The 63,638-nt window shown below is 43.0% G+C and overlaps 1 long non-coding RNA gene across 1 annotated transcript; it reads right to left on the bottom strand.

The window, feature by feature from the left end:
* Nucleotides 1–13,372: 13,372 nt before the first annotated feature.
* LOC113938294 lies at nucleotides 13,373–61,611 on the bottom strand. Its single transcript, XR_003524877.1, has 3 exons — nucleotides 61,483–61,611; nucleotides 36,625–36,728; nucleotides 13,373–13,504 (listed from the first exon to the last, which is right to left on the bottom strand). It is a non-coding gene; the product is annotated as an uncharacterized LOC113938294 (long non-coding RNA).
* Between the last annotated feature and the right edge of the window lie 2,027 nt (nucleotides 61,612–63,638).

Genomic DNA, 63,638 nt, shown 5'->3' with positions numbered 1-63,638 from the left:
TCAGAAGTACAGATCCGTGATTCAACAGTCTTGCACAATTCACAGCGCTCACCGTAGCACATACCCTCCCCAATGTCTATCACCCAGCCACCCCACCCCTCCCACCCCCAACCACTCCAGCAACCCTCAGTTTGTTTCCTGAGATTAAGAATTCCTCATATCAGTGAGGTCATGTGATACATGTTTTTCTCTGATTGACTTATTTCACTCAGCATAACACCCTCCAGTTCCATCCACGTCGTTGCAAATGGCAAGATCTCATTCCTTTTGATGGCTGCATAATATTCCATTGTGTATATATACACCACATCTTCTTTATCCATTCATCTGTCGATGGGCATCTTGGCTCTTTCCACAGTTTGGCTATTGTGGACATTGCTGCTATAAACATTGGGGTACACGTACCCCTTCGGGTCCCTACATTTGTATCTTTGGGGTAAATACCCAGTGGGGGCATCTTTCTTCTTAAAGTCAGGACTCCTCTGCTATGTGCAGACCACCAGGTCCGAGAGCTCGCTTTGGCTTTTGAAATCAGTTTTGCCACGGAAGGTGCCCTGCTCCTCCTTCGACTGCCCTTTCTGGGGATGTCTTGGCGTCACTCCACTTTGGTGCTGGGTGCTTTCCCCCAGGAAGCCCCAGGCAGCATGGAAACTGTCATTATCACTTGTCAATCCCTCTGCTTCCCAAACCACTCGTCTTAGATTCAGCTGGGAAACAGGAAGCTAATATTGTCTGTGAAACTGGCTGGTTCCACTTCGGGTAGAGTCTAGGCTCATGTGCCCCATGTTGACCAGGCATGCATTACTTTTAAACATTATTTCTGAGCAAGACCTGAAATTTACAATGAAAAATCTTCCTCTCTCCTATGATTCCTTGCAAAGGCGGGCTGCCTGCGCTTCTGAACCCCAGATGGTCTATTAGACCTCTCCCAGCACATTCTAGGGTCTCATGGTGACTTTCCAAAACTGGGCTGCGGCCACCCACTTGTGCCCCCACTGCCCAACCCAGCAGCTCCTGGTCTGAATGCCAGCAGCCCTGAGCAGACAGAACCCAGTTCTGAATTTCATTCTAGAACATTCTTCATATTCTACTGTAACGTTTGGACGCAGTTTTAAAATACAAATAGTAGTATGTTATTGATTTCTTTCTCTGATAAGAAACTCATCAGGTGTTGCCTGTTAGCCAAACTAGGGAGGGGAGGTGACTCTGAATTGGTTTTGGATAACGAACTGGTAGCCTAGGGGAGGGAAGTAAATGAGCAGGAGAGGGGGAGACTATCCAGGCTGGTGACCTTTGGTGTGGAGATAGGGGGCAGCATGGTACATAGGCCATCTGGTGAGGCTGGAGGGTAGGGCAGGAAGTAGAGAACCCAGAAGAGGTGGCCAAGGGACAGACCACAGGCAGTCTCACTTTTGGTACATTAGGAGTTCAGACTTCATTCCCGAAATCAGTCCTTTTTCATTTTTATCACCTGTGAATCATTTGTTGGATGTCATTCTAAAGGGTCACTGATCACTGATTATAGGTAAATTAAGAAGAACCGATTCAACACAATCTTAAGACAATTGAAGCGTACGGATTTTTTAAAGAAATGAAAATAATTGTTTCATATCAGTGAGATGGTATTTTCTTTGCTCTCATCAAAGCTCAAGAAGAGAAAAGTTGTGCCATCATGTTCCACAGGTTTCTTTTCTTAGTCTTTCTAAAATTAGAGATTCCCAACTCACAATACATCCTGGGAATGGCAGCCAATATCTGGCTGCTCTTTCAAATGGATATGCACACATGGATTGCACAGAGACAGAAATTATGGAGAATTCTCCCAGAAAACCACACTCAGCACTTTGTCGGACACAAAGTCAACAAGAACACCACACTCAGTGGCTGGAGAGTCCAGTGTTTCCACTTAGGAGGGAGACGTGACTGGATTCATATCCACTCTTTGGCTGAATTCAGTTCCAGAGTATTCTTCATATTCTATCATAACACTTGGATGTGGTTTTTAAAATACAAATAATAGTATGCTATTGATTTCTTTCTCTGACAAGACAACGAAATCATCAAGAATTGGCAATCGACCAAATGCTCAAGAATCGAGCCGTTTGTACATTTCGGTTTGTTTCCATTATTTTCCTCCAGCCCTCTTAAAGGTATTTATTACTCACATGACTTCTGCAGTCCAGTTGTCAAAGACAAACCTGAGTCAATCTGATTCTTGGTCCTTTGTAGCCAACCTGCCTTCCACTCTGATTGCTTTTGGGTTTTATCTTTCCCCTTTTTTATTTTTATTTTCAACAAGCCTGGGAGGAGCCTGGGGCTGAGAGTGCCTTCAAAGCATCAGTGATCACCAGGAGTACACATTAATTCTCATAGCTCATTCTTCATCCTTCCCTGACACATGAACCAAGACGTCCACCAACTAAGGTATCCTTTTGTTTCGAAGCGTGTGTGTATGAATTTAAAACAAAACAAGACAACAAAAAACTAGACTGATTTTATTGAGTGCTTGTTGGAATATTTTAATCTGTTGACTCATGTCTTTATTCAGTGAGGAGAAATTCTCAGCCATTTTCTCCTCAGTAGTACCTTTGAGCCATTTTTTCCAGATTTTTATTATCTTCCCTGTACTTTCTTTGGGTTTACATTGTTTCTGCTTTCTGTAATCTGGGCTTTTTCTTACACTGTTCCCTCTGTCTGGAATGCACTTTCCACCAAACCTGCTCCCCCTTAATTCATCTGAAATAACTCCTCTTCCACGAAGCCTCTTTTGGTCCCCAACTGGATAAACCTGGTTCTCCGATCACACGAGATAATAAACCGCCTGACACCAGGTGTCTTCTGTTCCCTTGTATTTCTCAAGATCCTAGTTCAGTGCCGACACAGGCAATTCGTGTCATGTTGGCTGGATGATTTTTTGTTAAAGATTTTATTTATTTATTTGAGAGAGAGAATAAGAGATAGAGAGCACGAGAGGGAAGAGGGTCGGAGGGAGAAGCAGACTCCCTGCTGAGCAGGGAGCCCGATGTGGGACTCGATCCCGGGACTCCAGGATCATGACCTGAGCTGAAGGCAGTCGCTTAACCGACTGAGCCACCCAGGCGCCCTGGCTGGATGATTCTGATACAGGAAAAGTGCTGGAAGGTCACAGAGAAGGAAAGTGGAACTTTGATTTCAGGGGAAAGGCTGGGAATCTGGGGCATTCTTCTTGGATAACACACTGCACATATGCAGACATCAATGACGGGAGCAAGTGATGATTGCTATCTCAGAAATAATGAGCCACTAATAGATAATATTAACTGAGTTTCTGTTGTGTGACAGCCACTGTGCTAAGCTCTTTAATTAGTTGTTTCAGGTCATGTTCAAAACAGCACCATGAGGGAGGCAGTGTGATTCTCCTGCTCCAGGGAGGATGCCGAGGCTGAGAGTGGAGGGTGACGTGCAGATAGCCAGGAACAGCTAAGCTGGGACAGGCGTCCGGGTCTGGCTGGCTGCACCGTGTGGTCGGATATCCACCCAGTTCCAAGGCCCCCTGAAAGGCAACAGCAGCGGACCCAGGACCAGGTTGCTTAGTGACCGTTAAAACATTTTGAGTGGGTTGTTCAGCCCAGGCCACAACTAAAACTTGCTTTTGTCCTGAAAATGTGATTTCTGTGGCCACTGGGTACTCCCGTGGCCCAGCCAAAGTCCAAACCAAAATCACTCTTTGGCTTTTGGGATCAGCTCTGGGCTACAGCTTATGTAACGGATGACTCTTAAGAGTGGGAGGTAGTAATTGTATTTACCTTTGAAGTATTGTTCATGTAGTCCTCGGAAGATTGGAACATTTTAATACTTTTCAGATAATTTGCAAATGTCTCAAATATCGATATGCCAAAAAGCCAGTGACTGATGATGAATCTTTCCACATTTATATCTTTATATGAATGGGGGGAGCCCATAATTCCTACAAAATTATAAAACCCCATCATTTATGGAATGAGCCTGCTGACAAACCTGCCAGATTTTTCTGACCATAAAAAAAAAACAAAAACAACCCAGATTTTTCTGGTCACAAAGATTTTGTTTTGGCTTGATCTACTTTAGTATTTTAAAGAGTTGTGATTTTCTTACAAAGTACATGATGCTAATTACATGATAGTAAAATGCTCTCTCTTTGCAATTTTGTAAACAGGTCTGAGACTAAATTAGGGAGGGTGGGGGGTAACCACCTTCCAAATGTAGACCCCAAGGGTATGGGTTTTGTTTTCTTGAGTGTTGAGTTCGCAGCGGGCAGATGAGTGGCTTTCTCAAAATTGAGGGGGCAAACAGACCGCCAGTTTCCAAGGTGGCTTTATTTTTGGGTGGGTGGGAGGAAATGTGGGAAGGACGGGTCATGCAAGTTGACAGTCACCTATAGTAGCCCCTCAGAACACTCTTATCATGCCTGCCTGAGCTGTAACCTCCTTCTGGAAGGTTCCTATATAAAGGTCAGTGTTACAGGTTGGTTGTGCACCCCCCACCCCAAAATATGTTGAAGTCTTATCCCCTGATTCCTGTGGCTGTAACCTCATTTGGAAATAGATTCCTTACAGATGTAGTCAAGTTAAGATGAGGTCATTAGGGTGGGCCCCCATCCAATATAACTGGCGTTCTTAAAAGAAGGGGGAAATTCAGATACAGACTCTCACACACGGAGTACACAGCCATGGGAAGATGGAGACAGGGACCGGAGCCAAGGAATGCCTGAGGCTGTCAGACGCTGGAAGAGGCAAGGAAGGATCCTCTGCTAGATGTCTCAGCAGGATCATGGCCTTGTCAGCAACTTGATTTCAGACTTCTGGCCTCCAGAACTATGAGCGAATACATGTCTATTGTTTTAAGCCAGTTTATGGTACATTGTTACAGCAGCCTTAGGAACATAATATGGCCAGCGACTCTCAACACTGCTGGTATTCAGAATTACCTGGGGAGCTCATAGACAATACGAATGCCTGGGCCCCCGTCCTAGATTGGTAGAATTTCCGCGGTGTGGGTTTTGGCCTGGGTATTGCTCCCCGCCCCCAGTAGGTAATTCCACCATGCAGCGAGGTTGGAACCACCGAGAAGGTCATCATGCTTTGTACCCCATGCCCATGTTTCTCAGGCTCCTGCTAATGAGGCCATGATCGGCATCTCTGAATGACGGTTAGGTATGATTTGGTTTTTGAAGTGCAAGAACTGTGTCCGACATGAGAATCCTGTACAGGAAAGACTAGGTTCTCACCTGGGAATTTGAATGTGAGATATAGAAACAGGATGAGCAGATGATCGAGAGGCACAGAAGCAGACAGAAGGCAGCGAGCCCAAGCTCAAGCCGGAGAAGCCATGAGAAAGCAGATGACAGGAGTAAGTGGGAGGCAGGGGGCGGGAAGGTCAGTGCTGGGGAGGTGGGGGAGAAGCTGCAGAGGAAAGCAGAAACGAAGTGTTGAATCTGAGTTTGGAAGACTTTTTGAGTTGCTGGAGCGTCCTCAGAGCTGCCTGGGAATAACCAGCCATGTTGCCGCACAGTCTCCTTACTCTGAGGGCCGGCAACACCAGCATCATCTGGGAGCTCGTTAAGAATGCCTTGGGCCCTGCCCTTGACCTCCTGACCAAGATCTGCATTTTTACAAGAGCCCGGGGAAGTTCATTTGCTCAATAACTTTGTCAAGCACAGCTGTAACTATAGCCTGGCTGAGTGGTTTCTCGTATTATATCCCGGACTTCTTTTACTTCCTGGGTCTTATAAGGGAATCACCTGAGGGAATCTGAGTGGGTCTCTGTTTCTTGCAACCAGAAAGATCTATCCCCGGGAAGGTCAATACAACTTTCCGCGTAAGAGCCGTCTAAAGCTGGAGATATTTTGAAAATGAGTCTGGGCTTTACGGATCGCTGCAGACCGCCTGTGCCCTTTATCCGGTGTTTTCCATAATAGCGGGTCCCACAGAGGTAGAGCTTCACAAATAACTCTAGTTCGGTGGTTCTCCAAGTGGGCCCTGGACCAACAGCTTCAGCATCACCCAGCAAGGTGTTAGAAACACAAGTTCTCAGGCCCCGTCACAGACCTACTGAGTCAGACACCCTGGGGTGTGTGTGGGGGAATCCAGCCATCTGTGCTTTAAGAATCCTTCCCAGAGATGCTGGTGCATAGCCGTGCTCGAGGACTACTGTTCTAGTTCCTTGGTTGTCTACCACTCATTCTCTTGCCTTCAGAACCACTGGGTAAATGGTGCGTGGATGTCACATCTAATCCTTTGATAAGAAGATGGTGGGACAGCTCTCTTTGTGAGAATCCCAAACTAGAGAGGACCCAAATGCCCACAAAAGGGGAATGAATAAACAAATGGAGGTATATTCACGCACCGGAGTATAGTAACAAGAGTGAATGATTTGCAGCTACAGACAAAACATTGAACGAAAGAAACCATACACGAAAGAATGCATAGTGTATGATTCCATTGATATAAAAACCCGGGCAAAAGTAATGTATGTTGTGAGCAGTCAGGCTTTGTGCACGATGCTCCCCGACCCTGGGACACTGTCCCCACCCCAGCCCAGCCCCCGCCCCCTGCTCTTTCCTCTCTAGATCCTCCTCAGTTTGCTGTTCTTAGTTTAGATGTACTTTTTCAGGGGCCTTTCTCTGCTACCTCATTCAGAAGTCCCCTTGGAAGAGAAGTGTCTGGAAAGAGGCACAAGGAGGGCTTTTAGGGGAACTAGTTATGTTCTATTTCTTGCTCTGGGTGCTCTTGACACGGATGTGTTCCTTTTGTAAAAAAAAAAAAGTATCAAGCCATACACTTACCATTTGTATTCTTCTTTGTAATTATGTTATTATACTTCTGTGAAATTTTTAAAAAATACTGGTGGGTGTTGTAACATGTTTGAGTCCTGATGTGATTTTTTTCCTACAGCATATTTTTTTGTAGCCTATATTTGGGGTTTGGGTCCAGTTTCTTGTTTTCGATGCATGGGTTGAGGAACATTAGTGGCCCACATGGTGCACTAATTGCCAAAACCTTATTTGGAACAGAGTGTTGACACTAGAAAATGATTAGAAGTTTATAAAGGGTTCTAAAATACATCTTGCTGATGTTTCCGAGTCAGGTTTTGCAATACAATTTATCTTTTTGATCCATGAGCAATTTCCCTGGATTGTTTTTTCTGATATAGTAATTTTACTGTCTTTTTTTCCGGGGGATCCTCTCTAAATCACCTTTGGAATTCCATGGAAGAGAAAATTCTGTGTGATTATTTGTTCCCCATCAGCCCACTTGGTAAACATGTGGGCAGAGCTTTTTGAGGAAGTAATTTTATTGAGTAAGATGAACATCTAGGAGACGTTATAAACTCATAATGAAGACATTTGCAAATCATTACAGCTTCATTCCAAAACGCACAAATACTTATTACATATGCATGGCCTAACCTGCATTTTAGATAACTAATCAGAAAAGAGGGAGAAACAGAGAAACATGCCAACATAATCAGCATTTATTCAGATTCAAAAGGGCAAGGTACAGCCCCTCTCCCATTATAATTTACAAGGTAGTTGAAGAAAGATAATGGTTTCTTTTGAGAGTCGCAGGGCTTGGTTTTATTTCCATTAACCGGGTTCAGGTTTAATGGAAAATCCTGCCACAACTCTATCCAAATTAGATTTCTGGGCTTTTGAGATGGAAGGAACATTCGAGATCCTTTTGTGCAATTCGCTCTTTTGACAGGTAAGTAAAATGAAGCCTGCAGAGGCCAGGTGGCCTCCCCAAGTCCACACACCTGGTTAGTGGAAGAGTGTGGCTGGACTCAGTCTGTGAACTAGTCCATCAGGGCTCTTCCCAGGGACTCGCTGAAAGCCCAGCAGAGAGCTGGTCCTGGTGAGGAAAGGGGGGGAAGGGATGTGGGCCCCAAGAGCCTAAAGCAGAAGCAAGCCCCTCTCAGAACTGGGATGTGCTCAAAATGGAAGTCTGGGGCATTGTGATCCTGCTTCCTTGACTGTTTTTTCCTGGAGTGTATTTGGATTAGATTTCTTTTGTATCCTGCGGATTTTCTTCCTCTTTCTACTTTTGTCTACAAATTCAATTCAGTGCATGAGGTTTTGAGAGCTGTGTGTCAGGCACTTAGCTAGATGTTGGAGATTTATTTGGCAGTGAACAATGCTTTCTCTCCTCTCATGGTGTTGAAGGACAGATATTAGAGAAGTCATCATCGGGGGAAATGTAGGGTGTTGAGAGGTGTAGAATAAGGTTTTGAAGTTAGTCTGGGGTGATAGAGAAAGGATCCTGAGAAGCCAGGAATGGCAGGATGAGTTGGCTTTAGTCAAGAAAGACCAGGGGACAGGCTGGGCTGGGGACAATGTCCCAGGCAGATGGAGCCTCATGAGCAAAGCCTGGATTCAAGAGACACAATGTAATTGCCAAGGAGATCTCTGAGTCTTTATTCTTCCAAGACCTGAACTGTTCAACTCCCAGGACAGTGAGCTGATAAATTTTTTTTATACCGAAACTTCTTCAAACGATATTAAACATATTTTAGGAGACAAGTAAAGCCCAAACACAATTATTTACATAGTAATTCCCTTTCAGGAAAATACAAGGGAAATTTAAAAATTGTTGCAGTCCTCAAAAAGGCTTTGCCCTCACTTCTGTGTGCTTCCATAGGCATATAGAAACAAAACTCTGGGTGTAATTTGATTAAAATATTCAATTTTTTAAAAGTATTAAAATAGACATACTTATTGCTTGCACAATGCAAATGATCTATTTTATAAATTCTTTTGGAACAAATAAGAGGGAAGTCAAAATATACATAGAATTCTGTGTTCAACCCCTCCCTCACCCCCACTGAAGGAGGGAAAATATGGGGACTATTTATGAGTTATGTCCCATTACAATAGTCAGAGGTCGAGATGGAGAATGATCAGGAAATCAACTGATTCAAGGAAAGGCTGAAGATGCTAACATATCACAGTCTGAAGAAGAGGTGATTTGGGTAGGAAATAATTTTCATCATACCAGTCAGGGAACTTGGTTTCAACTAACAGAAACCAAACTGGTATTAATGGAAAGGGGATTTGGAGTTACAGAACAGGGGTTAGGGTTGGGGCCTGGGCAGGAACTAAGGGGGGCGGGTGTGTGCACCTCTGTTCAGGACAAAGGCTGCCAGGACTCCAAATATTTCCCCCCACCCAAGTTGTGGAGCGAGAAAGCATCTGACTGGTTGACCCAAAGTCATATGCTGAACCCCTTCTCCACTGGGGACCCAGGAGGAGGCAGAGGGAGGCTGGCACTGGGACAGCCCTTATACCAAGACCACACAATATTGGGAACATCCAAATGGGGTATTCGGCCCATAGTTGTCATTTCTTGCTTACTTATGTCTTTGCTTGTTTATTTTCTGACTCTTACCCCTGGAATATGACCTCTTTGACAACTGTCCATTGTTGCCCACTGCTGGACCCCTAAGCTTTGAGTAGTAGACAATAAATACTTGTGGAATGTATTAATAAGTGGACATCCAAGGGAAGCAAACCTATCCCACATTGTCCCATGTGTAGACAGGAATGAATGTGTCATTGGTATCGAGATGTGAATTTTGGCTCAAGATCAGGAAGAGTTTTCTTTTTTTATTATTTTATTAAATTTTTAAATTCAAGTATAGTTAACATATAGCGTTATGTTAGTTTCAGGTACACAATACAGTGATTCAACAATTCTATACATTACTCAGGGCTCATCGTGACACGTGTACTCTTTAATCGCCATCTCCTGTTTCACCCATCCCCCACCCACCTCCCCTCTGGTAACCACCTGTTTGTTCTCTATACTTAAGAGTCTGTTTCTTGGTTTGTTTCTCTCTTTTTTCCCCCTTGTTCATTTGTTTTGTTTCTGAAATTCCACATATAAGTGAAATCATATGGTACTTGTTTTCTCCCTTATTTTGCTTCACATTATACTACCTGGCTCCAACCATGTTGTTGCAAATGGCAAGATTTCATTCCTTTTTATGGCTGAGTAATATTCCATTGTGTATATATACCACTAAGATAAGGAAGACTTTTCTTTTTTCTTTTTTTTTTTTAGGATTATTTATTTATTTATTTGAGAGAGAGATAGCAAGAGCAGGAACACAAGCAGGTGGAGTGGGAGAGGGAGAAGCAGGCTTCCTGAGGAGCAGGGAGCCTGATGCAGGGCTTGATGCCAGGACCCTGGGATCATGAACTGAGCCGAAGGCAGATACTTGATGACTGAGCCACCCAGGCACCCCAAGGAAGGCTTTTCTAATAACCAGAGTTACCAGATGGCATTATAGTCCATCTCATGAATAATAGGACTTTGAATTTGGAAGCAGCAGTGGGATTTCAGCATGGACATCCATTACCCTCTTCTGTGATAACAGCTCCTGCCAACTTCTGTTTGGTGTTTCCTTCTTTCACTCTCAGGCCCCGTGTTTTCTGGGAAGTTCACTCTACTTCCAAATCCAGAGGCTAACATAATTGGTAAATTCCATTCCCCTGGCCATAGTGACTAGTTCAAGAAGAGCATGCATGTGACCCAAATCAGGTCAAGCAGGGCCAACTGGGTCCAACCCAGGGCTTTCATTTGAGCCTTAGAAGAAATAGACTCTCCTGAGGGATTTGGTGTCATGATGATGAGGGTCTAGAGTAACCAGTGGCCGCCATCTGAAACGAGAATGAAGCTGATTTGGAAGAAGGTAGAACTGAGATAAAGAGGGAAACCCTGATCTATGTGTGCTTGAAGTCAGATCCACCCTGAATTCCTACAACATGAGCCAACATTTTTCCTTGGGTTGTGTTTTCTGTTAGTTGCAACAATGTGAGTCTCAAATGATTTAAGTGTCAGCTCTGATCAGTCGATAGTGACCACCTACAGCCCTGCACTGAGGAAGATCCTGGGGCCAAATCCTGATACAGTGGAAAGAGTAAGGTTGGTGAGTGTTGTCACAGGAGTGGGAAGGGGAGTTGTGTCAATCATGCCATGCATTTGCCATCCTGGGGCTAGATGCTCATTTCTCAGGATATCACAGTCCAGATTCCTATCACAGAGGTTGGGCCATGTGGTCCACAACGGTGCTATTCAATGGAAATATAAGGTGTGCCATGCATACGGTTTAAAATTTTCTAGTAGCCATGTGAAAAAAATAAAAAAGAAACCATAAAGTTACTTTTAACAATATCCCTTATTTAACACTATATAGCCAAAATATTATCACTTCAGTAGGTGGCACTGGCTGAATTTCAAGTGCTCTGTAGCCACACGCAGCTAGTGGCTACTGAACTGGGCAGCATGGGTCTAGAATCATAGAGTGTTGGAACTAGAAGCAGCTTCTACCAGCACCTCACTGTAGAGATGGGTAAATGGAAGCAGAGAGCGAAGTGAGTAGCTTTCCAAAGCCCGTGAGTAACTGTAGTGACTTTCTGGGGTGTATTTCCTCTCTTCCCAACAGAAAGCCTGTTTAGTGGATGTGGGAGGTGGAATAATGCTCCCCTCTCCCCAAAGATATCCACGTCCTAATTGCGGGAACCATGATGGTGGTACTTGACATGGCAAAAGGACTTTGCTGATGTGATGAAGTTAAAGGTCTGGAGATACGGAAATTATCCTGGATAACCCAATGTCATCCCAAGGGTCCTTGTAGAGGGAGGTGGTCAAAGTCAGAGAAAGGAGATGGGATGACAGAAGCAGAGGTTGGGGTGATGTGCTTCAAAGGTGCAGGAAAAGCCATGAGTCAAGGGCTATAGCAGGCCTCCAGAAGCTGGAAAGGGCAAGGAAATGGATCCTTCCCTGAAGCCTCCAGGAGAAACATAGCCCTACCGACACCTTGATTTTAGCCTTAGAAGACTCATTTCAGACTTTTGACCTCCAGAACTGCAAAAGAATAAGTGTGTGTTGTCTTAAGCCACTTAGTTTGTGGTAATTTGGTATGGAAGCCATAGGAAACCAATGCAGTAGCTCTACATAGTGAGTCAACAAAATTTGTTCTCTGGATTGTTTTAGGGAGAAGTCGATGTCCCCTGCAATGACAAATTCATCTTCACTCTGACAAATTCAGAGGCATATGTGGCCATTTTCTGCACATGGTCCCCCATCCCCCTGGGGTATAGCTGAGGGAAAATTCTCTAGCATAGCTCTTGGCATCCCACCAAAGCTTTAATCAGTAAAATGTGACAAGGTGATCTTTCCACTCTATCTTGGGAAAGTGGTCTCCAACCCTTTGGTGGGGTCCAAGTCTGGTCTGGGGAAGGGGTCCCCAAGTTTGCTGATGGGTTATTTTCCTTGGCTCCTTCTAGGAAGTGCTGTGGATGACCACAAAGCAAATGCTCTCTGGCATTCCAGGAATAATGTGGGCACAAAAGGAAAAAACAAATAAAAAACACCATAGTTCACATCATCCTTTCCTTTTGTTAAATGCTAAAGCACAACTGGAGAACTTTAAATGTGACATTTTCATCATCCAGTTTACCCATTTAGAAAATGGAGCTTAGTAAAGCCAAATGGGTTAGTTCTAAGAACACCAGAGTCCAAGGACTTTGATTCAACCAAAAATTAGCTCATCACTTCTCTGGGTCTATTTCTTCACCACCAAAAAGAAAAGCTGAACTCAGAGTTCCTTTGTGGCTCTCAGATTTTATTATTTTAATTGCATATAGGAAGTTTACTGCTGGTTTGAGAAATTGTCATCAAAACACACAACACTTGGGGGTGTCCCCAAAAGCCAAATTTCAACTGCAGAAACATTTTGCATCATGCTTGACTTGAACGTTGCTTTGAATCTCACAGGATCCTGCAGTGTTGAAGGGGTCATTGAGACTGTCCATCCCAACCCCTCCTGTCAGAGTTAAGAAAACCAAAGTTCAGAGAGGTTGAGTGACTTGCCCAGCATCCTGGGACTAGAAATAAGGTCTCTTGATTCACAAGCCTGGGCTCCTGTTACTCCCTCATTGACTCCTATGTGGAAGTCCGTAATTTCTCTTAAGAGGAGCCAAGATGTGCACCGCTCCAGCCCAAGTCAGGGCAGAGGTGAGGAAGGAGGGAGTGTGGTGCTGGGTGCGTTGTCAGATGAAAAGATCACCTGTGAGGTTGGGCTGGCAGCAGGTAGGAAACTTAGGGAGAGGCGTGGCCATCTTTGCTGCACTGGTTGCCGGTGGTCATAGATCGACTTCCGGGGAGGGGTGGGCTCTTGTTAATTTCAAAGTGGTATTGCACAGAGTGGGGGCAATAAGTTGGGGAGAAAGGGAATTCTGCTCTAAAGTCTAAAGAGGTTTTCCTTTTCTGGCTCTTATGTCCACATAACATTCAGTTTTTCCTCTAAGAAACGGGCAAATAGAAACTTACAGAACGTCTCTATGGCTTGTTCTGGCTCTGGAGTACCCGGGGCACATCTGATGAATTAGGGAGGGAGCAGAAGGCTGTGCCCACCCCAGTGCCATTGCTAGCATTCATCCACCGCACGCAGGTGACAGGAAATTAGTTTCAGGTGGCTTGTTGACCTAAATGAGAAAGGAAAAACAATGCTGTTTTAGAAGAAAACATAAGGGGAATATCTTTATATCTGTGGATGAGAAAAGCTTTCTTTTTTAAAAAATTTATTTATTTATTTTTAAAGATTTTGTTTATTTATTTGACAGAGAGAGAGCACAAGCAGGGGGAGCAGGAGAGGGAGAAGCAGACTCCCCACTGAGCAGGGAGCCCGACATGGGGCTCAATTCCAGAACCTTGAGATCAAGACCTGAGCTGAAGGCAGACGCTTAACCGACTGAGCCACCCAGGCACCCCTAGAGAAGCTTTCTTAAGCAGGTTATATATTGAAAAATTGGACTCCATCAAAATCCAGAATATCTGTTCACAAGACTATGCAAAGAGCAAAAGGCAAGCCACAGAGTGGGAAGAGATATGTGTAAGATTTATGTCTGTCAAAGGACTTGTATCCAGAATACATAAAGAACTTCTACAAACTGAGAAGAAAGTTGGACACCCAAACAGAAAGGTGGACTAAGAATTGAACAGGCACTTCTCGACGACAGTGCCCAAGACAGCCAAAACCAGGTGTTGTGTTGGGGGTTTCACCCACATAGTTATGGACTAGCATCGATGTGAATACACTTTCCACATATATAATACACTCCCAGGTTTTTTACTGAATGTGAGTCAAGATCAACATGTCAGGTAGAAGCACAAAGTTTGACGGCAGATAAAGAATCAGCAAATCCTTATTCATGTGTTTAGTTCTTTCTTTTGAGGTATCTCAGTAGAGAGAGGTGAACTCTTTTAAGGATGGCTAGTCGTGTTTTAATCCAAGGACAGACTAGGGCGGAGGGAGGTGCAAGGAAGCCAATAATTCCCTGGATGGATTAAGGAACAGCTGGTTATTGGTTACAAAGGGAGGTAACATTTTAATTTAAATATCCATTTTTTTTCAGTATGCCAGAAATTACCTTGTTTTTCAACCACTGAAAGTTATGATGAGAATATTTAGATGCAAACATACCAGTGTGTGGGTGAGGGAGAGACAGAGCTTTTGAAATTCTCATAAATTTACAGTAAAAAAGGTTGAAGAGTATTGGCCTGAAAGTGTTCTAGAAGGCAGGGGTGGTGGTGGAGGAGGCCCCAGCAAGCTCCCCTGGGCTTCTGGACACTCAGGATCCCTGCAAAGGGCATGCAAGGAGCCTAGCACATGGTGGGTGTATCACAGATGTTTTTGACTGATGGACAAGGTCACTTTCCTCACTCACCACACAGTTTATCGTAATGTTCAGTGTTTCTCACATGGGCTGATGACCCAGCTGACTCATCACACTAGTGGGCAGTTGTCCTTATAAATCTACCGTCTTTTTTTTTTTTTTTAAACTAAAGGAATCACAGATGGGAAGGCCAAATGTTAGGAAGCATATAGTAAAAAACAAAACAAAACAAATAAACCCCTGACAATGGAGAGCTTAATACATTTAGCATCTAAGTTGTTCTTTGAGGAAGTGGCTTGGGGATGAAAGGGTAAGTCACTTAAGTTGCACTGTTTATGAATATAATCTTAATTTTCCCCATATGTGGTAAATTTCCTGTTATCTTGTCTAGGCCGAAATGGTGCATTTGGATCAATTAAACAGTTACTAAGTATTCTTAATATTGTCAACCAATTACTTTTCCTTCGGCAAATCAGAAGACAGTTCAGGATTCTGGATGCCTTGGGACCTTTCTTATGAATGCTAATTATCCTTGTCTTATATGTGTGAGAAAACGTTCTACCAGATAAACAGAACAGCAGAAAAATTCAGTTTTCTTGTTTTCAGAATGGAGACTGGAAAAGGCTGACAGACCCAACAGGAGGCATACAAACCACTGCATGAAGTATTTGCACCAAAATCCGGGAGCATTTTATAAGGTTTTGAATCTTAATGAATAAAATGGGCTTCTCTCTAGCTATCACTGTTCAGCTTTAATTTTCTCAAATAGTTCTCTTGGTATGAATAGCTTTGCATATTAGAGGAAATGAAGAAGTGGCAAATTAATAAAACAGTTTAATTTCCTATAATCAAAGAATCAGGAAGATTCTTGAATTTGGAAGAAACTTGGTAAATTAAAGAGGATGCTGGGCATAGTTGTTCTTCCAAAATACAGCATTCATAGTTGACCCCAGTAGTTTGGTGGCTATGAATCAGTGGGACTTTTGTTCTGCATTAAGTCCACATTATTATTACTCATGGCGGATGCCTGGAATGTGATGATGCAGACTGTTCTCATTTTACTAGCAGGTTGGATTCCAAAATGTGCAGATTGGGTATCTGGAATTGAGAAGATGATCTACCATGGAATCAATGTCCTAAGTGGAGGCTGGACGGCCAGGCCTTAAGACATAAAATCCTTAAGTGCCTTGTGCCCTGAGGTACAGCTAGTGACCCCACCCACCTTTTCACCTACTCATCATTCAGGCTTCAACATTGCCTCCTTGTGGTGTTGGACTCGAGGAGACCAGGGTTCAAATCCCAGCTCTGCCACACACCGGCTGTGTGTCTTTGGGAAACTGACTTACCTTTCTGTGCCTCAGTTTGCTCTGCTGTGAAATGGGGACAATCATACCTTCCTGAGGTCACCAGACTCCAAGGTGTTCCCCAGGGATCCTCCCTCCTGGTTTTCATGCCCTTGTATATGCTCCTCCCACACAGAATAGGGGTGACCTGTGTAACCAATAGGGTATTGTGGAAATGACAGGATACGACTTCTGAGGCAAGATTATAAAACATACGGCAGTTGGCTCTCTCTTGGGTCTCTTGCTCTGGGGGAAGCTGGCTGTCATGTTTCGAGGACACTCAAACAGCCCCACACTCAAACAGTCCGTGGGGCAACACGTTGGTTCCAACAGCCAGCACTACCTTGCCAGGCATGCGAGTAAGGGTCCTCCAACCCTTGTCAAGCCTTCAGATGATGGTGGCCTCGTAAGAGACTGAGCCAGAGCCACCAGCCACATCAGTCTCATATTTCTGACCCACAGAGACTGTGTGAGATAATAAACGTTTCCTGTGTGAAGCCGCTAAGTTTTGGGGTAATTTGTTATGCGGCAATAGATAGCTAATATATTATCTCATGGGTGAGATAAGGTAGGAATGTAGTGTCTGAGTAGAGAAAACACACAATAGATGGCGGCTGTTTATGTTGTTATCCCATTGTTATGCCTAGAATGCCTGGTGCCCTGATAGATTTCAGCACCAGAAACAGAACAACCATCCTATTAGTCATCAGTCATGAGCACACGGAGCACTGAAGATGGCAGGAGACTTTTTTTCCTCTTTCCGTTGGGTTTCCCTCTGATCCCACAGATTGGTGAGCCTCAGCTGGTGCTCACACTCCCTTCTGCCCCTGGCCTCCCTCCTCTACTCTTTACTACTCCCTGCCCTTCCTGTCCCGACTCCCATCAGGTGGTGCCCAGGTGTCAGGAAGGCAGAAATGGTCAGGTGGTTCCTGACTCCAGCCTAGTGGATCCTTGAGCCTTCACAGAAGGGTATATAACTCTGGTGTTCTGCTATGTTAAAGACCCATTCCCATCAGGGTTGGGGGTCCATCTGAAGGACAGGTGTTAGCAACCCAGGCTGTCCCAATATTATATTAACGTTATAATAATATAATAATATTCACCTTTCCATGGCTATTCAACAGAGCATTTCCATCACACTTAAGGACCAATCTTATTTTTGCAGTGCCTTTTTTGGCAAAGGGTGGAGGGAGAGTTGGTTTCCTGATACCGGTTGCAATTTTTTGTGTAAAATTCAGTAACCCTGAACTGTGTACTATCTGAGTTCATTGATGGGTTGTTCCAGATGTTTTCTGGTGCTCCTGGGAAGTACTAACTCTCCGTCAGCACTGAGGCACTTGAGAAACACAAATCAGACACCAAATTACCATCCAGAATTTGCATTCATGCAGACATATTAAATTAGAGCCAATTAGCAATTATGGTAAGTTCTTCCATTGTTGTGAGGCTTAGTGGAAGAATTCAAGAGAATAGAAAGAATTCTTGAGAGTGCTTATTAATTCAAACAAACATTAGGCTGAAGATTTCACATGGGGAAAAAACTCAAGATGGAAATAATAAAAATACGATCAGGAGCTCATTTTCAAAGACATCCAAAATAATTGAAATAATAACTAACATTTGTCTTTAGGGCAGCACTTTTCCTATAAGCCTGTCCTCACTTACAGCCCTGTGTGGGACATCTCCATGTTACAGATGAAGGTATTGAGCACAGAGTAACTTGCCAGAGGACACACAACTGGTAAGAAACAGAATCAAGCCTCTGGTATCTTTTCCAAAATCCTGTGAAGCTTCCCCTGGGTGACAAGTTTTGTTCTATGAAAGCATATAATTAATAAAAGAATGGATTATTAATAGATTTTAAAAAGTAAATTCCTCACTCTTTTTTTATTGTAAATGGATACGTGACATGAAATTTGCCCTTTTAAAAAATTTTAAGTGTCTGACTTTTGATGTTATACTTCATCTTCACAGTGTTCTAGAGCATCATTGTCCAATGGAAATACAACAGGAGTCACAGAGATGAGTCTAAATTTTCTAGTAACCACTTAAAAAAGCAAGAAAAAAAAAGGGGGGGTTCCTTGGCTGGCTCAGTTAGTGGATCGTGCAACTCCTGATCTTGGGGTTTCGAGTTTGAGCCCCGTTTTGGGCATAAGGATTACTTAAAAATAAAAATCTTAAAAAAAAGGAAAAATAAATGAAATTAATTTTGATGCTAGATTTTATTTAATTCAATATATCCCAAATCATTTCAACGTTCAGTCAATACAAAATTTATTACCATGATATTATACCTTTTTTAGTTCTATACAAGTCTTTGAGATCCTGTGTGTATTTTTCACTAACTGCACGTTTTAATTTGGATGCTCAATTTTCATTGGAAGCATTTAATCTGTGTTTAGATTTCATAAAACTTATATTTGAAAGGTTGTTCCAAAGTTAAAGGTTTCTTTTTTCTTTAAGTTTTATTTATGTATTTGAGAGAGAGGAAGGGAGGGAGGGAGGGAGGGAGGGAGGGAGTGCATGAGCAGGGGATGGGGGCAGAGGGAGAGGGAGAGAGAAAATCTTAAGTAGGTTCCATGCTCAGCACAGAGCCCAATATGGGGCTCAATCCCATGATCCTGAGAGTATGACCTGAGCCAAATCAAGAGTCAGATTCTTAACCAATTAAGCCACCCAAGCACCCCCAGAGTTAAAGTTTTATTTTTTAATTTTATTTTAATATGTTATGTTAATCACCATACATTACATCATTAGTTTTTGATGTAGTGTTCCATGATTCATTGTTTGTGCATAACACCCAGTGCTCCGTTCAATACGTGCCCTCCTTAATACCCACCACCAGGCTAACCCATCCCCCCTCCTCCCTCCCCTCTAGAACCCTCAGTTTGTTTCTCAGAGTCCATAGTCTCTCATGGTTTGTCTCCCCCTCCAATTCCGCCCCTTCATTTTTCCCGTCCTACTATTTTTTTTTAACTTATAATGTATTGTTTGTTTCAGAGGTACAGGTCTGTGATTCATCAGTCTTACACAATTCACAGCGCTCACCATAGCACATACCCTCCCCAATGTCTATCACTCAGCCACCCCATCCCTCCCACCCCCCACAACTCCAGCAACTCTCAGTTTTAAGAATTCCTCATATCAGTGAGATCATATGATACTTGTCTTTCTCTGATTAACTTATTTCTCTTAGCATAATACCCTCTAGTTCCATCCACATCATTGCAAATGGCAAGATTTCGGGTTTTTTATGGCTGCATAATATTCCATTGTGCATATATATATATATATATATATATATATATATATATATATATATACCACATCTTCTTTATCCATTCATGTGTTGATGGACATCTTGGCTTTTTCCATAGTTTGGCTATTGTGGACATTGCTGCTATAAACATTGGGGTGCAGGTGCCCCTTTGGATCACTAAGGTTTCTTTTAAAATTTTTTTTGTATTTAAATTCAACTTAGTTAACATATACTGTATTATTAGCTTCAGGGGTAGAATTTAGTGATTCATTAGTTGCATATAACCCAGTGCTCATTCATCAAGTGTCCTCCTTAATGCCCACCACCAATTACCCCATCCCCTTACCCACCTCCCCTCCACAAAACTAAAGGTTTCTAATAACCGAATACAGTATCAGTTTTTAAATTTAAATGAACTTAAATTAAACGAAATTAAAATTTTAGTTCCTCATTGCACTAGCCACATTGCAAGGGTCCAAAAACCACAAGTGGCTAACGGCTACCATATTGGACAGCATAGATCTAGAACAGGGGCTCACAAACATTTTCTGTGGACATATTTAGGGGAACCTAATTAGGCCGTAGAGCCATATTAGGGTGTGGACATATTTGGGGAACCTAGCACAGGTATGATTATAGTCTCATCATTTTTCTAATATAAAGACTTTATTTTCTTAGGGCAGTTTTATGTTTATCACAAAATTGAGAGGAAGATGCAAAGATTTCCCATACACCCCCTGCCCCCACACATGCACAGCCTCCCTCATCATCAGCATTCCCCTCCACCCCAGAATGGCACTTTTTTAAAACCTAGGATGAACTTATATTGAGACATCATAATCACCCAAAGTTCATAGTTTATTTTAGGATTCACTCTTGATGTTGTACATTCTATGGATTCAGACAAAGGTATAATGATGTATATCCACCATTATAATATCTCACACAGTATTTTCACTGCCCTAAAAGTCCTCTGTGATCTGCCTGTTCATCTCTCCCCACCCCACCCTGCCCCTCAACTGCTGATCTTTTTATTAACCTCATAGCTTTGTTTTTTCCAGAATGTCATATAGTTGGAATCATTACAGCATGTAGCCTTTTCAGATGGGCTTCTTTCACTTAGGAATATACATTTAAGGTCATAGTTATGTTTTAAAAAATTCCTTAACTCTTAGAGTCCCATACTGAAATACTTACAGAAGGAATGATGTGATAGCTAAGGTTTGCTTCAAAATAATCCATCCCAGTGTAGGGGCAATGGGTGGGTGGCGATGACATGAGACTGGCCATGTGTTAGTAATTTTTGAAGCTGGGTGATGGGTCCTTGGGGACCATTGTATTAGTCTCTTTACTTTTGTGTGTGTTTGAAAATTTCCATAGCAAAAAGTTTTAAAATACATTTCTGTTGTGGTTGTATTTCAATATCTCTGATAATTATTTAATTTTTTTCTCTCTCGGGGTGCCTGGGTGGCTCAGTCAGTTAAATGCCTGCCTTCAGCTCAGGTCCTGACCCCAGGGTCTTGGGATCGAGCCCCGCATTGGGCTCTCTACTCAGCGAGGAGTCTGCTTCTCCCTCTCCCTCTGGCCCCTCCACCTGCTCGTGCTCTCCCGCTCTCTCTCTAATAAATAAATAAAAATTAGAAAGAGAGAGAGTAAAAGAGAGCACAAGAGCAGGGTGAAGGGCTCTTCTTGGTGGCTTTTCGGATGTGCATACCCTTGATGGCCTGGGCAGTTCTTAAAGTGAACACGAAGATTTGAACCTCTTGATTTACATGATTTCTTAGGGTTTTCTGGGTCAAGTGAATCTGGTGTTAATATCGCTACACTAGCTTCCTTTTGTTTTTTTCCTAATGCTTTATTTTCCACTCTTTTATTTTCAACTTCTCTGGGGCATTGTTTGTTTCTGTCTTATAAAGAGCATAGAGATGAAATTTTTAAAATCGAGAATCTCTGGTTTTTACTATGTCAGTTAAATCTGTCTACATTTATCGTGATGGTTGATATATGTAGACTTATTTCCACTATACTCTTTGTGCTTTCTATTTATTCTTTTTCCCCCTATAACTTCTTTTTTGTTCTTTTTTTCTGCAGTCGGCTTGATCAAATTTTATTTACCCTCTTCTGTTTTGAATTCTACTAAATTAAGAGTTATTATTCTTTCTTATTCTTGTAGTAATAACCTTAATATTTTAAATGTTACCTATTTTTTTACAACTAGCATTTTGGGAAGTGTGCACACACACATACTTTCAGAAATGTTGGTGTTTAGCATTTATTAACACGGCCAGAACTAAAAGATGAAGCTACCAAGGACCCAGGACAGAAGCAGGTACCCCTCCTTATACAATCTATCACTGTGTTGTTGAAAGGCTTACCCGTCTGGAAGGCTTCTCCGTCTGGCTCCAGACAAGACTAGGGTATATGTAAAGGACAGCAGCTGTGCATCATGCTTGAATCTCGTACTCCCACCCCCTCCCCGAACCCCCACCTCCAGCCCCAGAAGAGCTTCTAGTGTTAGCAGCAGGTAGTCAACAGATATTTGTGGATTACGTGTAGAGTGGATGGAAATCACGTGGTTAGGATATAAACTACCAGGAATGAATCATCAGATTCAACAAACAGGAGCCTTCACACCCCTAGAAGTTATAGATTAAAAAATAAATCTATAGATAATGAAAGAAATGATACCAGTTTATTATGGAAAATTGAAGAATAATACTGATAACTGAAAAGAGGAAAAGTAAAATTAGCCCACCCTGAGCTAACACTGTTAATATTTTTGTGAGTATATCTTTAGTCTTTTCTTCCTTCTGCTTATAGGTATGTGGATGTAGGTTTTTAATGCTAGTTCCTTTTTTTTTCACTCTAGCTGACATCCCTATAGTTACATTTCTCATGGAACTCATATAATCTCATGATTATTTTCTAGGATAAATTCTTTAAAATAGACACTGAGCCAGAGGGTTTGTGCCTTTCCAAGGCTTTTGATACATGCTACCAATTGCCTTTCGGAAAGGCGACACCAATTTGGTCTGTCGGGGTTCAGTGCGGTGAATGCAGCAACACTGGAGGGGCTCATTCCCCACCGATAATTGAGTCATCTGAGAAATGGTGGTGGGGGTAGAGGTGGGGAAGGTGAAACTGTTTTTCTTCCTCCCTCCTCTGTGCCAGGCACTCAGCCCACAGTGGTGGAGAGGAAATGGCTTGGAGAAATACTAAAAGGAAGAGGCAAACTAATCTGTCCTTAATGATTTCCGTCTGATTAGGGGATTAAGATATACAGAAAATGAGAAGGGTCTGCCTTTGCAGATGGGCAGCACACCTACACATCTGGGGGGCACAGCATTTCTCTTCTCCGTGCCAAAGCATAGCAAGGCTCAGATTCAGGTCTCCCAACCTTTCCATTTGCATCAGAGCAAGCGGGATAGGGGAGATCAGGCAAAGGGGTCATGGAGGTGTGGATGGGGGAGGGGGTAGACATGAGAGGCAAGGTGCTTCATTCTCACCCAGGCCCTGGCTCCAGCCTGTTGTCCTTCCCAGGTTCCGTGACAGGATTTCCTTGTACTTGGCTTTGATTCTCATTGTACTTTCCCAACATCATGGATCGGAAGTTCTGTGTTCTTGAGGCGTCATGAACATTCCACATGAATGGGGCAGCAAGGGATGGCGGGAGGAATATTATACGTATCTTCTCCCCTCATGGGTATATCCCCCTCTGATCCACCAGACATCACTTATGAAGCCCAGGTTCAAAGATAAAAGGATTACAAACGTCAGGACAGGAACAGCAGAGCATTAGGCTAAGCATGGGGCCCTTCCGAGCACGCAGCCCTCAAGTCACTCAGATCCTGAGGCTGGTGCTGTTGGCGCTTAACTCTTCTACCTCTAGCCTCTGGCAACCACCGATCTGTTTTCCGGCCCTACGGTTTTGCCTTTTCAAGAATGCAATACAAAGAGAACCCCACAGTGTATAACTTGTTGAGTCTGGCGGCTACCATGTAGCGTAGGCATTCAAGGTTCCTCTCTGCTGAAGCGTGTCAGTCCTCCATCCTGTGGAGGTACCGGGCTTTCTGTCTCCTCCGCAGCTGAGGGGCAACCTTAGTCTTAGCGCTGAGGGGCATTCCTGTTCTGTGAATTTTCGGATTAACCAGAATCTTTTTTTTTTTTTTTTTTGAGGCAGATCCTGGATTCCCCTGCCTGACCCACGCCCCATAGCCAGTTGCTTTGGTCAGAAGCCCTCTCTCCTCCTTTATGGTATGGCGAGGAAAACAACGTGCAAATGAAGTCAGCGGTGAACTCCAGGCGAGGAAGATTTGGGGAAGGCACTGGGAGGGGTTTATACTTCAGGAAAGGCCATACAACAAACAGGAGGAATGTGCGTTATGTGTGAAGGGTTACCTTGAGTCAGCATGCTGAAGGGAATGCTGACCTCTTACTTTTCCAGTCGAATTTATTCCTTGAGCCTAAATCCCTAGATCTGAATCGACTTGGTAGACACTGGTCTACACCAGCTCTGTGATTAAAGAAAATTCTGGAAGTCAGGCATGCAGATCCGTCACTGCCCTGGTGCCCTGAGGCCGGGTTTGGAGCATTCCAGTGAGTTCCTGCCAGGCTGGCCTGCAGGGTCTTGTGTCCAGGTGGAGGGTTGGACCGACGCAGAATGGGAAGCAGAAGAAGTCCACACACCTCACGTAGATCACGAAAGAAGACTCAGGTGGCTGAGCCATGATGCTAAGGCGGCCTGGGTGTAAAGATGCCTCTGAGGCTTTCAATGCTGCCCTCGGCCCATCATGCTCGAGGCTGTTTTGGTGCACAGGCTCCCTCCTGCAAGCCCCAGGGCTCTCCACCTACTGGAGCGTGCTTGGTACCCGGGCAGGGCTGGTCACAGTGGTGGCAGTGAGTAAAATGATGGCCAAGTCCGGTGTGGTGTGTGTGTCTCTGTCTCCCAGAGGCCCCAGCAGGACTGAGCCCCGCGTGCCCACAGTGGACACCTTCACACTCCAGGGGCTGGCCCCCTCCCCCCTCCTCCCCCCTCCTCACTTCCTCGGACCACCCCTTAAAGAACCTTTTGCACTTGAACCAACCTCAGGGCCTGCAGAAAAGGTCAAGCACCTTACATAGGGGTCCAGTGTATTGTGGCTTCAGAGTCTTCTTGGTCTAACCGGTGTGTCTCTGCTCAGATGGCATCCTGCACTCTCCTTCCCAAACGTACCTCACAGCACCGTGACTGCTTGTCCTGAGCATGCAGCTAAGGTGAAACTTGCCTTTTCCTCTTACTTTTGCTCCCCCCCACCTAACATGAGTCAAGTTCCTGGCACAGAGCAGGGCCTCCACGGTCATGGCTTATTTTTGGGGAGGGTGAAATGCTGACAGAGCTGCTGGGAATGTGTGCTCCGTATCTGAAGAGGCCCCCAGAGACAGTGGAAGAAACCACATTGAACTCGGTCATCTTGGGATGTACCCTGAATGTTTTGTGTCTTGGCCTTTCCCCCCTTGGCTGGGTTGTGGGGCTTTTCCTGAGCTGGGGAGGGAAGGGATAGAGCTGAGAGTGTGGGCGTCTGCCTAAATCCTCTCGAGGTTATTCGAGAGGCTATTCTTTTTTCTTTTTTCTCATCTTACTGCATGTCAACTTGGGGGACGAAGAAAGCTCTGGTGTGGGGGGTCCGGTCCCCTGACATCCGCTGCTGCTCTCCTTGGGGGCCACTTCTGGCTAATTTGTGACCTGCTTGGTGTCAGGTGTCCCACCTTCACCCCCCGAGGCCCCTCCGCTCTGTCCACCGGCTCCCCACGCTGCCTGCGTTCCTGGCCGTGTCGTTCGGATCCTTTGGGCTCAGGGCGGCAGCAGCTTGCCTTGGACTAGCCAGGGCTGTCTCCTCACGGTCCTCAGTGGAAACTTATTTCTTAAGAGAACAAGCCGTGAACAGCGAGCAGGCTGGTGACCAGAACGCTCTGTTCTAACAGTGCGGGGAACAGGTACCTCGCATCCCTCTCCCCCAGCCACGCCCCCTCCCCCAGGACACCACGCAGTGAGGGGCGGGGCACGGGGAGGGGCCTGGAGGCCAGCATCCGGCTGCTGGCTTCCTCCAGGCCTCAGTCTCCCCGTCTGCAAAAGGGGTGAACAAATATAGCATTCGCCACACTGGAATTTTTTGTTCTACTTTTCTTGAAGAATAACATGCATAAGCACATCCACTGTATGAGTATAGTCGACAAATGTTTCCAAACTGAGCACACTCAGGTAACCAGCATCCAGATGAAGAACCAGAACCTTCTTAAGACTCCTCACGGTCTCCTCTGCAGAAGAGGGTTGTTTTGAGGATCGATGAGCTGATATTTGTAAAGTCTCAGAACAGTGCCTAGCACAGAGTAATCACGTTAATCACTATTTGTTAAAAAATAAATGAATTAGAAGGGAACTTTGGCTTTCTGAGGTTGCAGCTTCTTTCTTTATTTTAGTGAAAACACAGCTATCTTGCAAGTTCAGGCCCCCGCTCTCTCTCTCCTTAACGTGCAGCAGGCAGGATGAATTAAGACTCTTCAAAATAATCAATTATTTCCTTATCACAGAAGGCCAGATGGTGCATTATTCGGCAAACAGCTTCCGTGGAATGCCAACAATTTTGCTTTGATGAGAAAAGAAATATGCAATTAGGCTGCTGTCATCCTCAACAAAGAGCCAGATGTACGGCAGCCAGACCTCCAGGAGGAGCCAACACAGCCTGGTCCCAGGTTAGGGGTCCAGGAGCGACAGGGGAAGGAGGTCCGGAAGGCGCTTCCTTTGTCACCCGCACACGGCAGGAGAGACACAAGGAAAACTGGCCTGAGGACAGTTCCCCTGGAATTGGCCAAAATGGCCTGAAGCAGGGTCGAAGAGTTAGTACATGCACAATTACCTCCACACAATGTTTTAAAACTTACAAGCAGAGGAGATGGTTATACCATTATGGTGACATGTTGTACTTTTATTCAACCTTGGAATACATCTGTGTTCCTTCCATTGTCTTTGTTACACAAAGCCAATTAAAGAAAAAACATCAAAAAATCACATTGAACCATTTAGAAGGGGAAAAATGATGGTTAACGACGTATTTTCTAGAACACATGAAATTCTGGGAAGGTTGTTAAGTATTCTCTTCTACCATCACCTGGGACCACTTATAGGGCTATGAAGACACAGGGAAGAAAGTGAAAGAGGATCTGGAGACATCTCCTGATTGGGGGGAGGGGGGACGAAGGGGTAGGAGGCAGCTCCTGGAGGTGTTGGCGTATCACCTGGCCCTGGAAGGTACTCTCACATTTTGGAGGGAGAGACCTGGGCAGTAAGAGCAGTAAGGGAAACAGCCAGGTACCGATTTCTAAAAATTTATAACATTCTCTGGAGGGCGAAGAGACCTTTGAAATCTTAGCTCTTACTGATTTCTCCGGACAAGGGTAGCTAGCACTTTTTTTAAAATTAATAAGTAATTTTGCTTCTGAGTTGTAGGTCCATGTTCCATCTTCTGGAAATCAAGACCTTTTTTTAAAAAAGATTTATTTATTTATCTGAGAGAGAGGGAGTGCAAGTTGGGGGGGAACAGAGGGAGAGAGAATCTCAAGCAGATTCCCCACTGAGCATGGAGCCCAATGTGGCACTCCATCCCATGACCCATGAAATCATGAATTGAGCCGAAATCACGAGTTGGTTGCTTAACCGACTGAGCTACCCAGGTGCCCCAACACCATTTTTATTAGGTTTGGACTCAGTCCTCTTTGGGCATGTCTCAGAGGCCAGAGCTGCTTCCATGGTGTAGAATGCCACCACCATCCCTGAGTGGGGCCTCTGTGTGTCTCTGTTGGAAGAATTAGGTATAGAGAAAGGCCCAAATGGGAGACCAACTGGGGATGTCATGGCTCTTCCAGCTCTTTCTTCTGTCCAGCCACAAAGAAGTTGGATGCAGTCCCCTTTACCCTACTTCAGGGTTTTTTAGTCAAGAAGAAATGTATGGTGACTTGGGTGTGTGTGCATGAGAGAGAGAGGGAGAAAGAAAGAGGTAGAGAGAGTACTTCATTCAATGCCTATGAATGTCTGAACTCTAATAACTTGGGTGTGCAGATTCCACAGAAACAATCCACGCATGATTTCCCAAAATAATTTCATTAAAATCAGGGCCTTATACTGTGTACGAGCCATCCGGATTTCAGATCCTGTGCAAATTGACTGTGGTTGCTGTGGACAGGAGGAAAGTTTATGTCCTTCAGCTAGTTGAACTGAAGTCCAATTGGCTGGATTGGACAATTCCCAGTTTCTACTGTAGCCCTATACTAACTCAGCAAAAAAAAAAAAAAAAAAAAAAAAAAAATCAAACCATCAGGTTGTTAAATTTGTAAAAGTCTGCAAGGATTTTGTGAACTGTTTGCATGAGCCCACTAATTTTTCCAACTTTGTGATATGAGATGTTCAGTCTGGGTTAGAGTGTTTCTCTTACCTCTTAGGCATTAGGGCTCCCAAAGGCAGGTAGGTGAACATACTGTTTATAAGGACTTGTAAGGATATGAGGATGGGGGTAGATTATGAATTGGTGAATACGGTTTTCAAAGTCTGTCTACATTCCCATCATCCTCCACTGTTCTGTCCTAACAGAGGGAGCATGGCATTCTACTGCTGAGGCACAATCATGCACAGCTTAGATGTGCCTGAGGCTTCCTCTAGGAAGAGTTATACAGCCAATGCAGGTCATCATCAGATGAGATGGCACTAAATTCTTTGATACTCCTCCCATTGCAAGGTGGCTGCTAATTCCCCTCTCCTTAATTCTGAGCAGGACTTAGTGATTGGTTTGTCCAAAAAATGTAGTGAGGGGGATATTCTGGAGCTCCTGAGACTAGGTAATAGGAAAACGTTTGGCTTCTGCCCAGACTTCTCAGAACGCCCTCTCTTAGACCCAGATCCCATGTTGTAAGGAAGCTCAAGACCTGAAGAGAAGCCCATGTTAAGTATTCTCTTCTACCATCACCTGGGACCACTTATAGGGCTATGAAGACACAGGGAAGAAAGTGAAAGAGGATCTGGAGACATCTCCTGATTGGGGGGAGGGGGGACGAAGGGGTAGGAGGCAGCTCCTGGAGGTGTTGGCGTATCACCTGGCCCTGGAAGGTACTCTCACATTTTGGAGGGAGAGACCTGGACAGTAAGAGCAGTAAGGGAAACAGCCAGGTACCGGTTTCTAAAAATTTATAACATTCTCTGGAGGGCGAAGAGACCTTTGAAATCTTAGCTCTTACTGATTTCTCCGGACAGAAAGAAACCAAAACCCCAGGATGCCAACTCTGGCTGAGCTCCCGGCTGACAGCTAGCGCCAACTTGCCAGCCAAGTGACGGAGCCATTTTGAAAGTGGATATTCAACCCCAGTGGAGTTGCTCCAGGTGATGCTACATTAAGCAGAGATGAGTTGCACCCTCCAAGACTTGTCCAAATTACATATTCATGAGCAAAATGACAGTTGTTGTTTTAAACTACTAAGTTGTTGCTGCTTTAAATACAGCAATAAACAACTGGAACACCATCCAACAAGTTCTGGTCTACAGTGTGTTGGAATTCAATTGCCATGATTGGTCTTTGGGGGCAAGAGGGTGCCTGGGACTTAGGATTCATCTCCACGAAGCTGGGACCCACCAGCTTCTTAGTTTTGCTTAACTCCACAGAAAGCAGATTCACCTTGTCAAGCAGCTGGGACATGTTGAAGGTGAGTGCGTTAAGCATCATCTTCCTCTTTTGGATTAGGAGAGAGATGTTGGGGTTTCTGTCTCACTCAGCCTTCTTGGAGAGTACATAGCTGTTGAGCAGTCCCTCCTGGGGTGGAAGGTTCTTATTGGTGATCTTGTGTGAGATTCCATTCAGAGTTTCCTGTAGGAGCCATTGTTGAAGGGCTCCTCCTCTGCTCTTGCCAGCTTCTTCTCCATTCTCTGGGCTGGGTGAGCTACTTCTCCACCCTCATGCCTGCTAGGAGTCCTTTAGAATCAGACATCTACTTCCACACTGGGTAAAGTGTCTGGCTGGCCATGATTGTTCTCTGCTTTTGTTTGCTGGAGTCCTGGGGGAAATGAAATGCATTGTCTAGAAGATGCCTCTTGGAAGCTCTGGGCATCACTGAGTTGTCCAGGGCAGAATCTATAACCTTTATATCTCCATTCAGAGGATTCTTTTTTAGGATTTCATCATCATCACTGAATTGAGTGTGACTAATTCTATTCCACCTGAGCATGAGTTCTGAACTCCGCAGAGTGGGACCTAGTTGAGTTTGAGTTGTGTGTGTGGCGGGGAGTGGGAGGGCGGGGTTGCAGGGCTGGGGAGTGAGATCTCCTGCACAGGGCTCTGGCTGGGGTGGCCTGGGGAGTTACTGGGGGTGGAAGGTGCCACATTCCCCCCTCCTTTTCTGAGTGTCCATTCGCTGTACTTTTGCATGATGTGATGCGGTTCTGGGATTCATTTCTGCAGAAGGTCACAGGAATGCCTGACACAATGGGACATGACCACTCTGTCACCTCTCAGTGGAGGGGGTAAACCAATAGAGTTAAAATAAAATGCATGCCCTTCACCCTAGAAATTCCACTCCTAGGATAATTTTAATGATTATCTGCTGTGCTTTTTTTTAGTGGAAAATATTTAAAATATCATGAATACACATTAATAGGTGATTGATTTAATACATGGAAATTCATTCTTTCCAGGGAGTGTCATGTTGCTTTTAAACATATGTATCAGTTGATAAAACAATGTAAGAACCTAGAGGAGTGCATGACACATATGTGCTCAATAGCCAGTGGTTTTTGTTGCTATAAAGAGAGAAAAATAAAGATGCAAGTAGATAGCTATGTAATACATATATTATATATGCATATGTACATGTATATGTATGTATGATTAACTGTATCTGTAAAAAAACATTTAAAAGTCCTTATTTATGTGCACACATACATGTATATGATTAGGTGAGCATAGAGAAAATTGTGGAAGGGTGAAAATCAGGGAATGGGAGCTAAGGGGGGAGAAAGACTAAAAACAAAGAAAAGTTTCCAGGATGAAACAACTTGTATACTACAATCCCACCTTTGAAATTTCGTTTGTGTGTATACCCAGAGGGAGAGAGATGAAAAAATTGTTATCAAAATACAAGTGGTGGTTACCTGCAGGTAGTGAGTCTTAGAATTTCTTCTTTTCCTAAATTGTTCTTTACTCTTTTCGCCACTTTTTGCGTTTTTAAAACAATGAACATGTGTTATTTATATAACTGGGAAATGAAGACCATTTTCAATTTTGAAGAAACAATATGACTAGCAAAACTTTTTCTCGTACCCTTCAATAATTAAGAAGGAACATATGAAGAAGAAGAAGAGGAGGAAGAAGAAGCAGCAGAAGGAACAGAAGGAGCAGAAAGAGGAAATGATAAATGACTAACATTTATCATCAGACCCTTACCACGCATCTGACACTGTTTCAAATCTTTGCATCTGAACTTACCCTCTCTTGACAACTTTGTGTGGGGGAAAATGCTATTATTGTCCCTATTTTACAGATGAAGAAACTGAGGCACCGAGTAATTTCATAAGCTGCTGAAGGATACACACCTAGTAGGTGCCAAGGCCGGGATTCCATCTGCAAGAATTCATTCCAGATGCTCTTCTTCTCAAACTTAAGAAATACTGCCGGGCTGTTAGAAGTGATGGTCTTTACACCTGTAAGTGTTCATAAAGGCTTCAGATTCTAAAGCTGGAAAAATCCTCTCTCAGAGAACAATGAGCTCTCTGACCCCAAATGCTCGTGTCACATGCAGAGACCTGAGCTAGGAGAAATGCAAGTATTTCTTTTCTGATGTCTCTACTTCTGTCTTGCAGTTAGGTGCACATTCTACCACCTGTAAATGGCAACCGTTTTCTGTCGTTGGTTTCAAAACCACAATTCCATTCCAGGGAGGTGGGGGTGCTTTGCCATGGTCATTATTTTTATGGACCTACTTCCTTCTTTTCCAGCCTTATTGATACAATTGACATAGAACACTGTGTAAGCCTAAGGTGTATGTATGATGATTTGATGCATGCATACATTATGAAATGATTACCATGATAAGGTTAATTAACACCTCCGTCACCTCACTAATTACAATTTTTTTTGATGTGGTGAGAACACTTAAGATTTACTCTTTTAGCAACTTTCAAGTGTATAATACAGTATTAACTATAGTCATCACACTGAATATTAGGTACTCAGAATTTATAGGTACTCATCTTATAACTGGAAATTTGCACCCTTTGACCAACATCTCCCTACTCCCCCCACCCCATTTCTCCCATTCTATCTGTTTCTATGAGTTTGGCTTTTTTTTAGATTTCACATATAAAGAGATCATACAGTATTTGTCTTTCTCTGTCTGACTTACTTCACTTAGCATACTGCCCTCAAGGTCCATCCATGTTGTCCTAAATTGCAAGATTTCCTTCTTTTTTATGGCTGAACAATATTCCATTTTATATATATATATATATGTATATATATATATATATATATAGTATCTTATGGTTTTACTGATGGCTGAATAATATTTCATTGTGTGTGTATGTTATATATACATTCATCTTCTGATGGACACTTAGGTTACTTCCATATTATGGAACCGTGAAGAATGATGCAGTGAACATGGTGGTGCAGATATCTCTTCAAGACAGTGATTTCCTTTTCTTCAGATATATTCCCAGAAGCAGTATTATTGGATCACACAGTTCTATTTTTAATTTTTTGAGGAATTTTTACGCTGTTTTCCACATAGTGGCCGTACCAATTTGTGTACAAGAATTCCTACCAAGAGCGCACAAGGGTTCCCTTTTCTTCACATGCTCACCAACACTTACCTTTTGTCTTTTTGGTAACAGCCATTCTGACTGGTATGAGGTGATATCTCATTGTGGTTTTGATTTGCATTTCCCTGGTGATTAGTGGTGTGGGGTGTCTTTTCATGTACCTGTTAGTCATTTGTATGTCTTCTTCGTAAAAAGGTTTATTCAGGTCCTCTGCCCATTTTTTAAATTGAATTAGTTTTTTATTTGTTTGTTTTGATGTGGAGTTGTTGGACCTCTTTAATTCTTTTTTTTTAAAGATTTTATTTATTTATTTGTCAGAGAGAGAGAGAGCACAAGCAGGGGGAGGGGCAGAGGGAGAGGGAGAAGCAGGCTCCTGGCTGAGCAGGGAGCCCGATGCGGGACTCGATCCCAAGACTCCGGGATCATGACCTGAGCCAAAGGCAGACGCTTAACCGGCTGAGCCACCCAGGTGCCCCATGGACCTCTTTATTTCCAATGCTGTGTCACAAAGAAAGAAATGCTGGATTTTTAAAAGAGAAACAACTGACTAGAAAGCACAGAAAAGGAGATGATAGAAATATTCTAAGTCTTGGTCTGGGTGGTAGTGATAGAGGTGCAACTTATAGGTTCAATGTCACTGAGCTGTATGTGTAAGATGTATACCCTTTTCTACATATAAATTATACCTCAAAAAAATACAGTTAACAACAAATATATGAGATACACTAGTTGGGGAGACTGTCATGTACTCAAATATCTTCAAAACAAGATGTGAGTAGAACCATGGAGATAGTATGGGCTGTCACACACAGGAGGGGTCCAATCTGTTCCCATAAGATTGTTACCATGATCTGCATTTCTTAGCCAACCATCCCAATAATCTGAAACCATTTTGCTTCATCTTGGATGGCTGGTGGGCAGATACACCTTCCTTTACCCAGTCCTCCTGCCCTGAAGAAGTGGGATTTTGCAGGTAAAACGCATAAACAAAGGGCATGGGAATAAATGCTGAGAGGAACAAAAGAAACCGAAAACACAGTCGTGCTGAGTAATGCACTCTCAGAACAAATACAGAACCGTTTAAGTCATATTAGGTATAATCAGAGCCCAGAACGAGTAGTCGGGTTAATGCATAGCCATTTCTTCGGCTTTGGGGGCTCAACATTCTGAACAGGTGCCTGGGTATCAAGACTGCACCACCCGGGAAGCCTCCAATATTTTCAAATATTAATTAAAATGCTTAATAACCCCTTTCTCGTGGCCACTCAACCCCCTCAGCCCCATGCCTGGGCTCTTGGAGCTATTTCTCACCATAACTGAATAGGGTTTAGAGCGGCTCCTGGGGTGACTTCTTATTTTGAAAGCATTGTTAGCCTTCTAACACCAGCTTGCTGGGCTTTTTGATTTGGTACCTGTACCTGGTATTAATACTCCTCTGTTTACATGGAATTGGGGTATTTTCTCCCCATGTCATCAATCTCCAAAATTTTTTATTTGGAGAAGTTGTCAACCTTCACTAAGTGCCAGTAAGATGACAAAAGCAGCAGGCTTTTGGAAAAAATCTAATAGTAAGAAATCAGTCAGACTCTTTCCATTCAACTATGTGATTTTTGTATGTGGATATAGCTTTATTTTATTCTTTTCAAGACTTGTTATAGCATAGAATAAGCGTTAGAACTCAGCCCTCCATGGTGGCTGCTCTTTGCCCTGCATGATGGAAGGAGGAAAGCTTTGAGCCATTCAAGATGGGAGGGGGCAAACAATGGAACAATATTTACAAGCCGGTCATTTAATGTGGCTTTGGCAAAACAACTTTCAAGAGTACCCAACCTCCTTCCTTTCCCCCACCCCTGTTTTTAGGGCATTTTTTTATTATGTTATGTTAATCACCATACATTACATCATTAGTTTTTGATGTAGTGTTCCATGATTCATTATTTGCGTATAACACCCAGTGCTCCATGCAGAGCGTGCCCTCTTTAATACCCATCACCAGGCTAACCCATCCCCTCACCCCCCTCCCCTCTAGAACCCTCAGTTTGTTTTTCAGAGTCCGTTGGCTCTCATGGTTCATCTCCCCCCCCGATTTCCCCCCCTTCATTCTTCCCCTCCTGTTATCTTCTTCTTTTTTTTTTTTAACATATAAGGTATTATTTGTTTCAGAGGTATAGATCTGTGATTCAGCAGTCTTGCACAATTCACAGTGCTCACCATAGCACATACCCTCCCCAATGTCCATCATGCAGCCGCCCCATCCTTCCCACCCCCCACCCCTGCAGCAACCCTCAGTTTGCTTCCTGAGATTAAGAATTCCTTGTATCAGTGAGGTCATATGATACATGTCTTTCTCTGATTGACTTATTTCGCTCAGCATAACGCTCTCCAGTTCTATCCACGTCGTTGCAAATGGCAAGATTTCACTCCTTTTGATGGCTGCATAATATTCCACTATATATATATATATATATATATATATATATATATATATATATATATATACACCCCACATCTTCTTTATCCATTCATCTGTCGATGGACATCTTGGCTCTTTCCACAGCTTGGCTATTGTGGACATTGCTGCTATAAACATTGGGGTGCATGTACCCCTTTGGATGTGTATTGGATTGTGTTGTGCAATGGATTGTATTGCTGGATTGTATGGTAGCTCTATTTTCAACTTTTTGAGGAACCTCCATACTGTTTTCCAGAGTAGCTGCCCCAGCTTGCATTCCCACCAACAGTGTAGGAGGGTTCCCCTTTCTCCACATTCCCGCCAACGTCTGTCATTTCCTGACTTGTTAATTTTAGCCATTCTGACTGGTGTGAGGTGATATCTCATTGAGATTTTGATTTGGATTTCCCTGATGCCAAACGATGTTGAGCACTTTTTCATGTGTCTGTTGGCCATTTGGATGTCTTCTTTGGAAAGATGTCTGTTCATGTCTTCTGCCCATTTCTTGATTGGATCATTTGTTCTTTGGGTGTTGAGTTTGATAAGTTCTTTATAGATTTTGGATACTAGCCCTTTATCTGATATGTCATTTGCAAATATCTTCTCCCATTCTGTCGGTTGTCTTTTGGTTTTGTGGACTGTTTCTTTTGCTGTGCAAAAGCTTTTTATCTTGATGGGGTCCCAATAGTTCATTTTTGCCCTTGCTTCCCTTGCCTTTGGCGATGTTTCTAGGAAGAAGTTGCTGCGGCTGAGGTCGAAGAAGTTGCTACCTGTGTTCTTCTTTAGGATTTTGATGGACTCCTGTCTCACGTTTAGGTCTTTCAACCATTTTGAGTCTATTTTTGTGTGTGGTGTAAGGAAATGGTCCAGTTTCTTTCTTCTGCATGTGGCTGTCCAATTTTCCCAACACCATTTGTTGAAGAGACTGTCTTTTTGCCATCAGACATCTTTCCTGCTTTGTGAAAGATTAGTTGACCATAGAGTTGAGGGTCCATTTCTGGGCTCTCGATTCTGTTCCATTGATCTATGTGTCTGTTTTTGTGCCAGTACCATACTGTCTTGATGATGACAGCTTTGTAATAGAGCTTGAAGTCCGGAATTGTGATGTGACCAGCTTTGCTTTTCTTTTTCAACATTCCTCTGGGTATTTGGGGTCTTTTCTGGTTCCATAAAAATTTTAGGATTATTTGTTCCATTTCTTTGAAAAAAGTTGATGGTATTTTGATAGGGATTGCATTGAATGTGTAGATTGCTCCAGGTAGCATTGACATCTTCACAATATTTGTTCTTCCAATCCATGAGCATGGAATGTTTTTCCATTTTTTGTGTCTTCCTCAAGTTCTTTCATGAATATTTTATAGCTTTCTGAGTGCAGATTCTTTGCTCTTTGGTTAGATTTATTCCTAGGTGTCTTATGGTTTTGGGTGCAATTGTAAATGGAATTGACTCCTTAATTTCTCTTTTTTCTGTCTTGTTGTTGGTGTATAGGAATGCCACTGATTTCTGTGCATTGATTTTATATCCTGCCACTTTACTGAATTTGTTTTTAGGGCATTTTGTAATTTACTGGTTTTAGCCCATTTAGTTCATGTGGTTAACTAGGGATGCTGGTGAGGTCAAGATCATATGGTTATTATTCAATATTGTCCAATATCGACCAGTGGAGAGGCAAATTTATGCAATGGCAGAAGCCTGGGTTCTAGAACGAGACAGATCTACTATGACCTTGGATTGGCTACTTAACCTCTCTGAGTCAGTTATAATGACCAAAAATGAATAGTATTATCTAGTTTTCAGGGTTGTTAAAGAGAATTAAATGAGATGAGGTATATACATGTCCGTCCTATATTAGTTGCTTACCAAACAGATATGCTTTTATTAGCTTGTCTCAAAAAAAATTTTTTTTTCCAAAACTGCACACAGCATCTTACCTCTTTCTGGCCAATTGTCTTAACAAAGGTTGAATCTCTAGCACCAAGGGAGTCCTGGGTACATAATATGATTTCAATGCACATTTAAATAAATGAAATGTGCACCACTTACCTTTAAGGACATTTCTATTTGTGGCATGTTCTGTGTTCAGCAGAGAAACTCCCTTGCTTCTCTTCTTCGGGCAATGGTGTATCTGAACAGGTGTAAACTGGGTTCTGGAGGGGAAGAGGGAAAATTGTGCTCTGATGAGAGGAAAAGGTGGGGACCAGGCCCACCGGATAATCCCAGTCACTCAACACATGTAGGGACATACTGTCCTATCTATCCTGGGCTTCTGGAATAAGGGCGTGTCACTCTACTGGGATGCCTGGCCTCCCTACCCTTTCTGTGTCCAGACATGGGATGTGGACCTTCCCTCCTCTCTTTCCAGATATACTGTGGGGCTCTTCCCAACTTGATGCCTGCTTTGCCCTAGTTTTCCACCATCTTGGCCCCAATTTTCACTTCTCTGCAAGACTGATCCTTAGAACGGATGCTTTCTTCATACTGTATCTATCAGGAAAAGAGAAAAAATACTGGAAATAGAGTCCAAATAACAGGGACAAAAGAAAGGGAAGGTTTAGATAAAAGTGGGGTGGGGAGAGGCCGAGGCATCACTGAGTGAAACCATGTTTATGATCACTTCCCAAAACAACAGAAGAGGGAACTTGAGAGTTGCGAATTCATAAAAGTTGTCCTGGCCCATCTTTTCATCTTAAGAATATGAACGACTTAATCACTCTTGGAAATGAGCCACAGAAAAAGTTTAGTTTGATTCCTATGCAAAATTACTATAAAGAAGAGAATGTAGAACAGAATAACATTTTTATAAACAATAAAGGCAGCAAGAAAGAAATGCTTACAAAGATGATAAAGACTAGAACCACATTTTTTTATAATTATAATTTTTTAAGTTTATTTGTTTATCTTTAAGTAATCGCTACACCCAACATGGAGCTCAAACTCACAGCCCCAAGATCAAGAGTTGCATGCTCTTCTGACTGAGACAGCCAGGCGCCCCTGTAACCATATATTTTAAAACAAGCTAACAGAAATCAAGGAAGTGATAAAAAGCAATAAAAGCATTAACCAAAGTTAGAAAAATTAAGAAACAAATGACGTAACAAAAGGAAATTTTGAAAAGAAAGGAACAAACACAGTCTGAATTAAATGTAGGAAAAAATATTTCAGAAGTTTGAAGGTAAAATTAGAAGGAACTCAAAAGTAAAATATTACCATAAATAATGGTTTAAGAGAAAATTTGCAAAAGAGGAAAATCTTTAAAATAAATAAATGCAGGAGCACCAGGGTGGCTCAGTCGTTTGAGTGTCTACCTTCAGCTCAGGTCATGATCTCAGAGTCCTGGGATGGAGCCCTGCATCGGGCTCCCTGCTCAACGGGGAGTCTGCTTCTCCCTCTCCCTCTGCTGCTCCCCCTGCTTGTGCTCTCTCTCTCAAATAAATAAATAATATCTTTAAAAAACAAAATAAATAAATGCAAAAAGAGAGAAACATGATTCGAGAAAGTTAGATATAAAAAACAAGAAAAATGATCCAACATATATACAATAGGAAGCCGCAATGCAAAAAGCCAACACAATGGAGGAGACAGATACTACAACTATGACTCAAGAAAATTTTTCTGAAATAAAAAGACACAAAACTACACATTGAGTGGGCACATCATGTGTATGGGAAAATCAACCCATATTGGCCAAAACTGAGGGGAAAAAAGCCTGGATATCCAGGCAAAAAGATCAAGTCACTTATAAAGGAAAGAAAATCAGATTGCCATTAGATTTTCGATGTCATACTCTGTGTCTGAAAACAATGAAATAATATCATTAAGACATTCAAGAAACATAAAAATATGAGCCAAAATTTTATATTCAGCCCAAATCCCTGCTGAATGCAGAGCCCAGCACAAGGCTGGATCTCACAACTGATGAGATCATGACCTGAGCTGAAACCAAGAGTTGGACACTTAACCCACTGAGCCACCCAGGCTCCCCCAAAAAGCATTTAAAAAAAAAAAGAGTCTTTTAAGGCTAAAGTCTTTATGAGGATAGAGCTGTTATTAACATCTATACACCCAATAACAGCTTTCATAAAACAAAAATTAGAAGAAATATAAGGAGAAGGAAAAAAATACATTAAGAGCAGATGACTTACACATCTTGCTCAATTCCAAACAGATCATTTAGGGGAAAATCAATAAGAATGCAGAAGACTGGCTCAGCCGGTTAAGCGTCTGCCTTTGGCTCAGGTCATGATCCCAGGGTCCTGGGATTGAGTCCCGCATCGGGTTCCCTGCTCAGCGGGGAGTCTGCTTCTCCCTCTCCTGCTCCCCCTGCTTGTGTTCCCTCTCTTGCTGTGTCTCTCTCTATCAAAGAAATAAATAAAATCTTTAAAAAAAAAAAACCGCAGAAGACTTATGCAACATAACAATCAAGTAGATCTTATAAAAGTCTAATTCTTCACCCCAAGAATGGAGGATATATCTTTTCCAGTGTACATGGAATCTTCATGAAGATTGACCACAGCATAGGCCACAAAGAAAACTTCCACAAATTGTAAAGAATTTGATCCTAATCAAAATGCTGTAAATTAATTACAAAGTCAGACCACCTACTTGGAAATTTAAAAACTCACTATTCAACAAACTCTTGGGTCAAAGAAGAAATACTAAGTGGAATTGTAGAATCTCTTGAAGCTAATGATAATCAGCAAACAGAAGAAAAAGCATATCTATATATAATTAAATCAATAAAAATGAAACATAAAGTAAATGAATTAGATAACCAACTCGAAAAAAAGAACAAAAAACCCCCCAGAAAAGCAGAAAGAAGAAATTAATAAGGATGAAGGCAAAAATTAATAAGTGAAACTGATTCTTTTCTTTTTTAGAGAGAGCACGTGAGCGGGGTGAGGGGGGCAGAGGGAGACAGAGAGAGAATTGCAAGCAGGCTCCACATCCAGTGCAGAGCCCGACACAGGGCTCTATCTCATGATCCTGAGATCATGACCTGAGCCGAAATTGAGAGTCAGATGCTTAACCGATTGAGCCACCCACGCACCCCAGAAAAACTGGTTCTTTAAAAAAAAAATTAATTAGATAAACAGCTAACCTAATTAGTAAAAATTAGGAATATCAAAGGGAAAAACCATCAAAACAAAGGAAATTTAAAAAAAAAACATAAGAAGCTACTTTGCACAACTATGTATGGAAATACATTTGAAAATCTTGATAAAATGAATGCATTTAGAAAAAATATGGTTTAGGGGCACCTTTGTGGCTTAGTTGGTTAAGTGTGTGCCTTCAGCTTGGGTCATGATCCTGGAGTCGCAGGATTGAGCCCTGCATTGGCCTCCCTGCTCAGCGGGGAGTCTGCTTCTCCCTCTGCCCCTCACCCCGCTCGTGCTCACTCTCTCTCAAATAAATAAATAAAATCTTTAAAAAAATATATGGTTTAGGAAAAAAAATACAGTTGTAGAAAAATACAGTTTACCAAACTGACCCCAATGGAGAGGTATAAAAAGCCTACCATACAATCTTCTAGATCTTCAGTTACATAGAGAAACCGATCAAAATAAATTGCAATGATGTCCCTGGACACCCTGAGAAAACCCTTTCCCTAAAACATTATCACAGCAAGTTAAAAAAGAAAAGCTGATGATATTGCATTTATAATCCAAGAAACAGTTTTGTTTTGATGGGTGAACTCCGCCTGGAATGAGCATGAGCCAGCTACAAGAATTAACCCACACTCTGATAAGCACTAAAGTCTACAACGTCCTTAGAATGGGAAAGACAGCCCAGTTGTTGGAAAACTGGTCCCCTGCTTCCTTAAACCCTCCTTGTAAACTCCTAGCACCTGCCCAAATGCTATTATGAAGCTTCTCCCAACTCCCTCCTACAGAGGCGCCCCATGCCGCTGCAGCAGGCATCCTGTTTGCCGCAGCAAGCTCAATAAACCCGACTTTCTTTCTGACTACAGACGGGTGTCTGGGCATCTTTCATTGGTGGGCCCTGATGATGTCATTGTACTAAACCGTGGGACTCATGTAGTCAAATCTCGGAGTAATGTCCCATTCCAGGAATTCGACTCTAATGACAAAAAGATAATTTTAAAAAAGAAATCCCATCTGTGTGAAAGAGTTCTAAATAAACCCCACCCCCAGAAGCCTTTCTTCTCCCATTGGCTTTGTTTACACGTCTGACCATTATTTTGGAGCATCTCCTTTTTACCCCAGTCTCAACACTGTTTGGCTCCCCCTCTGGTCTCCTCTCTCTTTCCATTCCTTTATGATGTAGGTCCATTTAGTCCTCTCAGCCAGAAAAACTCTTCCCCAGGAGGAGGAGGAGAAATGAGGTTTGGGTTTTAGGGTCCTTTGGGTGGGCCAGGGGAGAGGGAAAGTGACAAAATTGTCATACCAGTAGCTTTTTGTCCTCTATTATAGCATTTGACAGTTTATGAACAGGTTCCTTTTCATGGACTAATCCTGACAGTGCCTCAACTGTGCTTATGAAAGCATGGGACAGGACCGTCGGCAGAAAGAGCTGCACTGGGGTCACGAGGAGCGGCCCATCATATATGGGAGTTGGGAGGGGGTTAGGGATAGCGTAAGTCTCTAAGGAATTTGGAAGCAAGGTTTCCAGGACCTCAAAGGGGCTAGCTATTGTTGAGAAAAGGTCATTTACTACTGTCTAATAAAACCTTAGTCATGAGACCCTTCAGATGAATATTAGTGGGCCATATGCTTGGGTGACGATTGCCAACATATATCTCAGGAGTGGGGTAGAGATAAAGGAAGTTTCCAAAGGAATTTTTATATGTTAAAGAAGACTTACAGGATCCTGGGGGTTGGGTTAAGGCTGCCTTTTGCCCTTAGTAAAGTATTAACATCGAGTTAGCTAAGTTCCTAGAGGAAGGTCACTCTGCCTGTTTCGAGGACTTGTCAGTGGGCTATAGGTAGTAAGGAAATTTAATTTTTCTTTTAACTTTGTTTCCCACATCAATGGGACCAAGAGTCTACATTTCTGCCAAGTTCTCTGTTAGAACCCATGCTGCAGGTCCACAGACCACACTTTGAGGAGCAAGGCTTTCTATGCACCATCTTGGTTCAGCCTCAAAATAAGCTCTCATGATAGTGCTTCTCAATCCTGACCGCACCTGGGGGGATTTTAAGTCTTCTAAATCCTCAGATGCAGCTGTACTAATCATGTCACTATCCCTGGGAGTGAGGCCCAAATGGCTCCAATACAAGCTAAAGTTGAGAACCACTGCTATGTGGACTAAGTAATAGTACTCTCATTTTACAGCTGAAGAAACTAAAGATTGGAGACATTACTTTATCTAAAATCCTATTCATAGACAAAGATGGAGGTAGGACTTGAACCCAGATCTGTCTGGCTTCAGAGTCTACTCCCATTCCCACTCCTCCATATGGGCTCCCACAAGGACAACACTAACTGGCGATCTATTATTGTTGTTTACTGAGGAAAGAAGACCCATACACATTAAACCATTAGAAAACAACCCTGGCCCACAGATGCCCCAGTGCTAAGACTCTCAGGATGATTTATGGCCCTTTAACACCAGGAGGGTAGAAAGCTCTCCCTGGGGCTGAAGGTAACTGCTGCCCCCTCCCACCCAGCACATGCTCCGGAACTGACTATTCACCATTGGTTCTCTGGTCTTCCAATAAATGCTGATGGGTCAGAGTATTTTCTCTCCCATTGAGATTTTAAGTGTAGGAGAAAGCCAGGTGCATTAAATCAGTGTAATTAGCCCTGAAATGCTTGTGATTGAGAAAGTGGATTCCCAGAGAGAGAGAGAGACTCTCCAGGGCTTTATCAAAGTGGAATTGTGAAGCCTTGGGCTGGACGGAAGCCAAATGTCTGCCCCTTTCTGATGGGAAGTAAAGGATTCCCTGAGGGATGGACGTGCTGGCAATGGCTGGGCTTATTCTCCCATCTGGGGATTCATTACTGAGGGCTTAGCTTCAAAGACAGATAACAAGCTAATCAAAAGGGGAAGGGAAGCCCTGCAAATCATGCTGCCTAATGAGTAATGCCACGAGAGCAGGTGAGATGGCAGAACAGGTGGAGCGATGGGGTGGGGGTGGGGTTGTCTTCTTGGTCATGGTGCTGGCTGACCACTGACTTTGAACCAAAGAATCGGTAGAGAAAACAATCCCAGGATAAGAGTATTTTTGAAGTCAGTAATGGCACAACCCTCTGATGCCAGCCACCTCTCTCAATCTTCTTTGCTCCATCACCATCTCATCACTCCAGAGACTGAGACCAATGAGCCCCTATTCACCAAGAATGCCACCTAGGACCAAGGTCAAATGAAGGGGCATATGAGAGGCTTCTTCTGGCACATGTGCCTCAGAGAGAACACAGAAATGCACTGTTTACACTCAAGAATTCAACTTTTGCTTTATGCTTGAAAATAGGTATTGGGGGTATCAGCAAACTGAATGTTGTTCTGTGTTTGAGCTGATAAGCTCCATAGGTCAGGAAAGACATGGCAAAGGCAACAAAGGTAATTACATTTGTCTGGTTTTCTTTCTCCCCACATGACATCCTTGCTGTTTTCTGTTGTCCAAGTGTCTAAGTACTGGCTTAAACATTTACTGATGATCAGTACATCTACAGAGATGAAGGAGGCCTGAAGTCTTGCCCCAAATATCACCTTTCTAGGTCTTCTTTAGTTGTGGCTCTCCTGTGAGTCATAGAGCCTGGAACAATCTGAATGTTGATATGCTACCAAAATTGATTATCCACGTGGCCTCTGTTTTCCCAGGTGTCTTTCTTTTGCCTATTCCTTTGTCTTCTACGTTTCTCTCCCTCTTCATCCTTCTCCAAGATTCAAACTCTTTCCTCCGTTTCAGCATGAAGAACCATAAGGTTCCCACCTCCCCCTTGAGTCTTACCCATTCTGCAGCTGGTGGTGGCCTCTGATGTGATCTCTGCCTGTTACAAGAACTCAAAGTCCCTATGTGGGAAGAAGAGGTGGTAAAGTGTGAGGCCCCTCCACTCCAGGTAGAATCCTTTTCCTCTTTCCTGAGAGCCTAAAACTCAGAGATGGCTCACAGCGTTGCAGGTAGTTTTTTGTTGGAAACCCTCGGCAGATCTACATAGTAGATTTGTCTGCCCACCTCCCCAATACATTATAAAGCCCTCCCTCAATAGCTTGATAAGGAAAAGCTCTATGCCAAGCCACTCATTCCTCATACATAGTTTCCCTCGAGAGGGTGGGGAATAAGATGGACACGGGTGGACAACGCCTAGAACACTTTTTATTTTACACAGACCCTGCATTGCTCTCTCATCTCTAAACCAGTTGTTCTCTGCCTGGCTCCACCGCTGGAATAACTTGGGGGGCTTATAGGACTCCCGACACCCAGGCTCTGCCCCCGATCTTTTGCATCTGAATGTTGGTGACAGGGCCCAGGCATCAGTAGTATTTTGATGATGGTAGTTTTCAAATTTGGCTGCACACTTAGAATCTCTTGGGGGGGGCGGGCTTTAAAAAATACTGATACCTAGAACCACGCCCCAGAAATTCTGACCAATGGATGTGGGATGCAACCTGGGCACTGGGGGTTTAAAAATTTTCCCCAACTGAATCTAATGCACAGCCAGGGTTAAGAACAGATGCTCTAACCATTTTTTTCTTTCAAGTTTTCTAGCCCAGGGGTCAGCTGAGAGAACGCTTTTTGCTAGTAAAACAAACAAAAATACCAGTGATCTGTGGGTTGATCTTCTTTCCACAGTGATTGACTGCACTGAATCTACAAACAATATGGAGTTGTTTGGGCAGAAAGCCTGCAGTTGTTGATTTTATTCTACCAGCACCCCATCTGCTTGAGCTGCAGCCTCCTGGTCTGGGCCATAATAAAATTGTGAACAACAAATAAGAACAGGTGGGGTAACTGAGCCACTCCTACTGAACTCCCATTTTTAACTGAGTTCTAATAACTAGTTGCTGGAAAAACTCAGATAGTGCAACCTTCCCCCAAAGAACACTGCGACTCTTAAAAATACTTATGAAAATAATCCGTCTTGCATATGGGGTTGCATTAGTTGGTGATGGGACAGTAGCCTAAAGACAAGGAATTAGAAGTACTGTAAGCTCAATGCATTGACTTACTTTACTGTCTCCGCATCTGGGGAAAGATAAAGATTTGTTAAAAATCATAGGGGGAATTAAAACAATTAATTTTTATTAATTATTTTAGAATGTTTAAGTATGTAATTATTGGAAATAGAAGGTGAAACGAGAGATCCCTGGTTTCTGCATAACAATTTGTTAGGATCATATCCATGGCAGGAGAAAATATTTTCAAGGAAAACATTAGACCTAGGAAAGTTACAGATTCAGTCTGGTGAGACACTTAGGCACTTCCAGCATTTCAAGGATGTAGAAAAATATACTAAGAAATGTGGAAAATTTGGATGTGGATGTAGAAAAATACACGAAGAAATGGGAGTGTTGCTCTCTATTAGGGGGTGATAAATGCAGAGTCAATAGAAAAGGTCCTTTGAAATTCGAAGTGATGGAATAGATCTCAGATTGCTGATTCCTAAATTCCGGAGTTTGCTCAGACAATTCTATGTGTCCTCACTGCTTTTTCGTCATTACTAAAAAAATATTTATGTACTAGTGAAATAAGATATTGGCTCTGGGGTAAGCAAGAGGTATAAGGCATGATGTCTGTCTTGATACTTCCTTGACTAAGCATCAGTTCATAGAAATCATGTAGTTAACAAGTCTGGCTGTGCATTGTGATTGGAAAAATTTGGTGGCAGAGTGGCCAAAACTTGCCCTGAAATGAATGGATCCCATGGCTTCCTTCCCTTCACTCTCCTTAACTACTCTTGAGTAATTGTGTTAATTAACTGGTTAAAAAAGCAAGCAGTTGCAAAAAGGACTGAGTTACAGGAGCCTGGAGAATCCCGAGGGATCCATTATATCCCCTGCATAATCGCCAGTTGATTGTAGACCTAAAAGAAGGGAATCCCATATGCCTAGCCTTCTTTAAACATGACATCAATTCACTTTGGGGACATATCTATGTAGATGTCTACATGGTGGATCAAGCCAATTAGAGTGTGGGGTTTGAGACCCAGGGGAGTTCTTTCCAAATTGGCTTATTACAAAGAGCCAAGCAGAAAAAAAGTGGGCATCAGCTTGTGTGATTGCCCTATATTGCAGCATTTCTACCATGTAGGACTCTTGCCTTTGCAAGTCTACCACTGTATGGATCAACAGTTAGGACAGAGATAGTTAAAGTCTAAACCAACCTCTATGAAGCCAAGTCCATGACTCTCTTGCTCTCAGATGAATCTCAGCACTTCCTAGGACAGTAGGTACTCAATATGAACTACTAGTGTTCAGTAGACACCATTTCTCACTCTCTTGGTCATCCATCACTCTCTAGGCAGGCAAGGGGTTGCTTATGAAGTTTGGGCTCAGTCATACCCCAATGGGGAAAAAGAGACCCAGATGATGGTGTTGACTTTTTCGCTAAATAACCTCATGACTCTACTCAAGCCATCTGAATTCCCTGTGCTCAGCATTCTCCTCTGGACACTGCACATATCTTCTCCTTTTTGTGGACCTTACAAAGGTATCTTAGTAATCAAATGGATTAAACAAAAATGAAAGTACTCAAAGACATTCATCTTTGTGTCCATGGAGTCTTGTTCATAGCAGGTCTTCATAATGTTAAAGTGATCCCAAGACCCCTGTTTTCAGCTCTTATGTACTAGGCTTATTGTTTCTTTTCTTGGAGTCAGATGTAGGTGAAGCCAAAGGCCATCGACATCCTCAAATTTTGATTTTTATAGTTACCACACCTACTCAATGATCTAATTACAGATGCTTGCTCACTGACACTCCCTATCTTCCCATAACATATGGGACACATGGGCTATCCCTATTTTCATGCCCTTGCCCAGGCCCTTCCCTCACCTGGAGTGCCCTTCCCTCTCTTCCCAGCATAACTGAATTTTGCATGTCCTACAAGCCTCTTCTTTCAAGCCATCCCCGGTAGTAGTCTCTCCCTCCTTAGAATGCCAATGTTGCTTCATATAATTATCATTTCAATGTACAAATGTTTTGTCCATCCAATTAGATTGTAGGCTCCATTAATACATCCTACCTTTCTTTGAAGCCAGTAAGAAACACATACTCATATATGTAAGAAAATATAAAACTCCCAGTTTTCAATGGAACTTAGTTTGCGTATCTGGATAATCACAGAACATCCAAGAAAATTTTGCATAGACAGTTTTGCAGATAAAAAGTGATGAAATGTATGTGTAATCTCCAGTGAATCCCAAGGTAGGGGAGCCAGTTAACTTGTGCCAATATAAAGAAGTCAAGTAGGTGTGGTTGAACAATCATGCTTCTTATTGCTCAAGGATATGGATATGGTCCTCCAAACAGTTGTCTAGCACCTTGATGGTCACAGGGTGACTTAGTGAGAACCTGACTGGGAGCTGTCCTCAGTTGTGGTGCTGAAAAATTAACTTTGAACTTGTGCTACCCAGAGATTTTGGAAATGCAGCAGAGTCTAAACAATGATCAAGAACAGTTTTGCGGAAGATCCTTTTTGGGGTGTCCTTCAGCCCCTTCAAACTTTACAGTGCAAGACAAAATTAATTTCCTTTTTAGTCACCTGTTTTCTCTCTTATATTCCCTAAGTCCTGGCATCTCTGCTTCTTAAATAACTTTTAAAAACCATCACCTTTCCATTCCCATTGTCACTGAAATAATTTCCTAACTGATTTCTCTCAAACATCTTGCTGCTCAGTAGCTGCGATTAACAATTTCCATCCCAATGCCTATAGAGATTAATTCAAGGTCTTAAGAGTGGGAGAAACTGCAGCAAGGCACTCCAGAAGCTCTGGCAGTTAAACTATAAATATCAACTCATAATAGATGAGAATGATACATGAAAATCTCCTTAGAGATAAAAATAGTTCCAGGACCAGAAACAGCAAGAGTAAACAGCTTGTCTATGTGATCCAGACCAATCCCAGGCAAAGTGAAGGTGATGTCCATGTTTAAAGATCTATGAAGAAAATATGTCATTTATAAGGGGTAGGGGTACCATCTGCAGATGATAGGAAGGTGAGTTTGCAACAAAGAAGAAATGGCAATGTTGGTTCAAACATTGCTCAGGCAGCTTGTCTACTCCTTGTCACAGATGCATCTTTGTTTGGTGAATGGGATATGCAGGTTATTCTCAGTTGGCCCCTCTACCCTACTCTGGCTTTGGGAGGCTGGCCTGAATGGACTGCAACCCCGGGTTCCTTTGTTTGCTCTCTGGATTTATACTGGGTTTAGTTAATGGAGAACATAGGAAATTAGAGAGAGAAAGTAGAATGAGGTTGGACTACTGATTTCTCCAGCTCCATTCCATGCTGGTCATCCTGACTTAAGGCCATACCTCAGCATTATGGCTTCTCCTAAAGCTCTCTCTGACTTCCAGCTGCCTCTCTTCTGTCACTCTTTCTAGCCCACAGGAAATAATGGTGGTATTGCACTGTCCCCCAAATTATCCAATTCAAGCGTGCCATCTGTTTCCTGCTGGATCCTTGATCAGAGCCTGATATCATTAAGCATTCATATCCCAACTCCCTTGCCCCAATCTCATCCTCACCAAGCATTATTCTGTTTATAAATTTGCTTCACATGTAAATCCATCTACACGGAGAGAATGTACGGGTCATGTTGACGCAAGCATTCTGTTCTGCCTGGCATTTATACTTCTCATTGTTAATTAAGAAATTGGCATTCTGGCTTCATACTTTCTTATTAAATTAGATTTGTTAGTACAATTCAACCTGCCTGGGATTAATGAATCTGAGGTGCTGCCAAAAGTGAAGGTCTGGGCTGAATTCACCCAGATGATGTTACCCTTGGAGGCTCTGGTGACCATCCATTCCCACCCCTTCCCCAAGCTACGTAGGTTTCTTCACCCACGTCATGCTTTCATGCCTCTGGGCTTTTATTCAGGTTGTTCTTTCTCTCTCTTTCTATGGGCCACCCTCTCATCTCTTGGGTCATTCCTAGGAATCCTCCAAAGCACTATTCAGGCATCACTGCCTCTGTGGAGTCTTCTTTATCTTTTCTAGAAATAATCTATTTTGTAGCTATTTATTGAGCACCTTTGTACCAGGAACCCTGAAATGTCCTGGGAACATGGGAGTGACTCAAAACAGTTCACAATTTGCAGTTTCAAAGATGAGATGTAAAAAATCCTATCTAAATGACAAGGTAAGACACCTGACAGGTATGTGCAATGGAGACAGGAGAATGAGGGCAATGGTGGGCTGGTGTCCAGGGAGAAGGCTACCTCAAATGATAGTATTTGACTTTGTTCGTGAGTGATGGTAACAGGCACGGATAATAAGGAATAAAGGGCTTTCTGGGATTTTTTCGGCGGGGTGCGGATCAAAGAGTCTGTCCGGGGTTTGTGAAGCTTGTAACTAGCCTCTGAGTGCACATCAGCCCTCCCACTTTAGTCCCAGCTGACTGGAGCAGAAGTGCATACCAAATCAAAAGGCAGCCACTCTACAGGCTGGCTGGAGACATAGGAAGGTACAGACACAAGAACTGCCCTGTTACATAAATAAGCCAAAGATGGCCTCTGTGTATTTGCCCCCAGGTTGATTATGTCTTCACAGCAGGCTGAGACTTAGCTTAAAAGCCCATAGGCACCAAACTTAAAATTTTACATATTATTTTAAAACTAGCCCAAAGAAGCAGATTTTTAACCATTTAGGGCCCATCTGCTAGGCATACCCTGTGAAACTATATCCAGTATCTACTGACCATTGATGACAGAACCTTGTGGTTATAAGACTCCAAGCTGCTCCTGCCACTTGGAGCTCTCTGACCCAGACGCTCCCCAATGTGTTGCTGAGTGACATCACCCAGACAGGTAGACCCCTCCCCAAACCCCCTTTTCCTTGGGAGTTCCCTTGCCCTCCTCTCCTGGATGGTGTTTCCTCTGCTGTAAGCCTCTAGACAGTCTCATGTTATAAGGGACTCTCCCCTCTCATTCAACCATGACCAAGTGCAGCTCAATAAAGCTTTTTGTGTGTTACTGGTAGTCATGTCTTTTTCCTTAATCAGTCCCCAATCCCTCAACCCCCCTACAAGCACACACTGGATACTGACTGGCTCAACTCAGCAGAGCCCTTCTTTGGGGGAGTTTTAATTTGAGGGGGAGAGATAATGAGTGTTAGGCAGCAGGGAGCAGAAACAGAAAGGCATGCAGAGAAAAGGAAGCAGTAAGCAGGAGCCATGAATCAGATGGAAGGGGCAGAGCACTCAGTCAGTGGTAGCAAAAGACAAAGCACAGACAAATTGGTCTGGAGTGACCGTATGGTGAAACACTGGGTAGGAAGCCATGGGTATATACAGCCAGCTAGGGAGGAACAAAATAGCACAAGAGTACCCAAAAGGGCATTTTAGTTCCTGAACCACATTCTGGTCTCCACAAGGTCAGTGTCCTGGTTCTAGCCCTGCCATGAGGACATGCCACTCAGTGTAAATTCCGTTCTGAAAGACAATAGCACCTTTCCCAAGGCAACCCGAGTATGTTTGTATTCCTCATATCTGAAAGAATCAGCTTCCACATAGGCTTTGGGAAGAACATGGGCAAGGTCTGGAGTGGGGAACTATGGGGTGTTTTAGGGAATTCCAAGCAATTTGATATTTCTAGATCATAAAGTACAGGTCGGAGAGTTGGTGGAAATGAGACTGCAGAGGTAATGAGATTAGGTCATGGAGTCCTTGTGTATGCTCTGATGAGAGTCCCCAGTGTCATCTTGCAGGGAACCAGTGGGTCAGTAGTGATGCCTCAGACTCATGTTTTCATCAGGTCACTTTGGCAAAGTGTAAGAGGAGTTTGAGATGGGCAAGGCTGGAGGCAACTAGCAATTTGGACAGGAGATGAGAGAACGCTTAGCAGAAATGAAGAAGATGGGACATATTCAGTAAATATTCAAGAGATAAAAGTAGCAAGAGTTGATAACTTTTTACCTGTTGGGGTGGAAAAAATAAATTCCTGTTTTTCCGATTTGGGCACTGGATGAATCAGATGCCACTGACTGAGATGGAAGAGGAAACTGTGATGGAGAAGGAAGGAGGAAAAGGAAGAAGCTATGTTTGAGGAATGCAGAAGACATCAGGTGGAGAAACCCAGTGGGCAGCTGGCTCCATACATCCAGGCTTCTGAGTGAGTCTGAAATCACATCTCAGCAGTAGCCACCATCTTTCATTCATCCTTGTACTGTTGAGTCTGTGCCCTAATATAGACCAATCCTTCAAACCTCTCCTCCATCCCAAAGCCTTCCTCTGGTATGCCAGCAAAGTTTCCTGTCATCAACACCTTCTCAAAGCATTCCTTCTTTCTGGACTTGAATGGGCTCCCCTTTAAGGACCGTCTTTTGCTTATAGCTCTCCCAACTGAAGGCTGGTTTTTATTTATTTTCCCCTCACACAGCACAAGTTCTTCAGGACAAGGAAGTGGAGTTGGAGTTCTTCTTGATTCCCATTTCCACATACCAACCATTTCTTCTGGAAAGCTCCTGTTCCTTTGAGGATCACTCCATTTGTCTTCTCTCTCTTCCCTCTCATTATTATAAATCACCAACATCCTCATCACTTCCCCTCATTTATCAAAAAAGGTGGGTTCTATTTTCATGGTCTTCTTCTCTCTTCAACATTTGCTTCATTCTATGTGAACGAAGATTTCTACTTCTACATGGGTGAATCATCTGCCACCTTGGATCCTCAGTTCCTTGGCTTAATCATCTCTAAAGACTTCTCCATTTTGCCTCAGACATCCAGTCAAACCCTACCTCATGACTTCCGAAATGGCAACTTCAAATATCCCATTCTCTAACTACCACCTCCTATCAAAGACTCCACTGAGACTACCTTTTAACCTTAGAGGAACCTTTGGACTTTTGGCCTTCACCTTTTATCACTATCTAGGGCTATTTGCATGGTAATTAAGAACATAGGCTTCCGAACTAGATGCCAGGTTAATTTCTGGGAAAGGCTAAGAAGGTGAGGATATAGCAATTAAAAAAAAATGAATCCAGATTCCAGAGTTTATCTTGGTAGGTGGGAAAGGGGAGAGTGGACACTGCAGAGAAATGGACATCACTAATAGGTGGTTTTCACCATAATCCATAGCAGGAAAGCAGAAGAAATGCTGGAATCCATTCCTCACATAACTCTCTCACCACTTATTGTCTGCCTGCAATGTTTTTTGGCTCGATCACTGGGCACTTAATTACACACTCTTTAATTTTTCACATCTATCTGTCTGGAGCCTAGAATGTGGTCATGGAAAACCCCCTGGGTCTGTATTCAAAACAATGGATTTCAGATACAACTTCTCCCTGTAAGGTCTTGAGCAAATCATTTAACTGCACCTGGACATGTAAATAACAGCCCTGACCTCATCAAGTTATTGTAAAGATCAATGAGATAATAGATTTAAAAAATATGGTAAGCTTTAAAATGTTTTAAGAACATAAGGTCTACTATCTCCCAATTATATTTAAGAATAGGAATTGTGTGTGCTTTGTGTGATTCATCAAGCATGGTGCTCAAATATTTGTTGAATGAATGAGCGACTTAATGAATGAATGAATGAATGAGCGAGTGAATCAGTAAATGCCTAAGTGCAAGCTGAGCCTCAAGCTTTTTGGTCCCAGTCCCACAAGGAGGATTGGCTACCTTGTCAAGTCAACACTGTTAATACTATTTATTTGTTCACTCATTCATTCATTCACTTATTTGACAAACACATTTGCTGCCTACCACGTCTGGTAATATGAGTTCCTACTTGCTGTCTCAATCAAAACTGTGTGCCTGACCACCAACAGTACACAAGCATTCCTTTTTCTCTACATCCTCGCCAACACTTGTTACTTCTTTTGAGTCTAGCCATTCTGACAGGTGTGAGGGATATCTCATTGTGGTTTTGATTTGTATCTCCCTGACGATAAGTGAAATACAGTGTAGGGAATATTGTCAGTGGTATTATAATAGTGTTGCATGGTGACAGATGGTTGCTTCACTTATGAGCATAACACAAAACAAAACTGTGCCTCTATCAAGATTTGCTTTTGAACTCTATCCTACAGATGAGGAATCTGAAGCACGGAGAAGTTAAGTAACTTGCCTAAGGTCACACGGGTAGAGACATGGTCATTGTTAGTGATTCTGGAGCCTGCAGAGGGGCAATGGAGCCAACCAAGCAAGTAACAGGAATTATAGGGAATTCATAGGAAAGGGAGGGCCCATCTAAGAGAGACACAGCCAGGCAATGACCATGGAAATCCACATGGACTGAGATGTCTCTGAGTGGGCAAGTGTCCCAGTGGTTGAAGTCAGCACAGAAACCATTGAGTGTGTCAGTGTGGGACTGGGCATTAAGAAGATGAAGGAGCTTGAGTGTTTAATGGGGCAGGACCAAAGGAGGGAGGGATTAACTAAGCTCATTCTGTGTCATGGAAAAAGTTTCGTGCAAGAAATCCAAATCCAGTCAAACTAATTTCAGTTAAGGGATGTCATTGTAGGGGACTAGGGTATCTCACTAAGTCCAACAGCAAGAAGACAGCCACGATGACAGAGAAGGGATACGAAACATCCCTGAAATGACCCTGGAGGAGGAAGGAGTCTCTGTAAAGACTTCAAAGCCATTTCTTTATAAGTGACTTGAGCTCGGTGCTCTTTGCTAATACTTCTGGGAGCATGATGAAGCAAAAGCAGGATTAATTCGCTGATAGTCAAAGACTCTTTACAAAAGCTGAATTTTGTACATATTATGAAATGTTCATAAACATTTTTCACACACCTCTGGAGAGCAGATTAGAACATCAAAATGTTCAAAACCTATGGGATACTGCAGAGGCGGTCCTAAGGGGGAAATACATAGCCATCCAAGCCTCACTCAAAAAAATAGAAAAATCCTGAATTCACCAACTAACTCTACACCTTAAAGAACTAGAGAAAAAGCAACAAATGATGCCTAAGCCACGCATTAGAAGAGAAATAATTAAAACTAAAGCAGAGATCAATGAATTAGAAACCAGAAACACAGTAGATCAGATCAACGAAACTAGAAGTTGGTTCTTTGAAAGAATTAATAAGATTGATAAACCACTGGCCAGACTTATCCAAAAGAAAAGAGAAAGGACCCAAAGTAATAAAATTATGAATGAAAGGGGAGAGATCACAACTAACACCAAGGAAATAGAAACAATTATTAGAAATTATTATCAACAACTATATGCCAATAAACTGAGCAATCTGGATGAAATGGAGGCCTTCCTGGAAACCTATAAGCTGCCGAGACTGAAACAGGAAGAAATTGACAACCTGAATAGGCCAATAACCAGTAATGGGATTGAAGCAGTGATCAAAAACCTCCCAAAAAACAAGAGTCCAGGGCCTGATGGATTCCTGGGGAATTCTACGAAACATTCAAAGAAGAAATGATACCTATTCTACTGAAGCTGTTTCAAAAAATAGAAACAGAAGGAAAACTTCCAAACTCATTCTATGAGGCCAGCATTACCTTAATCTCCAAACCAGGCAAAGACCCTATCAAAAAGGAGAATTTCAGACCGATATCCCTGATGAATATGGATTCCAAAATCCTCAACAAAATCCTAGCTAATAGGATCCAACAATACATTAAAAGGATCATCCACTACGACCAAGTGGGATTTATCCCCGGGAAGCAAGGGTGGTTCAACATTCTCAGATCAATCAATGTGATAGAACACATTAATAAGAGGAGGGAGAAGAACCATAAGGTCCTCTCAATTGATGCAGAAAAAGCATTTGACAAAATACAACATCCTCCCCTGGTTAGAACTCTTCAGAGTATAGGGATAAAGGGAACATTCCTCAAGTTCATAAAATCCATCTATGAAAACTCCACAGAGAATATCATCCTCAATGGTGAAAAGCTGAGAGCCCTTCCCTAAGATCAGGAACACGTCAAGGATGCCCACTCTTGCCACTATTGTTCAACATAGTACTAGAAGTCCTAGCAACAGCAATCAGACAACAAAAAGAAATAAAAGTATTCAAATTGGCAAAGAAGAAGTCAAACTCTCTCTTTTCGCAGACGACATGATACTTTATGTGGAAAATCCAAAAGACTCCACCCCCAAATTACTAGAACTCATACAGCAATTCAGTAATGTGGCAGGATACAAAATCAATGCACAGAAATCAGTTGCTTTCTTATACACTAACAACGGAACTGTAGAAAGAGAAATTAGAGAAACGATTCCATTTACAATAGCACCAAAAACCATCAGATACCTCGGAATAAACCTAACCAAAGAGGTAAAGGATCTATACTCTAGGAACTACAGAACACTCATGAAAGAAATTAAAGAAGACACAAAAAGATGGAAAAATAGTCCATGCTCATGGATCGGAAGAATAAACATTGTTAAGATGTCTATGCTACCCAGAGCAATCTATACCTTCAATGCCATCCTGATCAAAATTCCAACGACATTTTTCAAAGTGCTGGAACAAACAATCCTAAAATTTGTATGGAATCAGAAAAGACCCCGAATCGCCAAGGAAATGTTGAAAAAGAAAAACAAAGCTGGGGGCATCACGTTGCCAGATTTCAAGCTATATTACAAAGTTGTGATCACCAAGACGTCATGGTACTGGCACAAAAACAGACATACAGACCAATGGAACAGAATAGAGAACCCAGATATGGACCCTCAACTCTATGGTCAAATAATCTTTGACAAAGCAGGAAAAAACAGGCAATGGAAAAAAGACAGTCTCTTCAATAAATGGTGCTGGGAAAATTGGACAGCCACTTGCGGAAGAATGAAACTCGACCATTCTCTAACACCATACACAAAGATAAACTCAAAGTGGACGAAAGACCTCAATGTGAGACAGGAATCCATCAAAATCCTAGAGGAGAACATAGGCAGTAACCTCTTTGACATCGCCCACAGCAACTTCTTTCAAGATACATCCCCAAAGGCTAGTGAAACAAAAGCAAAAATGAACTTTTGGGACTTCATCAAGATAAAAAGCTTCTGCACAGCAAAGGAAAGTCAACAAAACAAAGAGGCAACCCACAGAATGGGAGAAGATATTTGCAAATGACATTACAGATAAAGGGCTGGTATCCAAGATCTACAAAGAACTTCTCAAACTCAACACCCAAAAAACAAATAATCAAGTCAAAAAATGGGCAGAAGACATGAACAGACACTTCTCTGAAGAGGACATACAAATGGCACCACCTTACACGAGTTAGAATGGCAAAAATGGACAGGGAAAGAAACAACAAATGTTGGAGAGGTTGTGGAGAAAAGGGGAACCCTCTTACACTGTTGGTGGGAATGCAAGTTGGTACAGCCACTTTGGAAAACAGTGTGGAGGTGCCTCAAAAATTTTAAAGTAGAGCTACCCTATGACCCAGGAATTGCACTACTGGGTATTTATCCCAAAGACACAGATGTAGTGAAAAGAAGGGCCATATGCACCCCAATGTTCATAGCAGTGATGTCCGCAATAGCCAAACTGTGGAAAGAGCCGAGATGCCCTTCAACAGATGAATGGATAAAGAAGACGTGGTCCATATATACAAAGGAATATTACTCCCCCATCAGAAAGGATGAATACCCAACTTTTACCTCAACATGGATGGGACTGGAGGAGATTATGCTAAGTGAAATAAGTCAAGCAGAGAAAGTCAATTATCATATGGTTTCACTTATTTGTGGAACATAAGGAATAGTATGGAGGATATTAGGAGAAGGAAGGGAAAAATGAAGGGGGGGAATCGGAGGGAGAGATGAACCATGACAGACTATGGACCCTGAGAAATAAACTGAGGGCTCTAGAGGGGAGGGGGGAGGAGGGATTGGTTAGCCTGGTGATGGGTATTAAGGAGGGCACGTACTGCATGGAGCACTGGGTGTTATACGAAAACAATGGATCGTGGATCACCACATCAAAAACTAATGGTGTATTGTATGGTGACTAACATAACATAATAAAATTTAAAAAAAGGAATATCAAAATGTTATAGAAAGCAGGAAAAGGTTTAACTGAAAGATGAAAAACTTTAGATGCATTAGTGTTATGGCAACCAGCCAGATCACTCCAATTATGTCCCTAATTGGGTCCATAAATAATTTATAACCCACAATTTGTGTCTGCGGCAAAGGGTTTCTAACAGCAAATGCTTAAGGAGCTGGTAAGGCAGCTAATGATTTCCAATTTTGAATTTAATCCAAACTCCTGTAGGCTGATTTCTTGGCCCCTCTTGAAGAAATTAGGTGGGGATTACCCAAGTGTGGGGAGAACTGTCTTCAGTGTCTAGTTGGAAGAGATTGTCTGAGAAGCAACAAACTCAACTCTCTTTGCTGTTAACTTTACCACTGGATTTCAATTAAGGTCAACAGCCATATCCATGAAAATCAGAAATAAAACAGAAAGCCAAGCTTCCAGAGGTCCTGTGATTAGCACTCAGATTTCTCTCATTTCTTCATCAGAAGCAGAAGTTAATTTTTCCCTCTCTGAGAGTCTGCACTGAGTGTTTCAGGCATCTGTATTCTGCCTGTTGATTTCCACAGCTTCTCTAGGTCTTATTTTTTTAAATTTTTAGTTGAAACATAGTAATATATGTATAATGTAAAGGATGAAGTGCACGTGTCTTCACTTTAGAACTCAATGAGCATTTTTGTTAATGGATTCACTCACGTGACCACCACTCACATTGAGATATAAAACATTCCAGCTCCCCCAAAATGCTCTTGTACTGCTTCCCAGGGTGCTCTGCCTCTCAGTGGAGACAGGTGGAGAGTGAAGCAAAGGCCCTGAAGCTTCCTTACTACAGGAAGGTGTCTGTCCATTGCAGACATGTACTCCATGTACTACAGGACATGTGCTGTCCATTGCAAAGAACCACTGAAAACACTTCCTCGGTGAGTTTGACATCTCAGCAACTCTGAGCAGAGCATTTTTAAACTCAGAGACCCCAGAGGATGTTTGATGGTGAGATGGGTGTGGGGCCAGCCACAGGGAAAGGTTTTATTTGTTTCCTGCCAAAAGCCATTGAGGTTTGCAAAATCCCTTCTTCCATCCAAAATATTCTGTATCCAAATATTCTGTAATCCCTGGAAGATGCTTGTATAACCACACAGGACAGGTAGTAGCATGATGTTCGGTTTGGCCGAAGTTACACTTGGAGGCCATCCACCACTGGTCACTGCTGAGAGATGAGACTTAGGCTCCCCAGAAGTCCCACTTTGCCAAGACCTTGCAGGAAGATTTCATTCCCAGGAATGAGTATCCATCCAGGATTGGGCCTAGTGGTGAGTGGGGGAGGCTGTTTTCTCTTTTACACATGGCTTTTGACCCCTGGGGAGGGGTGGCTAAGAGCTCATACTCACCGTACATTTATTAAGTGCCAGGCACTGTGATGAACACTTCTCATTAATCTGTAATTGCATTGACCAATATCTTCATTTAGAAATAATGAAAGAGGAGAAGATACAGCTAGTAAATTGTAACATCAGACTCCAGAGCCCCTAACCCTGCTCCACAGCCATGGTGCTTCCCCAAATGGCCCTGCGGGTTCCCAGAGTTCCTGGGCACCCTGGTCATGCCTAGCAGCTCCCCACACACCCCCCCCCCCCCGCACACACACACAGGGACTCTGGCTTTGGGCTAGGAGAGGAAGCACAATTCACCTGACTTATGAGTTCATTAAATTCTTGAGCCATGGCTGCAAGTCAACACTTTATAAATGAAACCCTTATTTCCTAGAGGCACAAAGTTATAAGCTGGAGTTCTGTTTCCAGAAATCCATTTATTTCATAAAAATATAAAAATTGATTATGAAAATAAAACAAAATACACACACATATATATGGCAAGGATTTATCAAGTAAAAAAAAGCAAGCAAGAGAAAAGTAATCTTAGAAAGGTTAAATTGGGTGGACTTTTCTCCAAGGGCTGGATTGGCTAGGGCTTCTTAAAGCACGAGTTAAATGAGATTTAGATTGGAGATGCCTTCCATGGCTTTGAGTAAATTTCCCTGGAGCAAAAATAGGCATTATTCTCTGTTCTGAAGGCTTTTGAATTGAGCTCAAAATCAGGGGCATCTTTCTTAACACTTCTCGTGGTATGAAGGCATCTCAATCTTTGAATAGCACTGTTGCTGTTCTGGTCATCTTTTTAGCTTCGTTAGAAGTTGTGAGATGGAGGCGCCTGGGTGGCTCTGTCAGTTAAACGTCTGCTTTCGGCTCAGGTCATGATGTCAGGGTCCTGGAATCGAGCCCCACGTCAGGCTCCTTGCTCAGCGGAGAGTCTGCTTCTCCCTCTCCTTCTGCCCCTCCCCCTGTTTGTTCTTTCTCCCTCTCAAATAAATAAATAAAATCTTAAAAAAAAAAAAGAAGTTGTCAAATGATGGCAACGTGAGGTTTGGTCATTACAGTGGGGGTCTTAGGATGTGAAGGAATATAGCAATGGGGGTGACAGTTCCTGTGGTGGAGAGTCAGGGGTTAGCCCAATACTCACAAAGCCTCCAGAACAGTCCCTCTGCCCTGTGCCCTCAAAAGCCTCTTTCTGCCTGGCTGCCAGGGCGCCCAGGATCTCGGGCAGTAGGGTTAGAGGCGGCCTAGAGACACACAGGGCTAGGGACAAAAGTCGTGAGGGAAAGAGGAAGGAGTGGTTTCCAGCCAATGGCTCGCTCATTTTTATAGTCTGCCCAAAGCAGTCAGAGCTGAAAACCCAGCATCTCAAAGGACTGACGGCAGCCTGGCCCCTTTCTTAATGTGCATGGGAACCACTTGCTAGAGGGCAGGTTCTGATTTGGCTCGACTGAGGGGGCCTGAGACTCTGCTTTTCTAACAAGCTCTCAGGCAATGCTGATGATACTGGTCTGAGGCTTGCTCTCAGAAGCAAGAGTTCACGGATCTGATGGTCATAGAGCAGTTGCCTATGTCCTGTCTTTACTCTCTGCAAAGTGTGTCTCCACCCTAGACTATATTTCCCTTAGATCCCTAAGCAGACACATTTAATCTTGCATCATTGGTACTTTTACTCTTGGTAGTTTTCTATTTGTTCACATTAATTAGCCAATTCAATATTTGGAGACTTCTGTGAGTCTCAGTAGAATACGGCTTGCTGAAGGGGCTCTACTGAAATTCTCCGGCTTCTCCTGCAATGAGACCTTCTCCAGACTCTGCTCCCCCTTTCCTTCCCCACCCCCGCCGGAAATCTCGCTCTGATCATTTTCATTCTTTGTTCTTTGACTATAGACTTCTTGTCACTGATAAATCCTTGCTTCAGTTTGCCGCTTCTGCTGTTGTTAATAAAAATGCGGTCCAAGCTGGTGATTTTGTGTCATTGTGAATGCATAGGAAATTTGAAATAAATGAATGAGGTACATAGTGTAGTTGAGATGCACTTCTGAGGCTGGAAAACATGCTGATGACATATGAATGAGCAAACATGATTTGGGCTGGATAAAGCGTCAGCAGGTTTATCACGAGCTGGCAGCTGCCTGTGATAGGACCCCAGAATTAACAAGCCAGATCTGCCATGCCCACTGCTTTGGGAAGTGCCCTTTGTGGTGTCTCATCCAGACACCTGAGGGGACAGCCACTGAGTGCCCCTGCCCCTCCGTGTGCCTAGACCACAGGCTCACCTCAGACATTTGTGGGGCTTGGGGAAAGAATACAAATAGAGATCTTTAAAGTCCCAAAGCAAGTTCACAAACTGTAAATAAAATGCTCTGTCCTCTGCTGTGATACATATATCTCTGTGACCACCTGGTCGGTGGCCACATTCTGATATCCCTTGGATTTCTGAGTCGGAATATAATGATGCAAGATAAACGACCCCTTACTTGTGGCTCACCCTACTCCCCGCTTCCCTCTGCCCTCAGCTACATTCCACACCAAGAGGGACCTTGCCCCCATGTGTCTGGGCCCTCCAGCCTATGGACCAAGCCCCTTCCACATCCCTGCTACTCAAGCCCAGAAGACTACACACCTGCAGTGTGGTCTGCCCCAGAAAGGAGGCCCCCGGGACCCATGCAGCTCCCTCTGGGTGTATGGAAGGTGGAAAGAGAAAGAAAATGTCTACATCTTCAGAATGGACCATTATGAAGCAAAATCTCCAAGGATTCTGGCTGTGAAATTGATTCTCCTGGGACATCCCACAAGCCCTGCTCTGGGTGTTGGGGTCTGCTCTGTGACCCACGCCCGATCTGTTAGCAAAGTCCATACACGGATTTTCAAGTTTACTCTGTTAAAATTGGCAATTAGCTCTTTGGAGAAATCTGCCTCATTTCCCTGGCATGGATAATAGTGTGGGGCTGGGGGGGTGAGGCGGGGGGGGGGGGAAGGAACCTTCCCTGTAATTTGATTCATTTTCTGTTGGAGAGAAAAGCAACCAGAGTGCAGGCTTCTGCAGCGGCTGATGGCTTAATTGCCACATGCATCTCTGGGGGAGCACTTAGTTGGCATCCCTATGCTTGACTCCCTGGCACTGGGAGGCAGCTGACACCTGGAGGGAGCTGAAAGTGTTGGTGGCTGCCACCCAACAGTGAAGAAGGAGTTGGAAACAATCCTCCTTTGCTCCCATTTAAATCACCTCTTTATATTCAAGGACCTTGTGATTTGGTGCCATTTTGGCCACCAGAGATCACACCTTCATTGTTCATGTACCCCCTGTACCTAGTGCAGCGCCTGGCACAGGCCAGGGGCTCAGCAATGTCTGGTAAGGACACACTGGCTCTGGGCTGGCTCTTTTTGAATGGCTTTATACCATTCAGGACACAGAAGTGGGGGCTTTCAATCCATACTCACAGTATCCCAAGTAGGAGAACAAAGTTGGCCAATATGCTTGCCACAGCCAAGTAGCTGGAGAGGCTCTTCCAGATTCTAGGATCTGGCAGAGCTTGCTCGAAGTGTTGTAGAGAAGAAGCATAGGATGGGCCATCCCATTTTCCTGAATGAGGAAAGAGGAGATTTAGTGCTGCTACTGGCCTACCAGAGTGCCAGGTAGTGCAGAGGAGCCTTGAGCCAGAAATGCACCAAGGGCATAGTGTCATTTATTACTGGTGAGGATTTCTTTTTTCTTCTTAAATGTTTTTCTGCCATACCAAGCCCATCATATAAAGGTGCTAGCCTCGTACAGTTTTTTAACCTACAAGTTCAGAGAGGGAGGATAGTGGACCATTGTCCCAGTCATCAAGAAATTTCAGTATGTTAGTTGCTGAAATGCCCCAGACTTGTGCTTTGGAGACACTCAACATGGGAAGATTCACAAAGCAAATTTCATGGAAGCCCTTAGGAAGTCATCATGTTCCATAATTAGAACTGCCCCAGATGTGCCAGCAAATAATAAAATGACCAGTCCAGAATCAGTTATCAAACATTTGCTGAGCACCTTCTCAGTGTCACCAAGTCCTGGGAATAGGGCGGTGAACTGACATCATCCCTGCCTCATGCATTTGACAGCACTGCAGGTCCTCATTTCTGACCCTGAACATCTTCTCCTGCAGCGAAATGCTCAGATGGTGGATGGCCGCTGTAAATAGTGTCCTAGACCTTCTTGGACTCTCGGCTCTGGGGTGTTGGGTGGGTGGCTTGGATTGATCAGCTCCCAGCCTCTTTACCGCTATTTGTCAACGAGAACATGAAGTCCAATCAGCTCAGTGAGTTGGAGTTTGGTCACTTTTTCTAATGATCTTCTTTTTTTAAATGAAAGATAATTTCCCAAAGTCATTGCTGCTTGGTAAGGAAAACATGATCATCAGCTGGAGAAACATTTGAAATAAACATTAAAATCTACATTTAATACACAAAATGCTAGCTTCCTAAACAGTATGTACTCCATCATAGTGAGGCGATAAGAAAACCTTTAAAACCCCGAATACCTTGGTGTCCTACAAGAGTTAACGGTGCTTTCACGGTGACATCTTCACCTGTGTAGACAGAGGAACTCATGGAAAATATCTGGCCCAATAGTGAGACCACCACAAACTATTTATTTTTTGGCTATTAGAAAATAGCTCAGGATTGGGATGCCTGGATGGATCAGTTGGTTAAGTGTCTGCCTTCTCTGGCTCAGGTCATGATCCCAGGATCCTGGGATTGAGTCCCACATCGAGGTCCCTGCTCAGTGGGGAGACTGCTTCTCCCTCCACCTGCCGCTCCCCCTGCTTGTGCTCACTCTCTCTCTCTGACAAATAAATAAATAAAATCTCTTTAAAAAAAGTAAATATCTCAGATTCATTTCTATAAACATCCCATTCTGTCCAGGTGGATTTGTCCTAGTGTTGACCAAAATAGAACAATTTTGCAAAATTTTTGCAATCAAAGCTAAAAGCCATTTCCAAGAAACAACCATAGAATGCTCCTAAGAATATGTCTCTATCTCTCTCTGCTTAGCAAACTATACCTTTCCCCAACACAACACTTCTCACCTACTTAAATTGTGATTTATGCAGGGTGCCTAGATGGCTCAGTTGTTTAAATGTCTGACTCTTGGTTTCAGCTCGGGTCATGATCTCGTGGGCTGTGGAATCGAGCCCCACATCAGGCTCTGAGCTCAGCGCTGGGTCTACTTGAAAGATTCTCTCCCTCTGCCCCTCCCCCTGCTTGCTTTCTCTCTCTCAAATAAATAAATAAATAAATCTTAAAAAATTTTTTTAAATGTGATAGATGCACCCCTATGTTTATAGCATCATTATTTCCAATAGCCAAGATATGGAAGCAGCCCAAGTGTCCATCGACAGATGAATGGATAAAGAAGATGTGGTATGTATATACACAGTGAAATATTACTCAGCCATAAAAAAGAATGAAATCTTGCCATTTGCAACAACATCGGTAGATCTGGAGGGTAGAATGCTAAGTGAAATAACTCAGAGAAAGACAAGTACCATATGATTTCACTTATATGTGGAATGTAAGAAACAAAACAAATGAACAAAGAAAAAAGGGACAAATAAAAAATC

Source organism: Zalophus californianus, chromosome 8 (assembly GCF_009762305.2).
Source record: "Zalophus californianus isolate mZalCal1 chromosome 8, mZalCal1.pri.v2, whole genome shotgun sequence".
NCBI classification, from domain to species: domain Eukaryota; kingdom Metazoa; phylum Chordata; class Mammalia; order Carnivora; family Otariidae; genus Zalophus; species Zalophus californianus.
The sequence above is the reverse complement of the archived record's forward strand: the minus strand, read 5'-3'. Positions and strand labels throughout refer to the sequence as shown.